This window comes from Notolepis coatsorum (assembly GCF_963971535.1).
Source record: "Notolepis coatsorum genome assembly, chromosome: 5".
NCBI lineage: Eukaryota > Metazoa > Chordata > Actinopteri > Aulopiformes > Paralepididae > Notolepis > Notolepis coatsorum.
The window spans coordinates 124,832,428-124,904,516 of record NC_140169.1 but is presented as its reverse complement, the minus strand read 5'-3'; the positions used below and the strand labels follow the sequence as shown (position 1 = coordinate 124,904,516).

General features: G+C 44.1%; 8 protein-coding genes across 8 annotated transcripts; all 8 read left to right on the top strand.

The window, feature by feature from the left end:
• Window positions 1-15,169: 15,169 nt before the first annotated feature.
• On the top strand, window positions 15,170-15,724 carry LOC311229113 (gamma-crystallin M2-like; the record flags this gene model as incomplete). The annotated part of the gene is made up of 1 exon (XM_084315131.1): window positions 15,170-15,724. The coding sequence occupies one exon, from the start codon at window positions 15,170-15,172 to the stop codon at window positions 15,722-15,724; it is 555 nt and encodes a 184-aa protein (XP_084171257.1).
• A 3,031-nt stretch (window positions 15,725-18,755) lies between these two features.
• LOC311229112 (gamma-crystallin M2-like) lies at window positions 18,756-19,319 on the top strand (the record flags this gene model as incomplete). Its single annotated transcript, XM_084315130.1, has 1 exon — window positions 18,756-19,319. The coding sequence occupies one exon, from the start codon at window positions 18,756-18,758 to the stop codon at window positions 19,317-19,319; it is 564 nt and encodes a 187-aa protein (XP_084171256.1).
• Window positions 19,320-20,457: 1,138 nt separating this feature from the next.
• LOC311229166 (gamma-crystallin M2-like) lies at window positions 20,458-21,006 on the top strand (the record flags this gene model as incomplete). Its single annotated transcript, XM_084315220.1, has 1 exon — window positions 20,458-21,006. One exon carries the CDS (start codon window positions 20,458-20,460, stop codon window positions 21,004-21,006), a length of 549 nt encoding a protein of 182 aa, XP_084171346.1.
• Window positions 21,007-45,176: 24,170 nt separating this feature from the next.
• On the top strand, window positions 45,177-45,740 carry LOC311229164 (gamma-crystallin M2-like; the record flags this gene model as incomplete). The annotated part of the gene is made up of 1 exon (XM_084315218.1): window positions 45,177-45,740. The coding sequence occupies one exon, from the start codon at window positions 45,177-45,179 to the stop codon at window positions 45,738-45,740; it is 564 nt and encodes a 187-aa protein (XP_084171344.1).
• A 3,909-nt stretch (window positions 45,741-49,649) lies between these two features.
• LOC311229165 (gamma-crystallin M2-like) lies at window positions 49,650-50,207 on the top strand (the record flags this gene model as incomplete). The annotated part of the gene is made up of 1 exon (XM_084315219.1): window positions 49,650-50,207. The coding sequence occupies one exon, from the start codon at window positions 49,650-49,652 to the stop codon at window positions 50,205-50,207; it is 558 nt and encodes a 185-aa protein (XP_084171345.1).
• Window positions 50,208-51,414: 1,207 nt separating this feature from the next.
• On the top strand, window positions 51,415-51,966 carry LOC311229168 (gamma-crystallin M2-like; the record flags this gene model as incomplete). The annotated part of the gene is made up of 1 exon (XM_084315222.1): window positions 51,415-51,966. Exon 1 carries the CDS (start codon window positions 51,418-51,420, stop codon window positions 51,964-51,966), a length of 549 nt encoding a protein of 182 aa, XP_084171348.1. The 5' UTR covers window positions 51,415-51,417.
• Window positions 51,967-58,016: 6,050 nt separating this feature from the next.
• Window positions 58,017-58,583, top strand: LOC311228958 (gamma-crystallin M3-like; the record flags this gene model as incomplete). The annotated part of the gene is made up of 1 exon (XM_084314927.1): window positions 58,017-58,583. One exon carries the CDS (start codon window positions 58,017-58,019, stop codon window positions 58,581-58,583), a length of 567 nt encoding a protein of 188 aa, XP_084171053.1.
• Window positions 58,584-62,187: 3,604 nt separating this feature from the next.
• Window positions 62,188-62,736, top strand: LOC311228960 (gamma-crystallin M3-like; the record flags this gene model as incomplete). Its single annotated transcript, XM_084314929.1, has 1 exon — window positions 62,188-62,736. The coding sequence occupies one exon, from the start codon at window positions 62,188-62,190 to the stop codon at window positions 62,734-62,736; it is 549 nt and encodes a 182-aa protein (XP_084171055.1).
• Between the last annotated feature and the right edge of the window lie 9,353 nt (window positions 62,737-72,089).

Sequence of the window (72,089 nt, the reverse complement as noted above, 5' to 3'; positions counted from 1 at the left end):
TAGCCTAGCTTAGCGTCATTCACTGGAAGGTGTGCCAGTGTAGCCTAGTTCCCAACAGTCACAAAATACACTCCAAATACAACTCCAAAACTTTCCTGTAAACATGTTGTGACCTGTGTATTTACCTGTGTATTTTGGTATCAAAAGCAGTCTCATCAAAGAAACTATTATATTATGCATCCTTTAACTCGTATTTTTTCATTATCCCTTCAATCTGGCATCATCCCTCACAACCTCAAATTTGCCAAAGTCATACCAATTTATAAATCTGGAGACCCTAAGGATTTGGGCAATTACCGTCCTATATCTATTTTGCCCTGTTTTTCAAAAGTCTTAGGCCATGTCCAGAGTAGACTAAAACGATTTTGGTCGTTTTAGGCAAAGTATTTGATCGTTTGCATCGTTCTGCCACACGGAACTGGGTTCTGGCAGCCTGAAGACGGTACTTTCTGATACCAGCTCCCAGAGTGCACAATTCTGAAGACGCCTGAAGACGCCCCCCACTGCGTCACCATCTTTACAAGCGATACGCGTCTTCTCCTGAACCGATGACGCATAGCCCACCTCTCCCTTACCCGCATGTGCAAACTCAGCCAAACATCACAAACCACTGTCGACAACAGATTGACATCTCCCTTAACAGTGTTACAGAGCTTGATCGGGCTTTCACAGCTAAATGTACTTTTTCTGAAAACCCAAGTAGTAGCCAACCATACTGTTCCATAGCATACCCCTTCAGTTGATCATGACAAATCCTCTCTTACCTTGACGATTAAAAAGCCTCCATAATTTAGTAAATAGTATCCCCATGGCATGGTGTTGAGCTGTAGCCAGCAAGCTATGCTATCAATATTAGCTAAATAATTAGCGTCACATAGCTGGCCTTTTTCTGAAAACCCAAGTAAATATTGTTCCATAGCATACGCCTTCAGTTGATCATGACAAATCCTCTCTTACCTTGATGATTAAAAGCCTCCATAATTTAGTAAATAAAGCTGTAGCCAGCCAGCTAGCATCGATGCTATTCAAAATGCTATCCACATTAGCTAAATAGCTAACCAACTAAATACAATAGACAGTGGTATCCTGAGGTCGAAACGACTGGACACACACAGAGACAATCAATCAATTAATTTATTCCAACAGGTAGTTTGAGCTGCATGTGAGCCGCGGTCTTTCTCTCCTCTCCTTTGGAAACTAATGACGTTACGTTCACTGGCGGACTCAGTGAACGCATGTGAGCCCCCCCTGGTGCCCCCACGGTTGAAAAACGCGCGCTAAGTGCCCTTTTGAGTGGTGAAAAATTAGAGGGTGTGCCCTATTGGTGCTTTTCCAATGGTCTAAACTTGACCATGTGCCCCACGGTTAAATAATGTCATGCAAAAGTGCCCTTTTGAGTGGCAAAAATTATAGAGGACGTGCCCATTGGTGCCCTTCCAATGGTCTAAACTTGACCATGTGCCCCCACAGTTGAAAACATCGCGCTAAAGTGCCCTTTGAGTGGCAAAAACTATAGAGGACGTGCCCATTGGTGCCCTTCCAATGGTCTAAACTTGACCATGTGCCCCCACAGTTGAAAACATCACGCTAAAGTGCCCTTTGAGTGGCAAAAACTATAGAGGACGTGCCCATTGGTGCCCTTCCAATGGTCTAAACTTGACCATGTGCCCCCACAGTTGAAAACATCGTGCTAAAGTGCCCTTTTGAGTGGCAAAAATGAGAGGACGTGCCCATTGGTGCCCTTCCAATGGTCTAAACTTGACCATGTGCCCCCACAGTTGAAAAACATCACACAAAAGTGCCCCTTTGAGTGAAAAAACTAGAGGATGTGCCCCTCCAATGGTCTAGATTTGACCATGTGCCCCCACAGACCTCTGGACTTGAACTGTGCTGCACTGTATCCATGTCCCCAACCACTGCACTTTACTGTCTTATTGTTGTTTCACTGTTCTGTCCTGTTTTTGCACTTATTTATTTATTATTATGTTATTCCTATTTGTGAAAAAAATCATGCACTGTAATGTCGAATCATGTTCCATTTGTATATACAATATGGCGAATAAAGTAATCTGAATCTGACAGTTGAAAACATCGCGCTAAACCTAAAGTGCCCTTTTGAGTGGAAAAAACTAGAGGGCGTGCCCATTGGTGCCCTTTTAATGGTTAAACTTGACCATGTGCCCCCACAGTTGAAAACATCATGCTAAAATGCCCTTTTGAGTGGCGAAAATTAGAGGACGTGCCCATTGGTGCCCTTCCAATGGTCTAAACTTGACCATGTGCCCCGACAGTGATATAATGTCACGCAAAAGTGTTAGCTACAACTCTGAGCAGCCCCGTCACTACAATATTCCATCCATTTAAGTTTTCAGTCTTAGACACATCCCCTCTTGAATGTTCAGATGCCAGAGGGCTTAATGCAGTCTGAGCTGTAACCCTGCATCCTACTGCTTGTGTGTGAGGTGGGTAATACATCAAGTTTTCTTTGAAGTTGCAAATATTGAGTTTGTTTGACCAATTATGCATTACTAAATACTAATGTGTGTACACTGCAAGTGCTTTTATTGATGGCAGTATGTTTTAGCCTAGGCTACTGTAGCTAGCTAACTAAACAGGTACCTTTCTTAGCTGATTCTATGCTAACCTGTGTTCTCAATTTAGAAATAAAGTGTACAAATTATTTTAGGACTATTTGCACAAAATATACCCATAGCACTTTAAAGTTCAGTGTGAATTGCTTTTTAAAGCTAACTTAAGAGTGGTAGTAAACTTAAAAGTGGGTTTAGCATTGGCCTATATTCTATGGTTACAGAATGCCAATGAGAGAAAGAAATCGGAAGAATATTAAAAAGCAGCTGGAAAATGCTGCAAGAGGCAGCTTCTCGTTGAACAATTGGGTCCAAAGCAACAATAGTAAGGGAGGAGATAAGGATACAGGTATGCATTTGTAAGTCATCACTACTAGCTACGTGTACAAGCTTGTCGCACAGAGCCAATAGTTTGGATTAATCTGGTGATAACATGGTCAATAATGCTTATTTTGGACAGAAAAATGTGTCTTAAACATTTAAATTGACCAACCATAGATCCTTTTTATTCCAATCAAGGCAAGAGGGCTATGGTGGTAGTGCTATATGACATATTATTTTATAATACAATTATAACATTGTAGGCTACAGTACGAATATTATATACAGTACAATTATATTACTATTATAAAACAAATATTATTTGCTCCGCCTCCACCTTAGATAAAGACAGTACAGACAATGAAGATGGAGATATTCAAGAGGGAAATGCTGATATCAGGAAGAGAGATGGTGAAGAAGTGGAGGAAAGAGAAAATGCAGATGATTCTATGGAGAGAAATTATGAAGAAGTGGAGGAAAGACAAAATGCAGATGATTATATTGAGAGAAATTATGAAGAAGTTGAGGAAAGAGAATGCAGATGATGCTATGGAGAGAAATGATGATGAAGATGGTCATGGATATGCTAAAGAAAGCAAGGATGAAAATGATGATGGGGAGATAAATTATTCAAACGACACAACAACAAATAACTTGAATGCTCTCCTGTTGCCATTAAAATATCCCACTGATCCAGCCAGTATCCAGGTACAATATATTAACTTTAATGGAGAGAATGGGGAATATAGAGAGGGGGGAGGGAGAGAGAGGGAGAGATAGAGGAGAGAAGGAGAGGACAGGATGAGAGAAGGAGAGGAGAGGAAGAAGGCACCGTGCCTTGTGAAGAAGGCACGGCAACGCCTCTACTTCCTCAGACGCCTAAGGAAGTTCCAAGTCAGTCAGAAGATCCTTAAGAACTTCTACTCATGCACAATAGAGAGCATACTGACTGGCAATATCACCTCCTGGTTTGGGAATAGCACCGCACAAGACCGTAGCAGACTACAGAGAGTGGCCCGCTCAGCCGAACGCACAATTGGAGGGGGGCTTCCCACTCTCCAGGGCATTTACAACAAGCGGTGCATGGGCAAGGCTAAGAGAATTATCAAAGACTCGAGCCACCCAAACAACTGCCTCTTTGAACTGCTGCGGTCAGGCAAGCGATACAAGAGTCTCATGGCAAGCACAGAAAGACTCAGAAGAAGCTTCTATGTCCCCCGCCATCAGGATACATCAAGTTTTCTTTGAAGTTGCAAATATTGAGTTTGTTTGACCAATTATGCATTACTAAATACTAATGTGTGTACACTGCAAGTGCTTTTATTGATGGCAGTATGTTTTAGCCTAGGCTACTGTAGCTAGCTAACTAAACAGGTACCTTGCTTAGCTGATTCTATGCTAACCTGTGTTCTCAATTTAGAAATAAAGTGTACAAATTATTTTAGGACTATTTGCACAAAATATACCCATAGCACTTTAAAGTTCAGTGTGAATTGCTTTTTAAAGCTAACTTAAGAGTGGTAGTAAACTTAAAAGTGGGTTTAGCATTGGCCTATATTCTATGGTTACAGAATGCCAATGAGAGAAAGAAATCGGAAGAATATTAAAAAGCAGCTGGAAAATGCTGCAAGAGGCAGCTTCTCGTTGAACAATTGGGTCCAAAGCAACAATAGTAAGGGAGGAGATAAGGATACAGGTATGCATTTGTAAGTCATCACTACTAGCTACGTGTACAAGCTTGTCGCACAGAGCCAATAGTTTGGATTAATCTGGTGATAACATGGTCAATAATGCTTATTTTGGACAGAAAAATGTGTCTTAAACATTTAAATTGACCAACCATAGATCCTTTTTATTCCAATCAAGGCAAGAGGGCTATGGTGGTAGTGCTATATGACATATTATTTTATAATACAATTATAACATTGTAGGCTACAGTACGAATATTATATACAGTACAATTATATTACTATTATAAAACAAATATTATTTGCTCCGCCTCCACCTTAGATAAAGACAGTACAGACAATGAAGATGGAGATATTCAAGAGGGAAATGCTGATATCAGGAAGAGAGATGGTGAAGAAGTGGAGGAAAGAGAAAATGCAGATGATTCTATGGAGAGAAATTATGAAGAAGTGGAGGAAAGACAAAATGCAGATGATTATATTGAGAGAAATTATGAAGAAGTTGAGGAAAGAGAATGCAGATGATGCTATGGAGAGAAATGATGATGAAGATGGTCATGGATATGCTAAAGAAAGCAAGGATGAAAATGATGATGGGGAGATAAATTATTCAAACGACACAACAACAAATAACTTGAATGCTCTCCTGTTGCCATTAAAATATCCCACTGATCCAGCCAGTATCCAGGTACAATATATTAACTTTAATGGAGAGAATGGGGAATATAGAGAGGGGGGAGGGAGAGAGAGGGAGAGATAGAGGAGAGAAGGAGAGGACAGGATGAGAGAAGGAGAGGAGAGGAAGAAGGCACCGTGCCTTGTGAAGAAGGCACGGCAACGCCTCTACTTCCTCAGACGCCTAAGGAAGTTCCAAGTCAGTCAGAAGATCCTTAAGAACTTCTACTCATGCACAATAGAGAGCATACTGACTGGCAATATCACCTCCTGGTTTGGGAATAGCACCGCACAAGACCGTAGCAGACTACAGAGAGTGGCCCGCTCAGCCGAACGCACAATTGGAGGGGGGCTTCCCACTCTCCAGGGCATTTACAACAAGCGGTGCATGGGCAAGGCTAAGAGAATTATCAAAGACTCGAGCCACCCAAACAACTGCCTCTTTGAACTGCTGCGGTCAGGCAAGCGATACAAGAGTCTCATGGCAAGCACAGAAAGACTCAGAAGAAGCTTCTATCCCCAGGCCATCAGGATGCTCAACGAACAATAACACTATGTAACAACCATCAAATGCACTCACAGCACACACATCCACACGCACACACTCACTTTAAACATACAACTCACTGCAGCACCCACTTTAACCACTTTAGTACACCTAAGCACACTTTATATTTATCGGTAAAGAATTTGCACTACAACCCATACCTCATTACACCTTACTGTAAATTATTGTACCTAAATTGGACCTCATCCCACTTCTGCTTTGCACTGTAGAGTATATTGTATGGTAACTCAGTTACTTCTACTCTACATAGAGAATTGTATATATGTATATACTGAACATTTTTGTCTACGTACTTGACTTCTATTTTATACTTGCTATACTTATTTTATTATCTATTTTTGCCTAGTACAGTCTCTGGAGCGAAACAGAAAGAAGCATTTTGTATAAAAGTATTCTGTACTTCTACTGTACTGCAGTCCCTATACAGCTAAAGAGATTAGTTTGATCAGGTATCACAGCGGCTAAAAAGCTGATAGCATCACGATGGTTTCAACCGGAAAACATTTGTAGGAAGGTTTGGATTCTTACATATCTCGATGTGATTTATCTAGAAATATCTACAGCAAGGATTCTAGGTGTCAGTGAATCCAAAATTGCAATGTGGTTAGAAGTGGTGGAGAGAATAAAAGCTAGCATATGAATTGTAGTGCCTGGAAAGGAGCGAATGATAATGGATGGATTATCCAAGTGGGGGTCCGGGGGGGGGGAGCGAGCGAGAACATATGTATGTAGGGTATTAGATAGCAAGTATTAGGTATATTTCTTGTATAATACATTTATTCAAATGGTGATTTAAATTGGAGGTGTACTGTTAATTAATGCTTGTATATCTAATTTTATGTTGTTATGTTTATGTTTATGTGTATGTTTAAAAAATAATAATAAAAAAAAAATTAAAAAACGTATTCTGTACTTCTGTATGACAACTAATAAAGAAACTTGAACTTGAGGACATGAGGAGAGAAGGATAGGACAGGAGGAGAGAAGGGGAGTACAGGAGGAGAGAAGGGGAGTATAGGACAGAAGGAGAGGGAAGGAGGAGAGGACATGAGGAGAGAAGGGGAGGAGAGAAGGAGTTAGGAGAGAGAAAGGAAAAAGCTCAACGGCACTCGAATTAACTTTAACTGTTAGTTTTATATCCTGTAAAATATATGTTGTAAATAGCTTTTAAAGAATAGGTTCACTATTTTCCAACCCAGACCATATTAAAATGCTTTTTCCCAAATATTTATATTCCTCACTGATATCTTTAGCATTGAGAAATGTACCACTGCAGCAATGGTTTAGGCCTTCAAACACCATGATAATCTACTTTTCAAACACCATGATACATCTAAGTTTCAAACACTATGATAAATCCACTTTTCAAACACCATGATAATTAACTTTTCAAACACCATGATAAATCTACTTTTCAAACACCATGACAATGAGGTGAAATAAACATTTGAAAGGTGTATTGTTCCCTGTGTGTTTTTATCATAGAGGTGTGGTTATACTATTAATCTGGATTGTCTATCTATGTTATTCTAATGTTAATATTAATCAAGGATGAAGACTATTTCACCATACATGATGCATCATAGCTTTTTGCTCACTGATGGGGTCCCATGTTATGCAGTAGGTGCCCTTTTTCTCTTTTCGCCCCTGCCCTTCAAACAGCCTGAGTCCGCCACTGGTTACGTTAGCTCGAAAAGCACAGAACCGGCCAACACAAGTTAAGCTGCTAGCAACAGACACTATAACACGTCCGGTCGGGGGTTTTCAAAATAAAAAAAACAGGAAATACATTTATTTTGTAAATTTGTGGCATGCACTTATTATCTTGAGACGTTTTCGTTTTTACGGAAACCTTAAAACGAAACGAAAACGAAACAGATCAAAATCGTTTTAGCCTGGACAAGGCCTTAGACAACAGAGAGCAGTTTGTGTTTTCCAATGGATGCTCATCTATGAAATCAAGGATCCTCTTCGGGGTTCCATAGGGTTCTATTCTTGGTCCTTTATTATTTTAAATTTACATGAATGATTTGGCTATGTATTGTAATACCCTACCTCCATTATTATTCGCTGACGACACCAATCTCATAGCTCATCTTGATTTCAAGTTCCTGATTTAATGTGTGAATGAGGAATTAGAAATAGTCTCTAATTGGTTTAACAAGCATACTCTAAATGTAATTTAATTTTTTTTTTACTTCATGGTCTTCTGCAAACAAAACAAGTACAAGTCAAGTCAAGTCAAGAGTTTTATTTGTCACGGCATACAAGTATACAGTGAAATGCGGGGGGTCTTGCCCGCAACGATTGTGCATAGTACAATAATACAATAATAAGAATCCAAGGGATGAGAATGCGACATTTGTGCAATAATACAAGTCATAAGAGTAAGGACATAGGTATATGTACATGAGTTTTTCAAAAGCATGGTAAGACATGCTAGGTCCTGTGATAGTGCAATACACTGTTAGCTACGGATGGGGCACTGGGTCTTATGTACACTACTATACAATGCTATACTATACAATCTACAGTTATACTATGTGTCCTTATGCTAGCTTGCTATCCATCTATTTACTATACAAGAACCACTCCTGTTCTTGTTTTTAAAGTGACCTTTCATTGTGTAAAGTGACCATAGTGTGAGCGTGTGCAGCATATGTGTGTGTGTGTGTTCATGTTAAAGTGACTGCTAGTGTGTGAGCGTATACAGTGTGTGTGTTGTGTGTGTGCTCATGTGTGCTTGTGTGTGGAGAGTTCAGTGTTCAAGACTGATGGCCTGTGGGAAGAAGCTGAGCCGAAGTCTCTCTGTCCTAGTTGCTGGTGTTCGCAGGCGTTTGCCTGACCGCAGCAGCTTGAACAGGCTGTTGTTGGGGTGGTGAGGGTCTTTCATTATTCTGCAGGCTCTGGATTTGCACCTCTTGTTATATAAGACCTGCAGGGGTGGTAGTGCAATACCTGTAGTACGCTCAGCTGAGCGTACCACTCTCTGTAGGGCCTTCTTGTCCTGTGCCGTGCTGTTTCCATACCAGGCAGTGATGTTTCCAGTCAAGATGCTCTCTACAGCTCCGGAGTAGAAGGACTGGAGTATCTTCCCCGATACTCTGAACTTCCTTAACTGTCTCAGGTGGTAGAGGCGCTGCTTCGCCTTCTTTATGACTGAGTCTATGTGTGTTGTCCATGTCAGGTCCTTTGAGATGTGGACCCCCAGGTACTTGAAGCTGCTCACCCTGTCCACGGTAGCCCCGTTTATCCTCAGTGGTGTGTGTGTCCCCTGCTGTGTTCTCCTAAAATCCACGATCAGCTCCTTGGTTTTACCAATGTTCAGGAGCAGGCTGTTGTCCTGGCACCAGCGTTCCAGTACCTCAACCTCCTCCCGGTAGGCCTTCTCGTCATTGTCAGAGATCAGCCCCACCACCAATGTGTCGTCCGCAAACTTCACTATGGAGTTGGAGCTAAACTTGGCTAAATACAACAGGGGGCTCAGGACACAGCCCTGGGGGGACCCGATACTCAGGGTGATGGTGTTCTGAGGTCTGACCCCCCACCCCGACCGCCTGGGGCCTTTCACTCAGAAAGTCCAGTATCCAGGCGCTCAGAGCAGAGCTCAGACCCAGCTCGATCAGCTTGTCCACCAGTCTGGTGGGGACTATGGTGTTGAACGCTGAGCTATAGTCAATGAACAACAGTCTCACATAGCCCCCCTTCTGGCAGTCTAGGTGAGAGAGGGTGCTGTGCAGTACTTGGGAGACCGCATCGTCAGTGGACCTGTTTGGCCTGTATGCAAGTTGCATAGGGTCCATATCGCTGGGGAGGGAGGCACAAATGTAATCCTTAACCAGCCTCTCAAAACATTTCATGGCCACAGAGGTGAGTGCCACCGGTTTGTAGTCATTAAGACCTGTTGGGGAGGATTTCTTTGGTACCAGGATTATAGTAGACACCTTGAAACAGGCAGGGACCACGGATTCCGCCAGGGATAGATTAAATATGGTGGTGAACACTGGGGCTAGCTGGTTAGCACAGGACTGGTTAGTATCCGTCCTGTTATCCCATCTGGAACAGCTGCCTTTCTGGTGTTCACCCGCATAAATGCTCTTCTCACACTGTGTTCCGTCAATGAGAGAGTGCCCCCGCCCCCCAGCGGATGCCCCCCCCCCCCTCCACGACGGCCGGCGCGTCAGTGACGTCACTAGCCGGTGAGCTAGCGTCGCTACTGTCTGCGCCAAACTGAGTTTAAAAGGAGTTGAGCTGGTCCGCGAGAGAGGCGTCGGCACTCCCCAATGAGGCGGCGCTGACTTTGTAGTCAGTTATCATCTGTAGCCCTCGCCATAAGCCTTTTGTATCATTCTGTGCCATTTGTGTCTCCATTTTTTCAGCGTATGACCTCTTAGCAAGCTTTACAACCTTGCACAGAGTATATACTGTAGCCTTATACTCCTCCATGTTTCCTGACTCTCTGCCCAGGTTATAAGCAGTGGTGCGAGTTCTCAGAGCTGCTCTGATAGTACTGTCAACCCACGGTTTCTGGTTCGGGTAGACCCGCACCTTTTTCGTGGGGACGATACTATCAGCTAGTGTTGTTATAAAACTAACAACAACATCCGCGAACTCGCTGACACTGCTGGAGCTTGTCTGAAACATACCCCAGTCGACGTCATCGAGTGCGTCCTGTAGCGCTGTCTCTGATTGGTCGGACCACTTCTTTACCTCACATGACACGACAGCGGCACGTGATCTCTGCCTGTAAGCAGGTATGAACATAATGGAGTCATGATCCGATGTGCTTGTAGCTCCCGCTAATGGCGGAGCCGGTATTGCCTTGTACCCGGCTCTGAACGGGGTGTAGCAATGATCCAGCGTATTTCCTCCCGTGGTGGAGCAGGCGATGTGCTGAAAAAAGGATGGCATCACTTTCTTCAGATTCGCCTGGTTGAAGTCGCCGGCTATGGTCATGGCTGCGTCCGGATGTTTGATAATAATAATAATAATAATTTAGGACCTGCTCAGAGGTCATCAATCGGCACACATGCGATGCATGCATGCAATTCGTATCTGCAATTAACCCATCCCGTCGTCCTTCCCCCCCCAAGGGCAGCCGGGAGCAGACAGGCGTCAACGTGAGCCGCGCCAGGGGACCAATCCAAGTGCTCCTGTCCGTCTTCGTCAAGGACGCCACAGCGTTAGCGATCTTGTTATTGTGCATGTTTTTCCATTGGGTTTATCTTATCGGAGGGGAAACCCTTGCGAGCACGGGGAGAACATGCAAACTCCACACAGAAAGGCCTGGGAGATACCCCACCTGGGTACGTGGCATCATGGAAACCTGGTCCCCAAGCGGGAATCGAACCCTGGACCTTCTTGCTGTGAGGCGACAGTGTTAACCACTACACCACCGTGCTGCTTGATCTGGTGGATGTTGAGATGCCCCTGTAGCTCCGCCAGGGCCCTGGCGGTATTCGTTTGGGGTGGGATGTACACCGCCGTCATGATAATGGCGGTGAATTCTCGGGGGAGATGAAACGGTCAACATTGAATGGAAAGATGTTCGAGATCCAGGGAGCATGAACTGGAGAGTATCTTAATCCCCCTTGGGGGTAGTCCAGCCGTTGTTTGTGAGGAGACAGACACCCCCTCCAGAGCCCTTCCCGGAGGCTGCTGTGCGATCCGCTCGGAAGACGGTGAAGGAGTCCGAGGGAGAGACGCTATGATCCGGAGTCGCTGGTTTCAGCCATGTCTCCGTGAAGCACATGATGTTACAGTCTCTCACCTCTCGCTGGAATCGAACCCTCGCCCGAAGATCATCCATTTTATTTTCCAGCGAACGTACATTTGCCAGTAAAATGGATGGAATCGCCGGTCGGTAAGCAGAACTTTTTAGCCTACTACCCTAAAGAAGATTCTCCAAGTGCCATATACAAAATTTTTAGGAGTTATAGTAGATGAAAGTTTAATTTGGCATAACCACATTGATAATGTCTGCAAAATATCAATGATGATGCTTGGTATTGAGAAGGGTCTGCCCCATGATCCATCCCTCTGCTCATCTAACCTTGTATTATAGCTTTTTATTTCCTTACCTTAACTCCTGTAATATAGTCTGGGCTGCAATGTATCCATCATATCTAAACAAATTAGTCATAATTCAGAAGAGGTTCCTCGGGATGAGTTCTCACTCTACCAGATATGAACCATCTGCACCTCTGTTCAGCAAATATTCCCTATTATCAATTGACCAACTAAATGCGTTTCAAACATGCTCATTCATATATAAGTTATTCATAAACAATAGGCAAGATCTCCCTGATACATTCCATAGTTTCTTAATTTTTTCATCAGAAATTCACTCATATCCAACAAAGCATAGTAACCAACTCCACTTACCTTTCTGTCGGGCATCTAGCCATCAATACAACATGTTTTAGAGGTCCTAAACTCTGGAACACTCTAAGTTCATCATTGAGGCCAACAACCTCCTTATCTATCTTTAGAAAGCAACTAAAAGGCCATTTCATTGCATCATAAATCATCAACTTATTAAGTTTGTCCTGTGTACTAACTGCTGGTGGCTGGTTCTTTTGTTCTTTTTCTTCATTATATATTTTTCATATGTTATTCTCCTCTCCTTTGCCTTCTTGTACTTTTTTCTTTCTTTCGTTCTTGTTATTGGCTCTTGTTGCTGTGTTTTGAACATGATATCTATCTGTGTCTATCTTCCATGTTTTCGTTATAGTGTTTGCCTTATGTCTCTAATCTTGTTTTGAGTTTCTTTTCTTGACCATGTTTACATGTATTTTGTTCATATATGATTATGGACATTGATGGGACGGGAGTGGAACTTTGTACAAGCCCTTTGGGCTTCGTTAGAACTGTTTTTAAATAATGTGCTAAATAAATAACCTAAACTAAAAACGACCATGTGGAGAAATAAAACTAAATAATTAGACATTTTCGTTTTCTAAGCAGATATATACTCTGAATTTCTTTTTTGCCAAACCACTGCTGCCTGGGCGGTGATTTCATCACCTCAAAAGCCCTGTTGTTTTTAGAAAAAATTGGGCTTTTGAGGTGATGGAATCACTGCGCCCAGGCAGCAGTGGTTCGGCAAAAATGAGTTCCGACTATATCTGCTTAGAAAATGAAAATGTCAAATATTTTTTATTTATTTTTTGTGGTAAATACACAGGTCACAGCATGTTTACAGGAATGTTTTGGAGTTGTATTTGGTCAATTTGGAGTGTATTTTGTGACTGTTGGGAACTAGGCTATACTGGCACACCTACTTCCAGTGAATGACGCTAAGCTATAGGCTAACAGTGTGACTGTTCCCTAAGCCTAATGCATGCACAGAGAAGAAAAGTGTATGTATCTGCTTGTCTAACTCCAGGGTAGATGGCAAATAAAAAGTTTACGTGTTCCTTTAAGCTTGTCTATACATTTATGAGTTATCTAATGACGTAATTACCAGAAAAACTGTATTTTCTGCGTAATGAAACAAACCGTACATTTAAAGCTGTGTTCATTGTTGTTTGTATTTGTATTTTGTTTTATTAACACAAAGAGTTAAACAAAAGTCAAAAAAATACATAATAACCATATTGTGTAGGAGAAGTTTAGAAGCCTAGAGGCTTATCGAGAACTTCCCCTGTTTTGTAAAATCAAACATACAAAAATATACATATTATTAAAAAAATACCAGTAATACATTCAAAAGATATGTTAACACAAACATACATACACACAGTACATACATGCATATACTGTATACTGTGTACATAATAATACATAATCACCCACCCACCTGCCTACAAACCCACCCACATAACCAAATGCATACCTACATGTATGACCTATTTATCTATCTACTACTTTTGGATATGAGCATTTTTTATTTATTTTGTATCTACATTTTCTCCCATTTTCTATTTTTCTCCCATCCCAATTTCGTATCGTCCAATTCTACCCTCCCCTGTCTCGAACGCTGTTAGGCCATGCCTCCCACAAGCCGGCTGCAATGTGGACGAAGCCTTATATCACGTGTTCATTCATTCATTTCATAATCAGTCAGCAGCCTGCGTCCTCCACTGATGTTATGACGTTACAAACGCTGCGAAATAACATTATACATTATGCTCCGTGCTTCATTCATTCATTTCATAATCAGTCAGCAGCCTGCGTCCTCCACTGATGCAGCCTCCACTGATGGATTTCATTTGGGACCGCTGCCGCTTCCTCCACTGATGGATTTCATTTGGGACCGCGGCCGCTTGCCTGCCGCGTTCGCGGCAAAAGGGGGCGGGGGGTCGTGGCCAATCAGAGAAAAGCTGAACACAAGTTGGTTGCCTTTAATATTCACGCGTCCCCTCCGGTACTCGAGGAAGCAGCCGTCGCATCTTTTCACCTGCACAGCGCGATCTCTCAGCGTCGGGGGTCTGCGTGGGAGGGCACGCCGCCCCCGTCGCTTCCTGATTCTGCTGCGCAGGCGCACCAACCGACCTGTAGGAGTCGCTGTCCACAACGTCCGATCCCCACCCATCAGCTTCCCACCGCCTAATACTGCCAATTGTATTTTGTAGTTTGCTTTGTAGTTTGCTTTAAAAATAAGCAGAGATGAAGATTTCCTCAGCATAGGATCAGCTGCATTCCAAAGATTGTACCCTCTATACCTCACTGAGAACTGCCTAAGAGAAGTACCACAATAAGGTATATGCAGGTCCCTGGACTGACATGTGACATATTAATGAAAATCTGAATTAAAAGAAAAAAAAATATTAAAACCATTTGGTAGATTGTGATAATCATAAATGCATTTGTACACAAATATACATATCTGGAAAGAATTAACCTCAGACACAAAATCTCAGTCAGAATGTTTCTTGAAAATAATGTTTAGTTTCTTTATTCACTGTGTTTCCATGGACACAGTGAATAAAGAAGACTGCCAGAAGCTATTAAATTATTTAAAAAATACAACACATTTTCTTTTTTTATTCATAAAAGAGACAATATATAACAATATGGAGGGAACAATAATATAATGTTATTTATTCAATATTTTAAGGGAAAACAACACAAGTATAGGTAGTACTTTTTAGTTTACAGTGTGTACAGTACAGTATGACAATAAAACAGTTTTCTAAAGGATTTTTGGGGGACTCGTTTAAATTGTGGATGAGCCTCAGTGCTCTATGGGCTTCTACAGTATGTTATATTGCTGGGTCAGGGTCTTTTCACAATGGAGACCTCTGGTAGTCAGGTATAAAAAGGAAGGCTTCCGCCAGGTAGGTAGTCAGTCCACCAACAGCAGCAGCAGCAGCTCACCAGCAAACATGACCTCCACCAATATGAACATGATGAGTAAGGTCAACTTCTACGAGGAAAAGAACTTCCAGGGCCGCTCCTATGAGTGCATGAGCGACTGCCCTGACATGTCCACCTACCTGAGCAGGTGCCAGTCCTGCAGGGTGGAGAGTGGCTGCTTCATGGTCTACGACCGCACCAACTTCATGGGCAACCAGTACTTCATGAAGAGGGGCGAGTACTCCGACTACATGAGCATGATGGGCATGAGTGGCAACATTAAGTCTTGCCGTATGATCCCCTGTCACCGTGGCAACAACAGGATGAGGATCTATGAGAAGGAGAACTTTGAAGGTCAGATGATGGAGCTGATGGACGACTGTGACTCCATCATGGATCGTTACCGCATGTCCAACTGCATGTCTTGCAACGTGATGGACGGCCACTGGCTGATGTACGAGCAGCCCAACTACAGAGGCAAGATGATGTACATGAGGCCTGGAGAGTACAGGAACTTCATGAACATGGGCATGAGCGGCATGAGGTTCATGAGCATGAAGCGCATCATGGATTCCTGCTACTAGATGGTGGTGGACTCAACAAACCAGTCAAATTCATGAATAAAATTTTATTTTTCATTTAAACAACAAAACAAAAAAAGGTTTCTTGGCATTGCTGTTATTACGCAATATGTGTGCAACACTATAACAGTGGCTGGATTTAAAGATTTAAAGTAACCTATGTTATTTGTTATGGGTCATTTAAGAATGTATAATTTTAACTGTGAAAAGATGCTCTGGGTTGATAGTGGGGTAATCATACATTTGATAACAGTTAACGTGATTGATTACGGTACTTCAATGCAAGCAGTCGAACATAAACTACAAAATGTCTACACAAGTCTACTACATTAATTTGTTAATTTTAATAATTAAAAAGGACTATGTTGGAGCTAATTATGACATGATGCAGTGCTCCACAGTCACTCTTCACTCATACTGTAGAATTCATTAGCAATATAACACAAGGACACATTACTTTGTGACTTACTGACCCCCCCCCCCCCCCCCCCCCCCCCCCCCCACCACTCTGGGAATCACTATCTACACTCCTACGCAGTGCTGCCTCTACACCTGTACATCGCAGCCTGTAAAACAGCTCTGCCCAAAGTGACTTATACTGTACCAAATCCAGTCATCCGCAACCAAATCAGTTTGAAAGAAAATGGATTTGAAGATTTTAAAATCTAACTTTGGATTGGGTGTATACAAAGTATCACAAATAACCAAACATTTAGCTTGTCAGAATATTTATGAGTTATGCAATGATGTAGTTATCAGAAGGGGAAAAAAATTGTGTAACGAAACAAACATTTGTATAGCTACGGACAGTGAATAAGCAAGGTTGCACAGATGCTGTGAAATTGTATGATTTAACTTTTTTCAACTCGTGTTTTCAGTTCTTATTTATAAGAAAGAAAACGATATCTGGGGAACAATGATATATTATTTATTCAATATTTTTAGGGGAAATAATATGAGTATAGGTAGCACCAGTTTCATTTAATTTCAAACCTTTATTTAAACTCGAAAGGCAACTGCAGTTTCCATCATTTAGTCACGCTGAGTGTACAGAACTAAGCTAAAAAGGCATATAAAATCACACAGCATATAAAATCATAACAAAAAGACAACAAGGCGGGAAAAAAGTAAGGATAAAAAATCAATTAAAACATACAACTTGATTGACAATGGTTGGAGATCTAGGTTTTAAACTATGCAACAGAAGGCAGAATCTCAAGCTTTAAGGACTGTTGGAGTTCATTCCATGAGCTAGAGGGGCATCATGGCAAAATGCAGATTTACCCTATTCTGAGTAAACTCTAGGGACTTTAAGGACCAGCCAGTCACTAGAATGGGTTCCATAGGTTGTAAAATGCCATTCCAATAATGATGTAGTATAAAGAGGTAGCTGACCAATAAGGGCCTTAAATATTAACCAGTTTTTGTTATGCCTCTCCATCAGAGAGGACCATCTAACCTTCTCAAAGGACACAGTAATGAGTGTCATATCTATCATTAGTGATGAATCTGAGGGCAGAGTGATAGACAGAGTCCAGGGATTTGGCCAGAGGGTTGAGGCCGCAGTATGTCTATAAATTGCATCACCATAGTCTAAGACTGATAAGAAAACTGCTTCGACAACCCTCTTCTTTCTAATCAAAGGAAAGCTGGTTCTGTTTCTGTAGAGGAAGCCAATTTTCTGTCGCAACTTGGAGGCAAGATTGTCCACATGGAAATTAATTGTAAATTCCTCATCAAGTCACACACCAAGATATTTATATTTAGTGACTCTCTCAATGCTAGAACCACTTACAGTAGATACAGTATGTGTAAACAATCCTATTCAATGTTCTTGGCTCTAGAAAACAGGATACATTTAGTTTTACTAGCATTAAGAACCAATTTAAGTTTAATAAGTGCTAATATAGGAAGGTTGTATGTTCTCAATGGCCAATTGTACTGAGTCAGCAATACCATACAAACAGTATCATCTGCATACAGATGGGCTTGACAACCATTCAGCGAAGACACAATATCATTAATATAAATAGTGAAGACGACAGGACCTATAATTGAACCCTGTGGCACACTTTTAATTATTGACAAAGATTCTGATTAGGCATAACCCGACTTTACACACTTGACGTCTCCCTACCAGATAATCTTGGAACCAATCACATGCATTTCTATCCAAACCAATAGTAGCTCATCTTTTTAAGAGTAAATGTGAGGAGTGTGATCCACGGAACTCACACAATCAGTGTCTATATCAACATTAACATTAACATCAACAGGAAGAAGTCTGATATATTCTCTATCAAAAGGTTCCCAGCAACTGCAAAGTTTTTATTAAATGCAAGACACATTTTCCTCTAGCTAGAAATAACACAATCGTCAACACTACACTAATAGTCCTGTTTAATTAATAAATAAATGAACAAATGAATGAAGTAGACGTAACAAATTGATTCATAGGGCCATTGATTTAATACTAAAGTTCTACAGTAGATTCTGGTCGACTGCTTGCATTGAAATACCGTAACCATGTACAGTATGACAGTAAAACAGCCCTCTAAAGGTTTTTTGGGGGACTAACTTAAATTGTGGAGGAGCCTCAGTGCTCTAAACAAAACAAACAGTATATGTATAGCTGTGTTCATCATTGTTTCCATGGACACAGTGAATAAACAAGGTTGCACAGAAGCTGTGAAATTAAATGATTAAACTTTTTTCACCAAATTTTCAGTTCTTATTCATAAAATAGACAAAACAATAATATTATATTATTCATTCAATATGTTAAGGGAAACAATATGAGTATAGGCAGTATGCACATTATGACAGTAAAACACCTCTCTAAATGTTTTTTGGGGGACTAGTTTAAATTGTGGATGAGCCTCAGTGCTCTATGGGCTTCTACAGTATGTTATATTGCTGGGTCAGGGTTTTTTCACAATGGAGACCTCTGGTAGTCAGGTATAAAAAGGAAGGCTTCCACCAGGTAGGTAGTCAGTCCACCACCAACAGCAACAGCAGCAGCTCACCAGCCAACATGACCTCCACCGACATGAACATGATGAGTAGGGTCCACTTCTACGAGGAAAAGAACTTCCAGGGCCGCTCCTATGAGTGCATGAACGACTGCCCTGACATGTCCTCCTACCTGAGCAGGTGCCAGTCCTGCAGGGTGGAGAGTGGCTGCTTCATGGTCTACGACCGCACCAACTTCATGGGCAACCAGTACTTCATGAAGAGGGGCGAGTACTCCGACTTCATGAGCATGATGAGCATGATGGGAATGAGCGGCAACATCAAGTCTTGCCGTATGATCCCCTGTCACCGTGGCAACAACAGGATGAAGATCTATGAGAGGGAGAACTTCGAAGGTCAGATGATGGAGCTGATGGACGACTGTGACTCCATCATGGATCGTTACCGCATGTCCAACTGCATGTCCTGCAACGTGATGGACGGCCACTGGCTGATGTACGAGCAGCCCAACTACAGAGGCAAGATGATGTACATGAGGCCTGGAGAGTACAGGAACTTCATGAACATGGGCATGAGCGGAATGAGGTTCATGAGCATGAAGCGCATCATGGATTCCTGCTACTAGACAGCTGTGGACTCAACAAGCCAGTCAAATTCATGAATAAAATAACATTTTTTATTTAAAAAACAAAGAAAAAAAGGTTTCATGGAATTGTCGTTATTAAGCAATACGTGTGCAACAGTGGCTGTACTTAAAGATTTCAAGTAGCCTATGTTGTGGGTCATTTAGGGATGTCTCATTTTAACTGTGAGCAGATGCTCTGGGTTGATAGTGGGGTAATTATAAATTTGATAACAGTTAACGTGATTAAGTTACTTCAATGCACACAGTTGAACAGTAACTACAAAATTAAGTTTACTTCATTCAATTGTTATTTTATTTATTAATTTAAAAGGACTATGTTGGAGCTAATTATGACACGATGCAGTGTTCCAGTCACCCTTCACTCATACTTTAGAATGTATTAGCAATATAATACAAACTAACATTACTTTGTGAGTCATTGACCCCTTATACTCAGGAAATCACTATCCAAACTCCTACGCAGAGCTGCCTCTACACCTGTACATCACAGCCTGCTAAACAGCTCTGCCCAAAGTGCCTTATCACTTGACCAAATTCAGACATCTGCGGCCAAATTAGTTTGAAAGAAAATGCGATTATAACGTTGAATTGGGTGTATACAGAATATCACAAATAAACTAATATCAAACTTGTCAGAACATTTATGAGTTAGGCAATGATGTAGTTACCAGAAAAAATATTTTTTCTGAGTAATGCAAAAGATCTTACATTTATAGATGTGTTTATCATCGTTTCCATGGAAACAGTGAATAAACAAGGTTGAACAGACGCTGTGAAATAAAATTATTTACTTTTTTCAACATGTTTTCTGTTCTTATTTATAAAAGAGACAAAACTATATGGGGGAACAATAATATAATATTATTTAATATGATAAGGGAAAACAACGTGAGTATAGGTATAGGGTTACTTTACAGTAAAACACCTCTCTAAAGGACTAGTTTAAATTGTGGATGAGCCTCAGTGCTCTATGGGCTTCTACAGTATGTTATATTGCTGGGTCAGGGTCTTTTCACAATGGAGACCTCTGGTAGTCAGGTATAAAAAGACAGGCTTCCACCAGGTCAGTAGTCAGTCCACCAACAGCAACAGCAACAGCAGCAGCTCACCAGCCAACATGACCTCCACCGACATGAACATGATGAGTAAGGTCACCTTCTATGAGGACAGGAACTTCCAGGGCCGCTCCTATGAGTGCATGAGCGACTGTCCCGACATGTCCTCCTACCTGAGCAAATGCCAGTCCTGCAGGGTGGAGAAGGGCTGCTTCATGGTCTACGACCGCACCAACTTCATGGGAAACCAGTACTTCATGAAGAGGGGCGAGTACTCCGACTACATGAGCATGATGGGAATGAGCGGCAACATCAAGTCCTGCCAAATGATCCCCTGTCACCGTGGCAACAACAGGATGAGGATCTATGAGAAGGAGAACTTTGAAGGTCAGATGATGGAGCTTATGGAAGACTGTGACTCCATCATGGTTCGTTACCGCATGTCCAACTGCATGTCCTGCAACGTGATGGACGGCCACTGGCTGATGTACGAGCAGCCCAACTACAAAGGCAGGATGATGTACATGAGGCCTGGAGAGTACAGGAACTTCATGAACATGGGCGGCATGAGGTTCATGAGCGTGAAGCGCATCATGGATTCCTGCTACTAGACGGCGGTGGACTCAATAAGCCAGTCAAATTCTTGAATAAAATGTAATTTTTCATTTAAACAACAAAACTAAAAGTTTTATGGCCTTGTTGTTATTAATCAACGCATGTGCAACACTATTACAGTGGATGGAGAGTTAAAGTAACCTATGTAATGGGTAATTTCAGAATGTATAGTTTTAACTGTGAAAATATGCTCTGGGTTGATGGTGGTGGTGGTGTAATTGTATATTTAATAAGCGTTAAGGTGATTAAAATACTTCAATGCACACAGTCCAACAGTAACTACAAAATTAAGTCTACTTAATTAATTTGCATTTATTTATTAAAAAGGCGGCCTAAGTTGGAGCTAATTATGACACGATGCAGTGCTCCACAGTCACTCTTCACTCATACTGTAGAATGTATTAACAATAAAAACAAACCAACATTACAGCCCTGTAACAACCCCAACCCACTCCCCCCTCCTTCCGTAAATGGCGCTGCCTATGACGGCTGCCAGTCTGTTTGCGGTGGTGAATATGCATATGTTTGTCTCAAGGCTCTGTACCATTATTACTATCTAAAATGTAATAATTGTGGAATATTACTGTAATGAGCTGTATGTGTATGATCCAAGCGTCCTATGATCCTCATAGGAGCATAACAGGAAAAAGCATTCCATGTGAAGGTATTCTGTATCTTTGCATGTCAACTAATAAAGAAACTTGAACTTGAAACTTGAAACATTACTTTGTGAGTCACTGACCCCCCCCCCCCAATCTGTACATCACTATCCACACCTACACACAGCTGCCTCTACGCCTGCATCATAATCAATTTTTTATTTATACTTGAGTAGTTAAACTCATTTACAGTGTCGTCAAGATGTTACATTCACAAGTGTCATAGTGCACAGCACACACACACACACACACACACGCTCACATGCTGTGTGCATGCGAGGTGAGTCGTTCCAGCGGGGTGGGCTTCTATTGTTCTGGTGGCTTGTTTTGTTGGGTATTGTGGTGGTGGGTCCTACTGTGGAACATGACATATTGGCATGACATCTCATTTAGTGGTGTCAATACTGAACGACTGCACGATTGGCTCTTGACAAGCGCGCAGTCGTTCAGTATTGACATTACTGGATGAGATGTCATGCTAAAATTATGTCATATGCCAATATCACTTCGATATGACAGACATCCATGGAATTAAATAATTATAATGATAATAACACTATTTGTATCATTAACAATTATGTTTTACATTTATAGCCATGACTCAACAATTTTTTCAATTTATGACATTGCTTGCGCACATCTAAGAGCCAGTGTAGAAACGGCTTGGTTGTATGTTACTATTGTACTTACATTTGCACTCTGGTTGGATGCCAAACTTATTTTTGTTGTATTGTACTTGTGCTGTATGATGACAATACATTTTAATGTAATCTAATCTCATTTTGGGAGATTATGAAAAAATATTATTATCATTTTGAGTCGCAAATCGTTGTCGCGCTACGGAGCGAGCGCGCGCTTGTGTACAGTATCAGCTGCTGCATCGTTAATGAACTATAGATTTATATGGAATTCGTTAATCTATTAGTCTATTCCACTATATTGGGCAATTGGGTTATTAAGATGCAGCAGGTGAGGCAGGCGGCTTAGTGAAGATACTGTACATACGCTTGTCAAGAGCCAATTGCGCAGTCATTCCTTATTGACATTACTAAGTGAGATGTCATGCTGATATGGCATGTTCTGCGGTGGGACTTGCTGCTATAATACCTAGTGAAACGGGTGATTGGAGTGGTAGAGGCCTGCTTTGCTGGGGCGATTCATTTCGCGCGTGTACAGTGTGTGTGTGTGTGTGTGTTTGCTCGCGCGCTGAGGCTGCCTCTCTGGATGCTACACAATGGAGCATTTATTTATCCACTCTGGTTGGACGGTGTATTGTACTTGTGCTGTATAATAATAATACATTTGAATCTAATCACATTTTGAGATCAGTCGCAAATCGCTTCCGGCTACCTGTAGAATGGATCAGCATGGTGGATGGCAATGCCACACCTCTGCTGTTTTGCACACGCCTCATTTGCCTTATAAGGAGCTGACAGGGCGTGTCTGTATGCAATCAACGAGAACGCGCATTTCAGTTTAAGAATGAGTGACGTAATTAATTTGTGGGAACCCAGCAACAAAGATTTTGGCCACATACGTAGACCGTTTCATGCGTTCAGGAGGATTTCCGTAAATCTGTTGGTACGAAATCTTTACAAAGATATTTACTTTAAGATAAGGCATTTACGAACATGTTCGAAAATGAGGACCAATATTTTTGGCTTTGGAAAACAACATGAATTTTGTTTTACTGGTATAGGGAGGTGTAGTCTGACGTCACTGGTTGTTCCACCCGTATAGGAATTTATCATTGGGAAAATGGATTATCGGCTATTGTAACAATTCTGCCGCATGGAAATTGAAAAGCTTTCCATTTTTGCACAAAATTGTAATGTTATGTCTAGTAACATCAGGGACTAGATTACGCGGTGCAGGATACCTGTGTAATACGAGTCAGCCTACAACAGGACGGAGCATGCCCAGGACCACCCCGGGGGTAGCTGGCTAAGCATGGAGTCGTGTTCCGAGTCAACTCATACCTGATGTTGAATAAAGAGTGTTTACTAAACAAACCGAGTGATTATTCAACATTACATGGTGTCAGAAGTCAACCATGGCAAAGTTCCCACCGCCGAGCAGTTTGGACTTCAGCCATCCGGAGCAGTGGCCTGAATGGAAACGCAGATTCCACAGGTATAGAATCGCAACCAAATTAGACAAGGAGGAGGAAGAAGTGCAAGTGTGCACTCTGCTGTACGCGGTCGGAAGTGAAGCCGAATCGATCGTCAAGACCTTCGTTTATACAGCCGACAGAGATGAAAAATTATATGCAATTGTGATGGACAAACTATTTTGTGACGAAAGTTAACGTCATACACGAGCGAGCAAAGTTCCACCAGCGCGCACAGAAGCACAGAGAAAGCATGGAGGAATACATCCGCTGTTTACACGAGTTGGCGAGCACGTGCAGCTTTGGAACTGTGAAAGATGAAAATGTAAGGGACAGAATCGTTATAGGAGTATTGGATAAAGAATTGTCACAAAAGCTTCAAATGATGTCAGATTTAAACCTAGAGAGGGCATGCAGACACGCCAGGCAGTCGGAACAGATCAATGGACAGATTTCCGAACAGAGTGGAGCCACAGAGTTGTGTGAGGTGACGCACACACAAAGACGAGCCTACTCCGCGCGGCCGAGAGGCGCATTTCAACCAGAGAGGAGAGGCAGCTACAGACCCCCCAGGCAGCAGCAGCATGCGGGCACAAGAAATGCAGCTCAAGGCAACTGCGACAGGTGCGGCAACCAGCACGCCGAGAGTGATATGTGCGCAGCCAGACGTGCTGAGTGTCGCAGGTGCGGTAAGAGAGGCCACTATGCTATTGTGTGTCGCACTCTACAAGTCAGTGATGTGTTTGCAGAAGAGCAAACCGAACCTGATGGTTATTATTTCTTGGGCTCTATCACTGTGCAGAACTCTAATAAGCCATGGCCAATAAAACTGCAACTCCCGGAAGGTGAGGTTGAGTTTAAGATAGACAGTGGAGCTGACACCAGTGTTATTTCTCAACACACCTATGACGCATTGGTGACAAGGCCGAAGCTGGTGTATACACATACTGTTTTGGATGGTCCAGGGGGCAGACTAATTAACAAAGGCAAGTTCAAAACATTCACTTGTCACAAAGGGACAGAGTACTGCTTCGACATACATGTTGTGGAAGGTCCCACAGTCAACAACCTACTGAGCAGAGAAGTGTCAGTAGCCATGGGTCTCATACAGAGAATGGAAAATGTGACAAATGTGCCCAGTGAGTCAGTGGTACCCAGCGAGTCAGTGGGACTTTTAAAAACAACTCCAGTGAAAATAAAACTGAGAGAAGGTGCAGTACCCTACTCTGTCCACACATCTCGCAGGGTCTCTGTACCCTTACTCCCTAAAGTGAAGGAGGAGCTTCAGCGGACGGTCAAATGTGGAGTTATTAAGGAAATAACAGAACCAACTGAATGGTGTGCCCCGATGGTGGTTGTGCCACGAAAGAATGGTCGAGTGAGAATATGTGTGGGACTAAATCGCCTCAACGAAGCCGTGCAGAGAGAGAAGTACATCTTACCGACTCTAGATGATATACTCCCCAAGCTGGCCGGTTCAAGCATGTTCTCACTGGTGGACGCTGCTACAGGATTTTGGCAAATTCCTCTGGAAAAAGACTGTGCCAAATTAACAACGTTCATCACGCCATTCGGAAGATATTTCTTCCACCGCCTTCCATTTGATATATCCAGCGCTCCAGAAATCTTTCAGAGGGAGATGAATAATCTTCTCAAGGACCACGCAGGTGCAGCAGCCTTCATGGATGACATAATAGTCTATGGAGAAACCACAGAGGTGCATGACCAATGCCTAAAGACGGTACTGAAAACGCTAAGCGATGCTGGATTGAAGCTCAACAAAGAAAAATGCAAACTGAGACAGTCACAGGTCCAGTTTTTAGGCCCCATCGTTGACAAGCATGGTGTCAGGCCTGACATGGGAAAAGTGGAGGCCATAAGAAACATCCAGCCACCTGGAAACACCACAGATCTGAAGCGGGTCATGGGCATGGTGCACTATCTTGGACGCTATCTGCCCAACCTAGCAGATGTCACACACCCACTCAATGACCTACTGAAATCTGACACAGCATGGGTGTGGGGCCCGGCACAAGACAAGGCTTTCACTAAAGTCAAGCAGATGTTGACAGAGGCGCCCATACTAGCCTTCTACGATGTCAGCAAGCCGACAGTTGTAAGTGCCGACGCCAGCAGCTATGGATTAGGAGGTATTCTCCTTCAAAATCACAGTGGACAATTATTGCCAGTCGCATACTGTTCTCGCACCTTGACAGATGCTGAGACAAGATATGCTCAGATTGAGAAGGAGTGTCTGGCGGCAGTCTGGGCATGTGAAAAGTTCTCCAAATACCTATACGGCCTGGACAACTTCACCATTCAAACAGACCATAAGCCATTGGTCCCACTCTTCAACCTCAAAGACATTGATGCAGTGCCACTTCGTTGTCAACGACTGCTCCTGAGGATGATGCGATTCAATGCGAAAGTGGTGTATGTCCCAGGCAAACTGCTTGTAGTAGCAGACACACTCTCCATCCTTCTGCAGCGCTGCACCTGGAGACGGTTGAGCTGTCAGACGACATAGCGGCTCTAGAGGAAGCCACACAGGCAGCATGGCCAATGTCAAGTTCACGTCTGGATGAGGTTAAAGAGCGCACAAAATAAGACCCAGAGCTACAGATGGTGATACAGTTTGTGAGAAATGGCTGGCCAAGATACGCATCCAAAGTGCCAAGCAGCATCATGCCATACTATGCAGTAAAAGATTCCCTTTCAGTATGCCGCAACCTGCTCATCTATGGCGACAGAATCGTTATTCCCAAATGCATGAGGGCAGTAATAGTGGAACGACTGCACGACGGCCACATGGGCATTGTGAAGTGCCGTGAACGCGCCAAGCAGAGCGTCTGGTGGCCGGGCGTCGGTAAAGCCCTGCAGAAGTGGATTGAACACTGCAAACAGTGCCAGGTGACAAAACCCACCCAGAACAGAGAGCCGCTCATGCCGACGCCTCTACCCGACAGACCCTGGTCGAGAGTGGCTGCGGATATCTGCGAAGTGGACAAAAGAAACTACCTGGTTGTAGTCGACTACTTCTCAAGGTATATCAACCTCGTCTACCTACCAAACATGACAAGCGCCACAGTGAGGTCTCGCCTCAGCGCCATCTTTGCAAGGTGGGGCTGTCCCACGACCCTGGTGATGGATAATGGGCCTCAGTTCTGTGGACATCAGTTTCAGCCGTTTGCAAAGGACTATGACTTTCACCATGTCACAACGAGCCCACATTTCCCACAAGCAAATGGAGCTGCTGAGAGAGCAGTGAGGACGGCTAAACACATTCTGAAACAGAAGGATCCAGCACTCGCTCTTCTCAGCTACAGAGCAACTCCCATCCAGGCAAAAGGATACAGTCCAGCCCAATTGATGCTGGGCCGCCAGATACGTACCCCTGTACCCATATTGGAGGAAAAGCTTATTCCCTGATGGCCAGACATCAGACTGGTGAGAGCAGCAGACTCCAGAGCCAAGGCTGCCTACAAACACCACTATGACAGACGTCACTCAAGCCGCCCATTGCCTCTACTCAAGCCGGGTGACCCTGTTGCTGTCAACCTTGACAGTCAAAAAGGGTGGACTACAACTGCCACTGTCCTGGACAAATGCAGTGCCCCAAGGTCATACCTCATCCGCACCGGAGGCGGTGTTCTTCGCAGGAACAGGTGACACCTGCGTCTGCTGACTTCACCACTTCCCCAGCCCGAGCATGAGGAGGAAGAGGAAGCAGACGGGGTAATCGAGGAGGAAGCAGACGAACGACAGCAAGAGACGGTGACACTAATCCAGACACCAGCCACGGTCACCACGTTGAGAGGCAGAGTGGTAAAAAAGCCATCACATCTGAAAGACTTTTTCACCTGAAAGACTGTATAGTGAGTGTGTAGGTTGCCAATGAGGCAGAATAATCCTCGGCACCTATGTGGGCAACCGGTAGTCTGACCCGGGAGTCTAGTTCAGGTTCATGTGACAGGGTTTGAAAAGAAACTCTAAAAGCATTCACTAACGTTAATAATAAGAATAATATGTTAATTAAAATAGCTAAGGTTAATATTGTAGTCATGTTCCATGGACTGCTAGATAATTTAATTGGTTTACTTCCCTCAGGTTAAGCTACTCAAAGGAGGGAAGATGTAATGTTATGTCTAGTAACATCAGGGACTAGATTACGCGGTGCAGGATACCTGTGTAATACGAGTCAGCCTACAACAGGACGGAGCATGCGCAGGACCACCCCGGGGCTAGCCGGCTAAGCATGGAGTCGTGTTCCGAGTCAACTCATACCTGATGTTGAATAAAGAGTGTTTACTAAACCAACCGAGTGATTATTCAACATTACAAAAATGAGTTCCCTTCTATCACTAACATTATTGTTTAAAGGTGACATGTACTATAAATGTCATTTTTCAGTCTCTAGCATTGTATTATAGTAATAGGAGTTCGTATCAATGTGTTTTAGTGTCTAAATACCATATTGGCGGATTGCTCTGATTCAGCTCAGCCCCTTTCCTCCTCCAGTAAATCAGGCCATTTTGATTTGAACGGCTGATATACGTCATACGGCCGCTGGGTAGCAGACAGTGATGTGATTGGCTCTGTGGTTGTAGCTAATGCCCGCCCACATTCTACCTAGACTGACTGTACACAGCGAGTGGAAACCATTTCCTCATACTCTGCATGGGGAGAGAGAGAGAGAGAGATAGAGAGCACTTGGGGGGGGGGGGGGGGGACCTGCCCTGCGCCACACACCAGCAAACGGGAGATTGAAAGAAAGAAAGAAAAAAAAAAACACAAGCTGCCGCGGACTCTCATCACCGAGAGGGAGAGAAAGGAAGAGAGAGGGAGGGAGGGAGGGAGAGAGGGGGCCTTGTCAATAACGGCCTGTCTTTTTTTCTCTCTCTCTCTCTCCCACCCCCTCCCTCTCCCTCTCTCTCTCTCTCTCTCTCTCTCTCTCTCTCTCTCTCTCTCTCTCTCTCTCTCTCTCTCTCTCTCTCTCTCTCTCTGCCACGCGGACTCTCATCACCGAGAGGGAGAGAAAGGAAGAGAGAGGGAGGGAGGGAGAGAGGGGGCCTTGTCAATAACGGCCTGTCTTTTTCTCTCTCTCTCTCTCTCTCTCTCTCTCTCTCCCACCCCCTCCCTCTCTCTCTCTCTCTCTCTCTCTCTCTCTCTCTCTCTGCCGTGCAGACTCTCATCACCGAGAGGGAGAGAAAGGAAGAGAGAGGGAGGGAGGGAGAGAGGGGGCCTTGTCAAAATAACGGCCTGTCTTTTTTTCTCTCTCTCTCTCTCTCTCTCTCTCTCTCTCTCTCTCTCTCTCTCTCTCTCTCTCTCTCTCTCTCTCTCTCTCTCTCTCTCTCTCTCTCTCTCTCTCTCTCTCTCTCTCTCTCTCTCTCTCTCTCTCTCTCTCTCTCTCTCTCTCTCTCTCTCTCTCTCTCTCTCTCTCTCTCTCTCTCTCTCTCTCTCTACCAGTGCAGACTGTGTGGACTGACTGTCACTCAAAGTGCTTATGGGTGGAGCCAGGCCATAACAGCCTGAAATCTTGAGGCTGAAAAATGATGGTTTTGAGTACTTGATTAGAAATATAAAACAATGCATTTTTTGGAAAAAAAACCTTACAAATGTCTTCAATAGACTAACAGGAATTGTGTAAAGTTGCCCAAATAGTGCTAGGAATAGCAGTACATAGCCCCTTTAAGCATTTTTAGTTGAAATAAAATTTGGCAATTTTCTTTATGATTAATTGCAAATATTTGCATGTTGAGCTATAGATTGTGGATGAATAAGCACAGAAAGGTACACCATGCAAATGTTAATGCTTTATGTAACTGAGGGGTACAATTCCCTGACTGTATTGATAAGTATGGTATCATTAAACCACTACCTGCTTTATGTACTTTAAATACTGGCCACACAGTACATGATGTAGATATGATGAACACTTTCCCACCTGATGAAACGAAGTCCACACAAATGTATAAATCGAATATTTTATATAGCAAAGGGTATATACAACGTTCACTTAATGACATTTATGATTTGAATGCACTTGTAAGGCAAATGAGTATTCGTAGGTAAATCAACATTGAATGTCCAATCTCTGGTTACGCAGGGAGCAAGTATACAACCTGGTTCTTTAGGGAACTATAGCGATGGTACTTAAATGATTATAGCTGGATACACTAAAGGGGGGTCCCGCTGGTTGTAAGACAGTAGGGGGGGGGGGTTAGGAGAGCCGCTGGCGATATCCCATCTGGCCGACGATTTCTTGGGAGAATTCAGAGTGCTGAACACGGTGCCCACAGAACCTCGGTCCGCAGATGAATACAGCTGGGCCCTCTTGTAGACGGTAGCTGCCGGTCCACAACGAAGAGACGTGAGGCGACCTCACTCGGGGTAGAGCGCCGTCTCACCTGGACTCCTCTCGGGGGGGGTAGTTCCAACACTCAGCAGTGTTGGCCGTTATCCATGGCATAATCAAAGCACCCAAAGCACGTAGATAATCCAAGCCGTGTAGGGCTCGTCGTCGTCCGGGTAAAGTAATCCAATGTACAGGTCCACTCGTCCTGGCCCAGAGCTCCTCGGATGCAAGCACCACACGTGGTCTGCCCAGCCTGGTTAAGACTCTAGATAACGCCAGGAACGATGGGGGTACTGCTCACTCTATAACTCTAACCGAACGATGCACCATACATAATAGACTATTATTAACTTAATAGAAATACGTCCCACTCGACGGTATAGTGCCAAACTATGACAATTCAACTATTAATCCACACGATGTCTCAATGCCTATTCTGAGGCCAAGTAGGCCATACTGCACCACACGTGCGTCGTGGGTGAGGCTTCACGTCTGTTACTAGGTTGGAGGGTAAAGGACTAATGGACTAAAAGAAAGTTCTACTTTACTTGCGCCATATATATATGCGCTGTGAACAAATAGTACCATTCGTATTTCGCCAGACGTATTCCTACGCGGAACCGGGCTTGTAACGACATGTTCGTCGGCACGATTGAACTTGAACCAAGGGGCTTGGCTGCTGGCGCCAGGTCCTTGTCCAATGGTAGAATGAAACTATTATGGGCTGTTAGTAGACTAAAGGGATATTCAGTGTATATATACAAGGAATATACAAGGGATATCAAACGATATACAAATACTATTAAATATATATCCATAAATAAATATATATATTCGGTTTAATCTGATCCTTCACAACAGCCGCCCGCTAATTAGTCCCACCTAATTAGCTAAGCAGAGACAGATTAACCGCACTGTCTACCACTCAAGGTCCGCTGTAAGGGTCAGTCAACTCACAAAGTCATGGGGTCATGGTCGTCATCGATAGTGTCCGGGAGTCTGGGCAGTTCTATTAGCCTTGCCACGGGTCGTGTGTAAGTTCGCCCTTGGACGAGCACCTCAGCTGCTCGGACCTTGCCATCGGCACCGGTGATCACTTTGCTTACGCGGCCAGCCGGCCACATAGCTCTGGGTAGTGACTGGTCGATAATCATGACGACTGTTCCTTCTGTCAAATTGTCTCTCTCTTTTACCCACTTCTGGCGGGTCTGTAGAGACGGTAGGTAGTGGAGTAGAAAGCTGTTCCAAAACTTATCAGCTAGTACTTGACTGTACCTCCACATTCTTCGGCCGTTCGCTTCTTCAGGCCTGTACATTGTCTGGGGTAGCGCGGGGTCCAGCCGCCCCATCAAGAGTGTGTTGGGGGTGACTGGGTCGACATCTGCTACATCACTTGAGACGTAACCGAGGGGCTTTGAGTTCAATACTCCCTCGATCTCCGTGAGGACTGTCATTAGGACTCCTTCCGCCACAGTCTGGGCCCCAAGCACGGCGTACAGGGCTGTCTTTATAGAATGTACTTCTCGTTCCCAGGTTCCACCGAAGTGGGGTGCGTTCGGGGGATTAAACTGGAAGTCAATCTGGGATGGAGCGAGGTGGGTCTTAAATTCTGGGCCCATAGCTTGGAAGCTCTCTCTCAGCTCTCTTTCTCCGCCTTTGAAGTTTGTCCCATGATCAGACAACAATGTAGACGGTTTTCCTTTCCGTGATGTGAATCTTCGGAAGGCCATAAGGAATGAGTCTGTGCTCATGGTTGGAATGAGTTCGATATGTATCGCTCTGGTGGTCATGCATTTGAATACAATACCCCACCGCTTCTCGGTTCCTCTTCCTTTCTTTATATACAACGGGCCAAAACAGTCCATGCCTGTGGAGTGGAATGGCTTGTCGCCGAGTCGGAGGCGACAGGGAGGTAGGTCAGCCATCCGGGGTATGCTGGGCTGCGCGCGCCACTTTCGGCAGTCTAGACAGGTTCGCTGGAAGTGTCGCACTGCTTCTCTTCCTTGAAGTATCCAATAGCGACGTCTGATCTCCGCGAAGACTCTCTCTGCTCCTGCGTGGTGTACATCCTCGTCGTATTTCTTTATGATCAGCTCTGTGACCTTGTGTCGGCTGTTCAAGACTATCGGGTACTTAACGTCATCCGGTAGATCGGGGGCTCTCCGCAGACGACCACCCACTCTGATGAGATTATGGGCGTCGCTCTCGGGTGCCAGGTGGAGCAGTCTGCTGTCTGATGGGACGGGCTTTCCTCCCTGTAGACAGTCTAGCTCATCGGGGAACGAGTCTCTCTGGGCTCGTTGTAGTAGAAGAAGTTCTGCTTCTTCGTAGTCAGCTGCTGAAATGTCGGCAGTGGACTGAATCTCTGGGTGGTGCCACAGGAATGTCTTTAGCTGCGCACTCTGTAGGGTAATGCAATCATCTATGTTGGGGTCTGTGGAGGCGACTGTGCTCAGTCCACAAAACATAGGTTTGTTGTTCTCAGCCTCCTCTTTACTCGCTTCCCGTGGGGTGGGCGTAGGCCACTCTTCTTCCGGGAGCTTGAGGAATTCTGGTCCGTCACTGTAGATGTTGCGACGGGTGAGGTCATCTAGGGACATTCCCCGGGTGATGACGTCAGCTGGGTTGTGTTTGGTGTCCACATACCGCCAGCTCGCTGCTTCTGTTAACTCTTGAATCTCGGTGACTCTGACTCCCACGAAGACCTTGTATCTGCATGAATCAGACTTGATCCATGTGAGTACTGTCGTGGAATCTGACCACAAGATTGTTCTGTGCACCGGAATGGTGAGTTCACGTTGGATTAACGTGGCTAGATGCGCTCCTGCTAGGGCTGCGCAGAGCTCTAGACGCGGGATAGATTGTTGCTTTCGTGGGGCTATTCTTGAGCGAGCCAGGATGAAAGCAGTGTGTATCTCTCCTCCCTTCTCTTGGGCACGCAAGTAGGCCACCGATCCATAGGCTACTTCGGAGGCGTCACTGAAGACGTGTAGATCCATCTTGCATGTCTCTGGCCTCACTGTGGGTGGGAAGTAGCTGCGGCGTATATTGACGCCTGGGAGTGAGCGGAGTTCCGTCTCCCACTCTCTCCATGTGGAGGCAAGGTGTGCGGGTATTGGGTCGTCCCAGCCCTGGTCCTTGTCCCATAGTGCTCGTACAATCATCTTTGCCCTGGTGGTGTAAGGTAGAATACATCCCAACGGGTCATATTGTCTGGCGAGTGTTCTGTACACACTCCGTCTGGTGGTCGGTATCGCCGTCGACCTTCCCTGCTCCGTGGTCAGGGGTTTGTGTCTATAGTGGAGCGAGTCTGTTTTGAAGCGCCAGACTAGTCCTAGTGTCATTTCTTGGGCCTCTCCTGGGATGGTCGCCATCCAGGTCTCGCTGCTGGCAGCCTTGTCCGCGGGGGAGAGGCTGCGCAATACGTGCGGGTCACTGCTGGCCCACTGCCTGAGATCAAAGCCGCCTTTGATCAGGGAGGCGCGTAGCTTGATTAGGAGAGCCTCGGCTTCTTCTTGAGTCGAAACGCTTTGTAAACAGTTGTCCACGTAGAAACTTTTCTTCACACTGTGTCGGACCTCTTCATCTGCTGCTGGGTCCTCTGCGACGTGTTTCTGTAGTGCAAATGTAGCACAGCACGGGCTGCATGTGGTTCCGAAGGGGAGGACTTCCCACTGGTAGATGGCTGGGTTCTCATCTCCGATCCTCTCACTCCATAGGAACCGCAGCAGGGGCTTGTCCTCCTCCACTAGTCTCACCTGCAGGAACATCCCTTTGATATCCCCGCTGATAGCCACCTTGTCCTGGCGGAAGCGTAGTAGCACGCCTAGTAGAGAGGGGCCGAGTGTGGGGCCGGGCAAGAGCTCTTTATTCAGATTTTGGGATCCGATCTGGTAGCTGCAGTTAAACACAATGCGATCCTTGCCGTTGTGGTGGACCTTGTGGTGCGGCACGTACCATGATTCGGTCGTCTGATCGGCCTCTTTAATGTCAATCTTTGTCACGTGTCCCGCTGTGATTAGCTTCTCAATCTCAGCGCGGTACACACTCTCTTGAGCGGGGTCTTTGGCTAGGCGCCGCTCTGTGTTCAATAGATACCGCTCCGTGGCGTCTTTCTTTGCGTGAAAGGTGGGCATTCCCTCTCGCCTCAGGAGTGGAGTTGCGTATCTCATCACTCCGCCGACTGTGACTCTCTTTGTCCCTTGCTCGAGGAGATTGATGGCGTAAATGTCTTCTCTAGAACGAATGTCTTTCTTTTCGTTCTTAAAGGGCATTGTCTCTAGTGTCCATAGCCTCTCGACATGCTGCAGGAGAGTGGTGTCTTCTTCTGTCGCTCTGGAGTGGAGGCAGCTAGTGGCTGCTGTTCGGTTGAGAGATTTAGCGAGGGGGCCTTGTAGTGTCCACCCTAGGCGGGTCTCGACTGCTGCAGGACAGCCTCGGGGTCCTGTATGGACCCGGTCAATCGGGACGATGAGGTCTGCATGGTCGGAGCCTATCAGCAGGGTCGGGGTGGCGCCGTCTATGAGCGGGATAGGTAGTTGACGCAGGTGCACATATTTATCCATCAGCTTGGCGATGGGGTAGGTGTACTGCGATAGTCCTATTTCTTGGCTGGTGAAAGCATTTGTAATCCTATACCGTCGCTCTGGCTGCCCGCTTGCTGCGATAGTGAAGGAGACATTCTCGCCCTTTATCGTCTTTAAATCTCTTCTTATTGTCCGAATCGTCATTTGGTTCTCGCTCCCCCGCAGTCCCAGCTGGGCCGCAGCGGACGCGAGCAGGAGGGTCTTCTCTGACCCGTCATCAAGGACGGCGTAAGTGTCCATGACTTTATCTTGGTAGCTCAATGTCACACGGACTACCTTTAAGAGCACTTGGGCGCCGCTGCTGCTGGCGGGGTCAATGTACATGACACTTGCCTTGGTGCTGCTCGATGGTGCAGGTGCAGGCCTTCTTCTGTTACTGTCGTGTAGTACATCTAGATGGGCTCCGTCACACCGACTGCACCTCTTCTTTAGGCGGCATTCGGCTGCCATGTGACTGCGCGCACATCGGTAACAGCGCCTGTTGGACTTTATCCATTGACTCACTTCTTCTGCATTCATCTTTGTGAACAGGTCACATTGTGACAGCCAGTGTTCCTTCTCGCAGTAGGGGCACACCATCTTCCACTTCTCTTTTCTCGAGGGGGTACTGTGGTTCTTACTGCTCGGTACTGATTCTGATTGGTGCATGACAGTCACCGATCTTCTTCCATCGTTTATTCTCCTGGGTCCCTCTCTGGAGCTTGGTGTGCTCCGCACGAACGTATCCAGTCGTAAGCTGCTGACTTCTCTCGCCAGGAAGTCGGCTAGATCGAGGAGGGATGGTTCGGGACCGTTAGGATCACGGTGGTCTCTCTGCCGCCTAAAGCGCTCTTGTCTGGCGGGTGGCAGCTTCTCTAAAATCCTCTCGACGTTAGAGTTGGCGTATAGCTCGTGCATACCCTTTTCCCGTTGCGCTCCCAGCATCCCTACCAGGGACTGCACTTTTATAGACAGGTCGTCTAATGAGCGATTGTCTGTTGCTGGGGGTAGGCGATCAATATGCCTTATCTCTTGGATTACGTAATCCCATATACGTCCATATCTCTGGTCCAGCGCTGCTAGAGCTGCGGTGTATGGGGTCGTACAGGTGGCATAGGCTAGCGCTATATTGTGCGCTCGCGGTACTTTCAGGTGCTTCAATAATATTGCATACTTGTGGCGTTCATCAGCGACATCCACCATCATTGTCTCTAAGCACATCCGGAGCTCCGTGTACTGTGCTCGATTCTCATAGGTGAAGTCTGGAAACGTCGGCGTGGCAATGTATGACGCCGTGGATGGCTGATACATCGGCGAGCGTTGGGGGAGAGACCTCCTAGGCGAGTCTCCTCTTGCGCCTCTCTGTGGGCTGGTACCGGCAGGGTACCATGGCCCGCTGGTCCAGGTGCTATTCCTCGGGGCTGGTCGTGCGTCATGCTCACCCGTGAATAGAGTCGGGGGTCTGTAGCGCAGCGCCGCGGGGGTATAGCCTGGGCTGTACTGGACCTCCTGGTCCGGTGGAGTACTGTGCTGTCGTCAGGCTTGGTTCTCCTCCTCTCCCTCTTCTTCTTCTATCAGGTCCTCTAGATCCTGTAGTCGTTTATTTAGCTTCTCCGCAGTGTATGCCGCTCCTTCCTTGTAGCTGGGTCTCGCTTGGACCGGTCTGGGAAGGGGGTCTGCGGGGGGTATAGGCTTGGTCTGTTGGTCAAGTTCAGGGTCGCTTGCTCGGTTAGGAGACGCTGCCCTTGACTGTTGTCTCGACGAGTTCCTTGAACCCCTGGCGGAGGGAGAGGGTGTTGCCTTGAGGATCAGCTGCTCCATTAGCTGCGCTTGTAGTCTGTCGCGCTCGGCTTCGCGCTTGGTGAGATCTGCTTCTCTTTGGGCACCGGCTGGGCGTCGGCCCGGTCTCTTGCCATATTCTCTTCCGTCTGAAGGCGTCTCATCTCCAGGCGTATGCGCTCTTCTTCGCTCCGTTGCTGCGCTTGGAGTTGTTCGCGCTCGATAAGCATCTGTGCTTGGAGTCGATCGCGTTCACCCTGAAGTCGATCGCGTTCGGTAGCGGCTGTCAGGCTGACGAGGAACGCCTGTGATAGCATCCTCTCCGCTTCGCTGGGGGAAGACGGTTGTATAGGTGAGCCGCTCCTGGCTGTACTCGTTGGGGAGTCCTGGAGCTCTATTTCCTCGGCGCTCTCCTCCTCTTCTTCCGTGCAGAGTTCTCTCTCTGTAGGGTTGTCTTCCTCCCGGGGCTGGTCGGGGACTACTTCTTCGGTATTGGCGGGGGGTAAAGGCATGTCAGCTCCCTCCTGGTCCCCACCGTGAGCTTGGTCAGTTACATTAGAACCCACTAGGGCCTCTGTGGTCGGGGTAACCTGTTCGTTAAGGTCAGACATAATTTTACTTTCTACTTTTACCGCGTTTACCGTTTGTCGAAGGCTAGGTAGTTGACTGACAGCGTAATCCTCTAAGTACTGAGGTGGCTGTCGTCTGCGCTGCGGGCGTTCTACGTTAGGAGGACCGTTTCGTGGAGTGTTCATCATAGGCCATTTCAATATTAATAACACTATATTAATATTACACTAGTTACCCTCCGGCTCGAAGGACCAATTGTAACTGAGGGGTACAATTCCCTGACTGTATTGATAAGTATGGTATCATTAAACCACTACCTGCTTTATGTACTTTAAATACTGGCCACACAGTACATGATGTAGATATGATGAACACTTTCCCACCTGATGAAACGAAGTCCACACAAATGTATAAATCGAATATTTTATATAGCAAAGGGTATATACAACGTTCACTTAATGACATTTATGATTTGAATGCACTTGTAAGGCAAATGAGTATTCGTAGGTAAATCAACATTGAATGTCCAATCTCTGGTTACGCAGGGAGCAAGTATACAACCTGGTTCTTTAGGGAACTATAGCGATGGTACTTAAATGATTATAGCTGGATACACTAAAGGGGGGTCCCGCTGGTTGTAAGACAGTAGGGGGGGGGGTTAGGAGAGCCGCTGGCGATATCCCATCTGGCCGACGATTTCTTGGGAGAATTCAGAGTGCTGAACACGGTGCCCACAGAACCTCGGTCCGCAGATGAATACAGCTGGGCCCTCTTGTAGACGGTAGCTGCCGGTCCACAACGAAGAGACGTGAGGCGACCTCACTCGGGGTAGAGCGCCGTCTCACCTGGACTCCTCTCGGGGGGGGTAGTTCCAACACTCAGCAGTGTTGGCCGTTATCCATGGCATAATCAAAGCACCCAAAGCACGTAGATAATCCAAGCCGTGTAGGGCTCGTCGTCGTCCGGGTAAAGTAATCCAATGTACAGGTCCACTCGTCCTGGCCCAGAGCTCCTCGGATGCAAGCACCACACGTGGTCTGCCCAGCCTGGTTAAGACTCTAGATAACGCCAGGAACGATGGGGGTACTGCTCACTCTATAACTCTAACCGAACGATGCACCATACATAATAGACTATTATTAACTTAATAGAAATACGTCCCACTCGACGGTATAGTGCCAAACTATGACAATTCAACTATTAATCCACACGATGTCTCAATGCCTATTCTGAGGCCAAGTAGGCCATACTGCACCACACGTGCGTCGTGGGTGAGGCTTCACGTCTGTTACTAGGTTGGAGGGTAAAGGACTAATGGACTAAAAGAAAGTTCTACTTTACTTGCGCCATATATATATGCGCTGTGAACAAATAGTACCATTCGTATTTCGCCAGACGTATTCCTACGCGGAACCGGGCTTGTAACGACATGTTCGTCGGCACGATTGAACTTGAACCAAGGGGCTTGGCTGCTGGCGCCAGGTTCTTGTCCAATGGTAGAATGAAACTATTATGGGCTGTTAGTAGACTAAAGGGATATTCAGTGTATATATACAAGGAATATACAAGGGATATCAAACGATATACAAATACTATTAAATATATATCCATAAATAAATATATATATTCGGTTTAATCTGATCCTTCACAACACTTTATTTGTTTTAAACGAGACGATTTAGAAATGGGCAATAGGGTCACACTCCGGCGTTGTCACCAGCTTGGCTGGCCGTTCACACTAATACAATTGGCTGTATTAGAGGGTGGGAAAGCTGGCGGGGTGGGTCCGGGTCGTTGTAAACAGCGACTATACAGTTCGGTCGGGGCGCCTGCTCAGCGCGGATAGGATCTAAGGGGGGTAGTGTGATCCTTCCACACGTTACACCCTCTCAGTGAGAGTCCGCGCTGCCAGGTGAAAAGAAGCGGTTGATTGGCTAGACGTGTGTCGGAGGAAGCACGTGATAGCCTCCACTCTCCCAGACCGACTGTGGGGGGTAAGTGCGCAGTGACCAGGAAGGGGATTGGGAATTGGCGCGTCTATACTTTCCGTAGCCGCATTTCTGCAGGACGCTCTCTGATTGGCCGACTTCAGTTTCGACACTGGTTAGGCTTAGGCACTCTTTCGAAGTAGGTTAAGGTTAGAGTTTGTCTTAGAGCGTGACGGCAAGTTCTTTTGACGGTTAAGCTTAGGCACTCTTTCGAAGTTGGTTAAGGTTAGAGTTTGTCTTAGAGCATGGCGATAGAACGCCAGGTAGTTTGCAGGCTGTTCGACGCGGAAATGGGCAAAGACACAGCTCGTCACGCGATTGGGCAAACATGTCAGTGGCCAATCAGAGAGTGTCAGTCAGTGGCCAATCAGAGAGCGTCCTGCAGAAATGCGGCTACAGAAAGTATAGACGCGGAATTGGCATAACGACTAACATTGGGATGGGAGAAAATCGGAGGAAAAAGGAGGGGGAAAAAGATTAAAAAAAAATAAAAAAAATTGGCAATAGGGAAATACATTGCGTTGGACAGAGGGTGGAACACGAAAAACGGCAATGACGTAACCACTACACCTCCCTATTAACACTTTCAGTGCCAGCAGGGGGCGCACGATTTAGTGTCTAATCTGCCCGTCGCTTATCAATGACTCGTTTTCCAGTCAACATTGTCGAAGCGGATTGTTTTTTTATCGGTTAATTTTCGTTTTATAGCATTTTGAAAAACCCTCGTTTTCAAGGAAAATAAAAAGATTCCATGATAAAAGACGTTTACTGGAATATTCTAGAATACACAAAAACTTTGACATTTTTCGGCCTATTTATGAATAGTTTTCAAATAAACGCTAGATTATCGATAGTATATGTGTACATACGTATGCACGCTGGGGCCGCAAGCTGAAATCGATTATCTTAGTTCCTCATCAGCGATCACGCACACAGAGACACATCACACATAGGGGACACGTTGATATCTCAGCTAATACTAATACTCTGATTATCCCAAGACTGGTAAAATAGATTCCTTACCTCAGATCAGATGTTCTCCAAAAAGATCATTCCAATTCCTGATCGCCATTCCAAAAAACAATCACTACTGTCTACTATCGATTGGCTACTGTGAATATATATTCCAGGCTGATTCCCGTCCCGCGATGACTTCCATGTTCATCAGACGGCTTGCCAGCTCAGGGAGCCAGCTGGCCCCGCCTCTACATATCACTGATCCCAGGTCAGTCTAAGCCAGGGGTGGGCAATTATTTTTCCCAGGGGGCCGAATGAGCAACTGAAAATATGTTGGGGGGCCGGGCGAACATTCCAAACTCAATTATGCATAATATACATTTTATTTCTATATAAAAAGCAGTAAATGGCATTGTTTTGACCCCTGGTAAGAGTGTATGTTATTATTTGGCAATTAAAAGGTGAGGTTAGCTTTAAAAAATATCATTTATTCAAATAGAATTTATTTCCAAAATGATAAACAAAATGTGAAACATTAATAACAAAGGGCATTTTGAGTTTCATATACTATTGAAACAAGGATTTTCTTAGCTTTCTAAAGACATCACATCATCTTATAGCAAAAATAAACAAGACATGTCACTGAACTGTGTAAAGAAAAGTGTCCCAGTTTTGTAGCCTTTTTTACTTTACATGCCTAGTATATTAAACATTTAATGTTTTCAGAACTGTGCAAAAATATCAAGTGTCCCATGCATTTCACTTGTTATATTTCCACATTTTAGTGTTCTTCAGTTCTTTTTTTTCATTCTGTGTGAGAAATCCAGTCTCTGTTGAGCTTTAACAAGTCCATCAAAGTCAGGTTGCATGTCTGAGGTGGAGATGCGAAGCACAGCTGCCAGATGTTCATCAGTGAGAGAGGATCTGTACCTGGACTTGGTAAACGTCATGACTGAGAATGTCTGTTCACATATGTAGGTGGATCCAAAGAGAACCAACATCTTCTGAGCATGTCTCCTAAGCGTATATTGTGCGTGTGAACGTTGACATGAAAAGAAAAAAGTAAAAAAAAATTAAATTAAATTAAAAAAATTAAAAAAAATTATTATCATGTAATCTTTCACGTCCGTCAGGGACAGGTGGTCTCCCACATCACGGGCCTCACCCCCGCCTACGTGCAAGTCACGAGGGTGGTGGGTTTGGTAGACGGTATGAAGGAGGGGGTGCCTCGGCTTGATAGGCCGATGGCAGCTCTCCTTTGTCCTGAGGTGGTGTGGCAGCCGTTACGGAAGCCGGTTCCCCAAGGGAAATCGGCGAGGCGGTTGGCTTACTGGAGTGACCAGTCATTCATCTCCGCGACTCAATCTCTGGCTGCCACATCTAACATCGCGCAGCTGGCGAGATTCATGTCCGGGATAATGACGGGCGGTACGGAGCTGACCGAAGTACAACGTGATCAGCTCGCCCAGTCGGCAGGAGCCATCCTGCATCTGATCCAGCTGCAGGCCATCGCCGCTGGGAAAGTACGTGCCCTGGCCACTCTAGCCCAGCGCCACCTTTGGCTGGAGCAGGCGTGTGTGCCGGAAAGGAAGAGGACTCCACTTCTGAAGGCACCCCTCTCCGATGCTGGGCTCTTCGGGTCGGCGTTGCAGCTGATGACCTCAACCTGCAGGGAAATGCAGGAGGAGCGTTCCGTGCTCCAGCCTCATTTCCCTCCGCCCGATGTCGCCGGTGGAGTCAGACGGAAGGCTCGTCGTCGAGGTTCCACCGCCGTAGCCGCCGCTGCTACCACCGCCACTGCTGGCCCTTCAGCGAAGAAGGCCAGGAGGAGAGAGGGCGCCTCGGCCACTGCAGCCGGCCCATCCACGCTCGGAGGTGACGGTAGGGATCGTCGTGACCAGCCTCCAGTCCTTTACCGTCCTTCCGGGGCTCCCCGGGGTGGCAAGTCCCGAGCGGCTCGTGGCAGGCGTCGCTAAAATGACTTTTTCCCTCTGTGGTCCCCCATGTTCCCTTCCCGGCCCATCGTATGATTTTGTTAAATAAAAGGTCCCTCCTGGGAGGGACTATTTTTTGTTACAAACTGTGTGTTTATTCACTACATATGATGGGGATACGATGTGTGAACCTTTCGCTAGTGTGGGTTTGATAGAAGGGCTAGACTTATAGTCTTGTTGGTCGCTACATTTCATGTTATAGAGCTTAAGCAAGGCCTGCAGCTTACACTCGGTTGAAAAGGGTTTTTTCTGCCTCGACCTGAAGATTAGGTTCTTCACATAAAGGTAGAGGTTAGTTGTGTGCTCTGTTGCTTAAACAGTGATATTGAGCCGCAACACTATTGTGTTGGTCTGCAGTAATGCTTGTGTGTGTAAAGGTACCGCGGTTCAGGCCGCTCTCTCTCTCTATCAGATTTTCTGTGTCTTGCAACATAAACACGGGTGTCGGGTTCACACATATATGGTCGTTTTTTTTTTACTCTCTTTTCATTCGGTCCAGCCAAGCTGTTAGCAGCTTGGCACGGGGGGGGGGGGGTTTCCCTGACTCCGCACCTATCACGGGCAGTTGAGTCATGGGTTTCCCCCATCATAGAATACGTCACTGGGCACGTTTCTATTGGACGACGGCTTCCGTGAGTTTTTTCAGACCCGTGTCTGGGTCTGTCATTGTCAAGTTGTCGGGGCAGAGCATAGGAACTTAGTGTTCTGCTAGGCTCGATATACGTGTAACTTAAGTCTGTTGGTCACATGGCTCAATGTTACCGTGACTTTTCAATTCATGGCTCACGTGGGAAGTCTCTCTGAGGATTCCCGTCTCCTCCCTGTGGTGAGGGTGGCGAGATGTGAAAATGAAAAAAATGTTTACCCTCAGCCGCGTCACGTGGGATTCATGTCAGTCTGTGTTTCTTTCTTTTTAATAAAAAGAGGAAAGAACGTGAAGCACAACGGCTCCTTGTCGTTCTCCCAGGCAACTTGGAGGAACAATGTCTGGTGTCTTGTTAGACTATCCATTGATGTGTTTGGGTCTCGACGCGTACATAGTGCTGGCTCGGGATGAATCACGCAGGGGGCTGGTACGCCTTGGTTGCTCGTTATTAAAACGGCGTTTTTATAGGGCAACTGGGATGGAGGTTTTCTCTTCCGAGCGACTGTTGCTTGGTCTCGACGAATTCTTGTTTATATCTGGGATATGTTAACGGAATAGATCAAAACATAGGTAGAGGGGTCTCACGTCCTTGGGGTGGGCCACTGAGCGCGGTACGAATGGGACCGTCTGGGTGGTGCCCTCTTTTCATGTTTTAGATCGACACGCGTACCTACCCCCTCTCTGGGGATGTCGGCGTGATTAGGGCACGGGACTGAGTCTGGTCACACTGGTCCAGGTCAGTCCGCCGGGGACGCAGATCTTCTGTTCTGGTACCCTGAGGGACTTGTGCTTTTTTCAGGGGGGAAAATGCCGGGTCGGCCCGGGTGTCACAGGGTTGGGCGTTATGGAGACCCTTTGTTGGGTACATGTTGTACCCTGCGTTATCATAAAGGGGCTGGTTTTCCATAATTTTCGCTCCTCTCTTACGCATGGCGAAGAGGGGGCTGTTGGGGTGGTCTTATGGACCTCCTCTGGCATTCCTGTGTGCTTCCCGGGCCGCCGGGCCCGGTCCGAAGTTGTGTTTCGTCGACCCGTAGGCCTGGGATAACCCCTTTTTGAAAACTGAAACATTTGTACTGCGGTATAGCCAGTGTATACCCGCAGGTGTGTTTTGGCGTTTTTTCTTGAGGGGTTATAGGACCAACCACCGCATGTGGTACCGAGAGGATGGTTGATTCCCTGGTGTGTTGGAGCGGAGTCAACTCCTGGGTTACCTGCCAATCGTGTCAGCCTTCTCTGCCTCGGCCCCTCTGGGTCGGGGTTTTTTGGTGGAGGCTTTGTCATGGTGCGCAACAATGCCAGCATACGCCCCTTCCGCCGGGGGTGCTGTTTTCAGTTGACCCCTTTGGCGCCTGTCTCGTCCGCAGTGCTCCAGGTTCAGGTCAAATGCCTGCTGCCTGGATTGAGGGATCGACCCCTTCTGGTGGTCGTCTCCCCGGTGCGCTGCCTGCTCCCGCTGTAGTGTAGCCTCTTGAGTGCTTCGAGTTACAGCCATGCTGACTGCCTGAGTGTGCCAGGGTCAGTGTGCCAGGCGGCGTGCTAGTGGGGGGAAGGGCCCGCTCTTGGAGGGGCCCTGTCCGAATACGCTGGCGATGTGGAGGGCGGTGTCACATTCTGCTATATATTTTTTGTGTAAAATAAAGAAAAGAAAAAAAGAAAAAGGAAAAAAAGCAGAGGTTCGAACCCATTAATTAAGATTCGAGTGCCAACTTAATGAACGAAGGTCCGAACCTTCGAACGTTTGGGATCAGCCCTATTTAACAGCTGCTAAGAGATGAGACAATATTATTAATGTAAATGGTAAAGACAGGGCCCAGGATTGATTCCTGTGGAACACCTTTTGTGATGGGTAGAAACACACTGAAATCTATAGTTTAGTTTAGTATAGTTTAGTATAGGTTTCAAATAGTGTTGAAACCAACTGCAAGTACCTGTATCAAAGCCAACACGCCTTTGACAAATCTACAAACAGGGCAGCACAATGCTTTCTTTTGTCAAGGGCTGATACAATGTAATTTATAACTAAAAATTTTATTTTATAATGATGTAGTTATCAGAAGAAAAGTATTTTCTGCGTAACGAAACAAACCATACATTTATAACTGCGTTCATCATCGTTTCCATGGACACAGCGAATAAACAAGGCTACACAGACCCTGTGAAATTAAATGAATGAACTTAACATTTAAAATAAAATATATTTAAAATGCAATATTTTTTATGAAATAGACAAATACATATGGGGGAAACAACAATATACTATTATTTATTCAATAGGGTAAATAATATGAGTATAGGTTAGCACCGTTAGTTTACAGTATGTACAGTATGACAGTAAAACAACCTCTTTAAAGGTATTTTGGGGCATTAGTTTAAATTGTGGATGAGCCTGAGTGCTCTATGGGCTTCTACAGTATGTTGTGTTGCTGGGTCAGGGTTTTTTCACAATGGGGACCTCTGGTAGTCAGGTATAAAAGAAAGGCTTCCACCAGGTCAGTAGTCAGTCCACCACCAACAGCAACAGCAGCAGCTCACCAGCCAACATGACCTCCACCGACATGAACATGATGAGTAAGGTCACCTTCTACGAGGAAAATAACTTCCAGGGCCGCTCTTATGAGTGCATGAGCGACTGCCCTGACATGTCCTCCTACCTGAGCAGGTGCCAGTCCTGCAGGGTGGAGAGTGGCTGCTTCATGGTCTACGACCGCACCAACTTCATGGGCAGCCAGTACTTCATGAAGAGAGGCGAGTACTCCGACTTCATGAGCATGATGAGCATGATGGGCATGAGCGGCAACATCAAGTCTTGCCGTATGATCCCCTGTCACCGTGGCAACAACATGATGAGGATCTATGAGAGGGAGAACTTTGAAGGTCAGATGATGGAGCTGATGGACGACTGTGACTCTATCATGGATCGTTACCGCATGTCCAACTGCATGTCCTGCAACGTGATGGACGGCCACTGGCTGATGTACGAGCAGCCCAACTACAGAGGCAAGATGATGTACATGAGGCCTGGAGAGTACAGGAACTTCATGAACATGGGCATGAGTGGCATGAGGTTCATGAGCATGAAGCGCATCATGGATTCCTGCTACTAGATGGTGGTGGACTCAACAAACCAGTTAAATTCATGAATAAAATATCATTTTTCATTTAAACAACAAAACAAAAAAAGGTGTTATGGCATTGTCATTATTAAGCAACATGTGTGCAACACTAGAACAGTGGCTGGATTCAAAGAGTTAATGTAGTCTATGTTATGGAAAAAAGTAGTAGAACGCGCTCACCTCACTAGACTTGACAATGGGTGCTGTAACCTCTGATATCATACATAAAAAATAGGGAAACAATGTCCAGGCTTTTCAACTCCAGGTTTTTCAAATTTATTGGCAGCCTGAAATCATATCATGACGTTTCGGTGTGAACACACCTTCTTCAGAATGGTAATTTCAGAATGTATCATTTTAACTGTGAAAAGATGCTCTGGGTTGATGGTGGGGTAATTATATATTTGATAACAATTAACATGATTAAGTTACTTCAATGCACACAGTCGAACAGCAATTACAAAATTAAGTCTACTTCATTCATTTGTTCATTTATATATTAAAAGGGACTATGTTGGAGCTAATAGACACAATGCAGTGCTCCAGTCACTCTTCACTCAGCCTCTAGAATTTATTAGCAATATAACACAAATCAACATTACTTTGTGAGTCACTGACCCCCCCCCCCCCCCCACACACACACACACACACACACACACACTCTGAATATCACTATCCAAACTCTTGCAGTGTTGCCTCTACAACTGTACATCACAGCCTGTTAAACAGCTCTGCCCAAAGTGACTTATAACTTTACCAAAGCCAGACATATGCGACCAAATTAGTTTGAAAGAAAATGCGGTTATAACTTTGATTTGGGTGTATACAGAATCAATAATCAAGAGGTTTATTTGTCACATACTGTACATACCAGGACATACAGTGAAATGCGGGTGGTCATGCCCGCATCGATTGTGCAATAATACGATAATAAAATAGACATAGAGGGGAAAAAAAGAATAGGTAAGACACAAGATGTGCATGATGAATGATGAAATTAGACATGCAAAATTCCTGAGAATCTGGTTCCTATGTACACTACTATACAATATACAATTTACAATTTTAACTCTGTCATTATTATACTTAATGTATCTAAACTATACTATACAATACCTCATTCCTTTAAAGTGACTTTTCAATTATTTAAAGTGACATTTTGTTTACGGTGATTGTTTAAAGTGATTGTTTAAAGCGGTGGCAGCATGAGTGTTGTGTGTGTGTGTGTGTGTGTGTGTGCTCATGTGTACTTGTGAGTGGAAAGTTCAGTGTTCTGATGGCCTGGGGGAAGAAGCTGAGCCGGAGTCTCTCTGTTCTCGTAGCATGTGTACGTAGGCGCTTGCCTGACCGCAGCAGCTTGAACAGGCTGTTGTTGGGGTGGTGGGGGTCTTTCATTATTCTGCAGGCTCTGGATTTGCACCTCCTGTTTTATAAGTCCTGCAGGGGTGGTAGTGCAATACCAGTAGTACGCTCTGCTGAGCGCACCACTCTCTGGAGTGCCTTCCTGTCCTGTGCCGTGCTGTTTCCAAACCAGGCAGTGATGTTTCCAGTCAGAATGCTCTCTACAGCCCCGGAATAGAAGGAGTGGAGTATCTTCCCCGATACTCTGAACTTCCTTAACTGTCTCAGGTGATAGAGGCACTGTTTCTCCTTTTTCACCACAGAATCTATGTGTGTGTTGACCATGTCAGGTCCTCTGTGATGTGGACTCCCAGGTACTTGAAACTGCTCACCCTGTTTATGATAGCCCCGTTTATCCACAGTGGCGTGTGTGTCCCCTCCCCTGCTGTATTCTCCTAAAATCCATGATCAGCTCTTTAGTTTTACCAATGTTCAGGATAGGCTGTAACAGAGTATCACAAGTAACAAAACATTAAGCTTCTCTGAACATTTATGAGTTATGCAATGATGTAGTTATCAGAAAAAATATTTTATGTGTAACAAAACAAACCGTACATTTATAGTTGCGTTCATCATCGTGTCCATGGACACAGTGGATAAACAAGGCTACACAGGCACTGTGAAATAAAACTATTTAACTTTTCTCAACTCATGTTTGGTTCTAATTTATAAAAGAGACAAAATAATATGGGGGAACAATAATATAATATTATTTAATCAATATGTTAAGGGTAAACAATACGATTATAGGTAGCACCGGTTAGTTTACAGTATGTACAGTATGACAGTCAAATACCTCTCTAAAGGATGAATGAATGAATGAATGAATGAATGAATGAATGAATGAATGAATGAATGAATGAATGAATGAATGAATGAATGAATGAATGAATGAATGAATGAATGAATGAATGAATGAAAACTTTATTTAACAGATTGCAGAATGGTTACAATACAGTACGGCTCAATACATACAATTGTTAAGGGGATGCAGACTTAAAAAAGACGTTTGTCTTGTTTCCATCAGGGTCCCCCATTTTCAATTCATATAGACATTTATGACATACACAACATACATGACATTTATGGCATAGGGACATATAGGTATTTAGTACTGATACATTTGTGATATAAACGGTATTCAAATATACAGTACTGTTACCCCTAGATCCTGACAGAGTATATACATATGATGGGGAGGGGACTGTACATTAGGAGGGGGTGGGTGGGTGGGAGAGAAATATCCATACGGCGGGGAGGGAATATGTACAGGACTAGTTTAAATCGTAGATTAGTATCAGCGCTCTATGGGCTTCAAGTTCAAGTTCTTTAATAGTTGTCATACAGAAGTACAGAATACTTTCATACAAAATGCTTCTTACTGTTACGCTCCAGAGACTGTGCTAGACAAGATAGTATCAAATAACATAATAACATAATATAGCATGAATTTAGAAGAAGAAAATGAGGTCACAGTGTTCGGTATAGACATATGTACAATGTTCTGAGTTACCATATAATATACAATACACAATACTATGCAGTGTACTAATGTACAGTACTATCTAGTGCAAAGCAGAAATGGGATGAGGTACAATTTTAGGTACAATTTACAGTAAGGTGTACGAGTTGTAGTGCAATCCTTCATCCATAAATATAAAGTGTGGGGAGTGGGTGCTACAGTGTGTTTGTTTAAAGTGGGTGTGTGCTATAAGTGTGTGGAGTGGGTGCTACAGTGCGCCTGTTCAAAGTGAGTGTGCGCGTGTGGATGTGTGCGCTATGTGCGTTTGGTGGTCGTTGTTGTGTAGTGTTCATTCATTGTTCGTTTAGCAGCCTGATGGCCTGGGGATAGAAGCTTCTTCTGAGTCTTTCTGTGCTCGCCTTGAGACTCCTGTATCGCTTGCCTGACCGCAGCAGTTCAAAGAGGCAGTTGTTCGGGTGACTGGAGTCTTTAATGATTCTCTTAGCCTTGCCCTTGCAACGCTTGTAGTAAATGTTCTGGAGGGTGGGGAGCCCCCCTCCAATTGTGCGTTCGGCTGAACGTGTCACTCTTTGTAGTCTGCTTTGGTCTTGTGCAGTGCTATTCCCAAACCAGGAGGTGATGTTGCCGGTCAAGATGCTCTCTATTGTACATGAGTAGAAGTTCTTAAGGATCTTCTGGCTGACTTGGAACTTCCTTAGGCGCCTGAGGAAGTAGAGGCGTTGTCGTGCCTTCTTCACAACACTGTCAATGTGTGTGGTCCATGTCAAGTCCTCGGATATGTAGGCTCCGAGGTACTTAAAGCTGTTGACTCACTGGGTCACTGGGTCAGGGTATTTTCACAATGGAGACCTCTGGTAGTCAGGTATAAAAAGGAAGGCTTATTGGTTGTTTGTTATGTATTTTTTATTTTTTACTTTTGTTTAACTTTTTGTGTTAATAAATAAATACAAATACAAGGCTTCCACCAGGTAGGTAGTCAGTCCAGCAACAGCAGCAGCAGCAGCTCACCAGCCAACATGACCTCCTCCACCAACATGAACATGATGAGTAAGGTCACCTTCTACGAGGAAAATAACTTCCAGGGCCGCTCCTATGAGTGCATGAGCGACTGTCCTGACATGTCCACCTACCTGAGCAGGTGCCAGTCCTGCAGGGTGGAGAGTGGCTGCTTCATGGTCTACGACCGCACCAACTTCATGGGCAACCAGTACTTCATGAAGAGGGGCAAGTACTCCGACTACATGAGCATGATGGGCATGAGTGGCAACATTAAGTCTTGCCGTATGATCCCCTGTCACCGTGGCAACAACATGATGAGGATCTATGAGAAGGAGAACTTTGAAGGTCAGATAATGGAGCTGATGGACGACTGTAACTCCATCATGGATCGTTACCGCATGTCCAATTGCATGTCCCTCAACGTGATGGACGGCCACTGGCTGATGTACGAGCAGCCCAACTACAGAGGCAAGATGATATACATGAGGCCTGGAGAGTACAGGAACTTCATGAACATGGGCATGAGCGGCATGAGGTTCATGAGCATGAAGCGCATCATGGATTCCTGCTACTAGATGGTGGTGGACTCAACAATCCAGTTAAATTCATGAATAAAATATAATTTTCCATTTAAACAACAAAACAAAAAAAGGCTTTATGGCATTGTCATTATTAAGCAACATGTGTGCGACACTAGAACAGTGGCTGGATTCAAAGAGTTAATGTAGTCTATGTTATGGGTAATTTCAGAATGTATCATTTTAACTGTGAAAAGATGCTCTGTGTTGATAGTGGGGTAATTATATATTTGATAACAATTAACATGATTAAGTTACTTCAATGCACACAGTCTAACAGCAATTACAAATTGAAGTCTACTTCATTAATTCGTTAATTTAATAAAAAGGACTATGTTGGAGCTAATAGACACAATGCAGTGCTCCAGTCACTCTTCACTCATACTGTAGAATTTAATAGCAATATAACTCAAATCAACATTACTTTGTGAGTCACTGACCCCCCCCCCACAAACACACACACAAACACTCTGAATATCACTATCCACACTCTAACAGAGAGATGCCTCTACACCTGTACATCACAGCCTGCAAAACAGCTCTGCCTAAAGTGACTTACAACTTTACCAAATCCAAACATACGCAACCAAATTAGTCAGAAAGAAAGTGCGTTATAACTTTGATTTGGGTGTATACAGAGTATCGCAAGTAACCAAACATTAAGCTTCTCTGAACATTTATGAGTTATGCAATGATGTAGTTATCATAAAAAAAGTATTTTCTGTGTAACAAAACAAACCGTACATTTATAGCTGCGTTCATCATTGTTTCCATGGACACAGTGAATAAATAAGGCTACACAGAAGGCGTGACATTAAATTATTTTACTTTTTTCAACTCATGTATGGTTCTAATTTATAAAAGAGACCAAATAATATGGGGGGAACAATAATATATTATTTAAGCAATATGTTAAGGCAAAAAAATATGAGTATAGATAGTACCGCTTAGTTTACAGTATGTACAGTAGGACAGTAAAATACCTCTCTAAAGGTCTTTTGGGGGACTAGTTTAAATTGTGGATGAGCCTCAGTGCTCTATGGGCTTCTACTGTATGTTGTGTTGCTGGGTCAGGGTCTTTTCACAATGGGGACCTCTGGTAGTCAGGTATAAAAAGAAAGGCTTCCACCACCAGGTCAGTAGTCAGTCCACCACCAACAGCAACAGCAGCAGCAGCTCACCAGCCAACATGACTTCCTCCACCAAAATGAACATGATGAGTAAGGTCACCTTCTACGAGGAAAAGAACTTCCAGGGCCGCTCCTATGAGTGCATGAGCGACTGCCCCGACATGTCCTCCTACCTGAACAGGTGCCAGTCCTGCAGGGTGGAGAGGGGCTGCTTCATGGTCTACGACCGCACCAGCTTCATGGGCAACCAGTACTTCATGAAGAGGGGCGAGTACTCCGACTTCATGAGCATGATGAGCATGGTGGGCATGAGTGACAACATCAAGTCTTGCCGTATGATCCCCTGTCACCGTGGCAACAACATGATGAAGATCTATGAGAGGGAGAACTTCGAAGGTCAGATGATGGAGCTGATGGACGACTGTGACTCCATCATGGATCGTCACCGCATGTCCAACTGCATGTCCTGCAACGTGATGGACGGCCACTGGCTGATGTACGAGCAGCCCAACTACAGAGGCAAGATGATGTACATGAGGCCTGGAGAGTACAGGAACTTCACGAACATGGGCATGAGCGGAATGAGGTTCATGAGCATGAAGCGCATCATGGATTCCTGCTACTAGATGGTGGTGGACTCGACAATCCAGTTAAATTCATGAATAAAATACCATTTTCCATTTAAACAACAAAACAAAAAAAGCTTTTATTGCATTGTCATTATTAAGCAACATGTGTGCAACACTAGAACAGTGGCTGGATTCAAAGAGTTAATAGTCTATGTTATGGGTAATTTCAGAATGTATCATTTTAACTGTGAAAAGATGCTCTGGGTTGATGGTGTGGTAATTATATATTTGATAACAATTAACATGATTAAGTTACTTGAATGAACACAGTCAAACAGCAATTACAAAATTAAGTCTACTTTATTCATTCGCTCATTTATTTATTAATTAAAAAGGACTATGTTGGAGCTAATAGACACAATGCAGTGCTCCAGTCACTCTTCACTCATACTGTAGAATTTATTAGCAATATAACACAAATCAACATTACTTTTTGATTCACTGACCCCCACACACACACTCTTATCCACAATCTTACACATAGTTGCCTATACACTTGTACATCACAGCCTGCAAAACAGCTCTGCCCAAGGAAGTTTGCCTTTGAGAACCAATGGTTCTCGAGCCGTAACGGCACATGGGGCAGGAGCCTATCTCCTGTTTCCGTAGCGTGAGGCAGCTTGATGTACAAGTACACCCCTTGGACATGACGCTAGTATGTCGCAAGGACTTCCCCCCAAACCAACCCTTGATGCTGAGTGTCAAGCAGGGAGGCTATTGGTACCATTTTTAAATAGTCTTTGGTATGACTCGGCCGGGGCTTGAACTCCCAGCCTCCCGAACTCAGGGCGGACACTCTACCCACGAGGCCACTGAGCCGGTATAGCTCTGCCCAAAGTGCCTCATAACTTTACCAAATCCAGACATACGCAACCAACTTAGTTTGAAAGAAAATGCGGTTATAACTTTGATTTGGGTGTATACAGAGTATCACAAGTGTAACGGTTTCACTAAGCGAGAACACAGGTGCAGACACAAACAAGCAGAGACAATGTGGAATCAGAGTATAACCCAAATGTTGGGTGTATTTAATGAGAAAAGAAGAGTAACAGAATCCAGACGCTAGACAGTCCAGGGAGTGAGTGGGTACAGGGTACTCTGACGAGCGGGGGGGTCGAAGCCAGGAGAGGATACTCAGACTGTCCAGGGAGCGAGCTGGTACAGGGTAGTGAGACAAGCGGGGGGGTCGTAGCCAGGAGCAGATACTCAGGCCATGTCCAGACTAAGACGATGTTGGTCGTTTTCGTTTTCGTTTCGGTTTAAGGTTTCCGTAAAAACGAAAACGTCTCAAGATAATAAGTGTTCCACAAATTTACAAAATAAATGTCTTTCCTGTTTTTCGCTCTTTTATTTTGAAAACCGACCGGAAGTGTTGTCGATCGTTGTTTTCGATAACTTGTGTGTCCGGTTCGCCTGAATTCTTTCCCCAATACTTTTCCAGTTCCGCGTTCGCCTTCTGCGCTCTGATTGGCCACTGACGTTTCTGGTCATGTGACATGTGCGCCCAATCGTGTGACGGCAAGTTCTTTCGACGGTTAAGCTTAGGCACTCTTTCGAAGTTGGTTAAGGTTAGAGTTTGTCGGGGGGGCAGGTGGCGCACGGAGATTACGTTCGTCACCAACACCGGGAGACACTAGGATTCGCCTGTTCGAATCCAGCTCCCGGCGTTGCTATCAGCTTGGCTGGCCTCTCACACTGATACAATTGGCTGTATCAGGGGGTGGGAAAGCTGAAGGGTGGGTCCTGGGCGTTGTGGACAGCGACCCCTACAGTTCGGTCGGGGCGCCTGCTCAGCGAGGGTTGGAACTGAGGAGAGATAGTGTGGCCTCCCACACGCTACACTCTCCCCGGTGAGAACCTGCGTGGCCAGGTTGGCCTGCCCCAGGCTGCACATGCGTCGGAGGAAAGCATGTGACAGTCTCCGGTCTCCCGGACCAACAGTAGGGGAAAGTACGCAACAACCAGGAAGGGTGGGATGGGAGAAAAATCGGGAAAAGGGAGGGGAAGAAAGATAAAAAAAAAAAAAAAAAAAAAGTTAGAGTTTGTCTTCGAGCAGGGCAATAGAACACCAGCCCTGATTCCAAACTCTAACATTAACCAACTTCGAAAGAGTCGCCTAAGCTTAACCAGTGATAAACTAGGCGTTAGGTAGTTTGCAGGCTGTTAGACCCGGAAATGGGCAAAGACACAGCTCGTCACGCGATTGGGCGCACATGTCACATGACCAGAAACGTCAGTGGCCAATCAGATCGCATCAGAAACGTCCGTGGCCAATCAGATCGCAGCGGAACTGGAAATGTATTGGGGAAAGAATAGACGCGTCCGGTTCTGTGCTTTTGTTTTGAGCCGACGCTATAGTTTTCAACGGAGAGACACACACACACACCGCGGCGCCAGTGCAGCTTCACAGGCAGCCGGTGATGAGGAGGAAGAGCTGTGGATTTTAATCGGCAGGAGAGAGAGAGAGTACAAAGCCGTATATAATATAATAGCCCCGTGGTGCGGTCGGAGGCAGCTCAAACTACCTGTGTTGTAATACATTTATTGATTGATATTTAACTTGTCCGTGTGTGTGTCCAGTCCTTTCGACTAGCAAACGTTGTCTGTATTTAATGTTACCTCAGGATACCACTGTAATTGTAGCAAACGTTGTCTGTATTTAACGTTTACCTCAGTTGGTAAGCTATTTAGCTAATGTTGTTAGCATTGGATAGCATCAACGCTAGCATCAACGCTAGCTGGCTACAGTCCAGCACCATGCCATGGGAATACTATTTACTAAATCATGGAGGCTTTTTAATCGTCAAGGTAAGAGAGGATTTGTCATGATCAACTGAAGGGGTATGCTATGGAACAGTATGCTTGGCTACTACTTGGGTTTTCAGAAAAAGTACATTCAACTGTAAAAGCCCGATCAAGTTCTGTAACACTGTTAAGGGAGATGTCAATCTGTTGTTGACGGTGGTTGGAGAGTTTGCGCATGCGGGGGTAAGGGAGAGGTGGGCCAACGCGTCATCGGTTCAGGAGAAGACGTATCGCTTGTAAATATGGTGGCGCAACGGGGGGGCGTCTCCAGTCGTCTTCAGAGTTGCGCACTCCTGAGAGTGGTATCAAAAAGTACCGTCTTCAGGCTGCCAGAACGCAGTTCCGTCTGGCAGAACGATGCAAACGATCAAATACTTTGCCTAAAACGACCAAAATCGTCTTAGTCTGGACATGACCTCAGACTGTCCAGAGAGTGAGCAGGTACGGGGTAGTCAGATGAGAATAGGGGTCGTAGCCAGGAGAGGGTCCTCATACAGTCTAGGGATGTTCACGGAGAGAATGGTCAGGCAGGCAGAGGTCATTCACAGGAATCCAAGATGGGGGAACAGGGAGTGGAGCCAGGCAGGAACTGTGAGCAAAAGGAGGACAAGGACGTTAGGACATCTGGGCCAGGTCTAAATAGGTTTGGTAATTAGCTGGTAGATGTCACTCAGCTGCTCCTCCGGGCTGACACACACCTGCACCCCATCCTGTAATCAGAGAGAGAGTAAAAGAGAGGGAGAGTAGCTAGGTCGGGATAGAGTGGGAGAACCAAGGGTATTAGAGGGTGGGAAGCCTGGAGGACTGGAGGGGCATGACAACAAGTAACCAAACATTAAGCTTCTCTGAACATTTATGAGTTATGCAATGATGTAGTTATCAGAAAAAAGTATTTTCTGTGTAACGAAACAAACCGTACATTTATAGCTGCGTTCTTCATCGTTGCCATGGACACAGTGAATAAACAAGGCTACACAGACGAGAGACTAGCATGCAGTTTGATTAGGTTTTTAACACATGCAGGGCAATTTGGATCTGTCTAATCTCACTCTATAAGGCCAGCATATCATAATAAGGTTTCATTGTGCGTGAGGCTGTTTGTAGAGCTAAATCTATACTTTATAGTATTGCTATCTGTCCATTCTCATTGTCAATTGACACTATAAACCGTCCCTTCAAAATGGCTTAAAGAAATAATTTTTTCATCAATACATCCCCATTTTATAGCGTCTTGAATATAAGCGTTATATGGGATTGGTCTGGTATATTTCCTGCAAAACGAGATACAGGCTGCTAAGCTAATAACGTTAAATCGAATGGCGTTTCGGCCCTACAGAAGCTAGAGCTAAAAATCAAAATGCATATGATCGATATAATGTTCCACCATGAATGCATGAAAGTGGGGGGGGCGGGGGATGTCGTTCCTGATTATTGATAACCAATAACGGCGTTAGCCTCAGTAGCCACATTCGCTGATTGCCTGGTTGGCTATGATAACAAGGCCTGATCAGCGTGTAATTTACGCAAAAAAGATCTTACCTGGGGCCGGTTGGACTGCAAAAAGGATTTCCCAGTTATCGATCGCCATCTGGTAGATCCATATTTGATTTGATTTGATTTTATTACGGATCCCCATTAGCTGGTGCCATGGCAACCAGCTAGTCTTCCTGGGGTCCACACAAAAAACATACAAAAACAATTGTTGCAAAACAGAATTATTAAAAGCCAGTACTCAACATACAATACACAATGAAACTAACAATTAAGATGGCTAAAATTACATGCAAGCAAAAAAAAAAAAAAAAAAAAAAAAAAAAAAAACTGTTAAATACAATTTAAGATTGTTTTTAAAATTTTATATTTTTAAGAATTGCTTTTAGAATGCTCATCAATGTTACTAATTATTAAAAGCCAGTACTCAACATACAATACACAATGAAACTAACAATTAAGATGGCTAAAATTACATGCAAGCAAAGAAACAGAGAACAAAAAAACAAAACAAAATACAAAATACAGTGTTAAATACAATTTAAGATTGTTTTTAAAATTGAATATTTTTAAGAATTGCTTTTAGAATGCTCATCAATGTTACTAAAACATCAATTTCACCATACCTTTAAAAAGAAAAGAAAAACCCACAAAGTAATCAGAAGAAGTTTTGGATAACATGGCTGCAGCTACACTCATGCATGACATATATTAATTTCCTTCCGGATTATGGCTCCTTTGAGTTTCTTTTTGATGTGTGCCATATGTCCATTGGCTGATGATATATTCCTTTACTGCACACTGAATTCAGCTCCCAAAACGTATTCCATGCTACATGCTACACGCATAGATTCACCCTAACAGGAAAGTCCATTCGAGATCCAAAAAAATAAAACACCTTTCTGCCACAGGGAACTGCATTATCGAGACAGCGCCCCTACGAGGATCTGGTTGGTAATGCACTTTTCCGATTTCCAAGAGTAGGGTAAATCTGCAGTGCCGCTCTGTGACATTGAGTAGGTTATTAAAATGGAATAAAAGCCAAAACAACCTTGCCACGGACATGTCCGTGGTTGGCCCTCTACCATTGGATCCGAAACACGGACATGTCCGTGCTTGGCCGGGAATGTGTTAAAGAACATTTGTACCTTAGGTAAACCCACTCAATTGTATTCTATGCTTTGATCCACCAATGATAGACATGACCATAATACCAGACATGCTTCAAGTAGTCGCTTTACCCTACCTCTGCCTAGAACCAATGATCTAAAGAAAACTGATTTACACTGAATGTTTCATATTTGTATGTGTATATCTGTGAGGACCCCAGGAAGAATAGTCAACACGTTGATGATGACTAATGGGGATCCTAATAAACATAAACATAAACACATACTCTGTGAAGTTTAATTATTTAATTTTTTCTTTTATTTATAAAAGAGACTAAATAATATGGGCGAACAATAATATAATATTATTTAATCAATATGTTAAGGGTAAACAATATGAGTATAAGTAGCACCGGTTAGTTTGCAGTATGTACAGTAATACCTCTCTAAAGGTATTTTGGGGGACTAGTTTAAATTGTGGATGAGCCTCAGTGCTCTATGGGCTTCTACTGTATGTTATGTTGCTGGGTCAGGGTCTTTTCACAATGGAGACCTCTAGTAGTCAGGTATAAAAAGGAAGGCTTGCGCCAGGTAGGTAGTCAGTCCACCAACAGCAACAGCAGCAGCAGCTCACCAGCCAACATGACTTCCTCCACCAAAATGAACATGATGAGTAAGGTCACCTTCTACGAGGAAAAGAACTTCCAGGGCCGCTCCTATGAGTGCATGAGCGACTGTCCTGACATGTCCACCTACCTGAACAGGTGCCAGTCCTGCAGGGTGGAGAGGGGCTGCTTCATGGTCTACGACCGCACCAACTTCATGGGCAACCAGTACTTCATGAAGAGGGGCGAGTACTCCGACTTCATGAGCATGATGAGCATGGTGGGCATGAGTGACAACATCAAGTCTTGCCGTATGATCCCCTGTCACCGTGGCAACAACATGATGAAGATCTATGAGAGGGAGAACTTCGAAGGTCAGATGATGGAGCTGATGGACGACTGTGACTCCATCATGGATCGTTACCGCATGTCCAACTGCATGTCCTGCAACGTGATGGACGGCCACTGGCTGATGTACGAGCAGCCCAACTACAGAGGCAAGATGATGTACATGAGGCCTGGAGAATACAGGAACTTCATGAACATGGGCATGAGCGGAATGAGGTTCATGAGCATGAAGCGCATCATGGATTCCTGCTACTAGATGGTGGTGGACTCGACAAGCCAGTTAAATTCATGAATACAATAAAACTTTTCATTTAAACAACAAAACAAAAAAAGGTTTTATGGCATTGTCATTATTAAGCAACATGTGTGCAACACTAGAACAGTGGCTGGATTCAAAGAGTTAATGAAGTCTATGTTATGGGTAATTTCAGAATGTATCATTTTAACTGTGAAAAGATGCTCTGGGTTGATGGTGGGGTAATTATATATTTGATAACAATTAACATGATTAACACTTTCAGAGCGAGTCCGTGTTTTCCTTTTTACCCCCTTGAATGCCCAAATCCACTCCAATGTTAACTTAATATCGCCTAATCTATGTTTTAAATTAAATTATGTGTCTAATCTGCCCGTCGCTTATCAAAGATTCATTTTCCAGTCAACATTGTCAAAGCAGATTGTTTTTTATCGCTTCATTTCCGTTTGATAGCATTTTGAAAATCACTCGTTTTCGCGGAAAAAACAACCCATTCTATGATAATCGCCTTTTACTGGAATATTCTAGAACATTGTCATTTGTCTGCCTATTTATAAATCGTTTTCAAATAAACGCTAGATAATCGATAGTATATGTGTGCGCACGCACGCTCGTGCCGCGCGCTGATAATCGCTGCTCTTATTTCCTGATGGCTTTTACAGTCAAAACAGCTATATCACATATAGGGGAAACGCTTATATATCCGTGAAAACGAGTCTGATTATACTAAGACTTACCTGAGGTCAGATGGTATCCAAATGGATTATTCCAATTCCTGATCACCATCCGAAAAAATCGATCATTGTATTGATCAACCGTGTGTACAGTAGAACACATAATCCCCGCTGCTCTTCAGGCTCCGGAGTGATGCCGGTCGATGCCGGCTGCGTGAGTGAGACGTAAAATGTGGAGTCAGAAATCCTTTCTCCCATTCACTTTCATTGAGTCCAATCCAAAAGGGTGATTTACCATCTGGGAGACGATAGGGGGCGCTTTTTTCACATCTGAGAGCCTGGGGTGACTGGATCTCCAACGGTAGGCTCGCTTGATGCAATATGATTTCAGATCGCTAATAATTTTAAAAAAACAAGAAAAAACGAATATTCTCGTGATGGGCATTCAACCATAAACCCGAGAAAAGCCGTGAGTGGCATTCAAAGTGTTAAGTTACTTCAATGCACACAGTCGAACAAAAACAAAAACAAAATGAAGTCGACTTCATTCATTCGTTCATTTATTTATTAAAAAGGACTATGTTGGAACTAATAGACACAATGCAGTGCTCCAGTCCCTCTTCATTCATACTGTAGAATTTATTAGCAATATAACACAAATCAACATTACTTTGTGAGTCACTGACCTGACCCCCCCCCCCCCACACACACACACACACACACACACACACACACACACACACACACACACACACACACACACACACACACACACACACACACACACACACACACACACACACACACACACACACACACACTCTGAATATCACTATCCACACTCCTACGCAGAGATGCCTCTACACCTGTACATCACAGCCTGCAAAACAGCTCTGCCCAAAGTGCCTCATAACTTGACCAAATCCAGACATACGCGACCAACTTGGTTTGAGAGAAAATGCGGCTATAACTTTGATTTGTGTGTATACAGAGTATCACAAGTAACAAAACATTAAGCTTCTCTGAAAATGTACAAATTATGCAATGATGTAGTTATCAGAAAAAAGTATTTTATGTGTAATAAAACAAACCGTACATTTATAGCTGCGTTGATCATCGTTTCCATGGACACAGTGAATAAACAAGGCAGATGCCGTGAAATTCAATAATTTTTTTTCAACAAATGTTTGGTTCTAATTAATAAAAGAGACAAAATAATATGGGGGGAACAATAACATAATATTATTTAATCAATATGTTAACACATTCGGGGGCATTCGATTTCCCCATCTAGCTATAGCTGGGCCAGCTTTCCATTACATAGTTCACTGTGCGTCACATTGTTTGTAGAGCTAAATCTATATTTTATATTATAGCTATGGATACAATACCATGGTCATTTGACAGTAACTATCTTCCGTTCAAGATGCAATTTTTTTTTTTCATGAATACGTTCACGCGTTATCCCGTGGTGAATATGAGTATTTCAGAATGATCCGGGCTAATCCCTGGGAGGCCGGCTTCAGGGCGCAACTTTAATTCTACTAAAACCATTGGCATTTCGTCCCTGGACACGCTACTATTTTAAAATCAAATCCATAGGTATTATGTTTCATCATGAATGCATGAGAGGGGGGGGGGGGTCGTTTCTGATTATTTGATTGCCAGTAACGTCATTCGTTATTACCACAACACACGCCAATCAGGGGGATAGGTATGATAACCTTGCACGATCAAGCTGAAATTGACGTCAGATTGTCCTTACCTGTGGTCGTGGTATTCCAAAAAGAATATTCCAATTATTTGATCGCCATCTGGTCCATCCTATGTCCATCTGGTCCACAACATAACCCACCACAACATATGGATCGGGGGTCCCGAAAACGATTCAATGCGATCGGGTGAAGCCCTAGGTTTCCCATTACTAGAAAAGTCCGTCCGGAGACATTTGAGTGTAGCACCCGGTCTAGAACAGGGTTTACTGCACTCTCGATACTGCCTACTAGCAGGATCTGGCCGGTACTGCACCTTCGGAGTCCCAGTATGCCTTTTAACGGCAACATACAGGTCCCTGACATTGAATAGGATATTAAAATCGAAAAAAAGGGAAAACGATCCAAAAACGTATATATATGTTATTGGGCGCCAACGGATGTCCCCGAAAGTGTTGGGTAAACTATAAGAATATAGGTAGCTAGGGCGGTTAGGTGGCGTAGCGGAGATTGCGTTCGTCACCAGCTCACAGCTCCGGGGTTGTCACCAGCTTGGCTGGCCGTTCACACTAATACAATTGGCTGTATTAGAGGGTGGGAGAAGCTGGCGGGGTGGGTCCGGGTCGTTGTAAACAGCGACTCCTACAGTTCGGTCGGGGTGCCTGCTAAGCGCGGATAGGACCTGAGTGGGATAGTGTGATCCTTCCACACGCTACGCCCTCTCAGGGAGGATCCGCGCTGCCAGGTGAAAAGAAGCGGTTGATTGGCTGGACGTGTGTCGGAGGAAGCACGTGATAGCCTCCACTCTCCCAGATGATCTGACTGTGGGGGGTAAGTGCGCAGCGACCAGGAAGGGGATTGGGAATTGGCATACGACTAACATTGGGATGGGAGAAAAATCGGAGGAAAATGGAGTGGGAAAAAGATCAATTAAAAAAAAAATATATATATATATAGGTAGCACCGGTTAGTTTACAGTATGTACAGTATGACAGTAAAATACCTCTCTAAAGGTCTTTTGGGGGACTAGTTTAAATTGTGGATGAGCCTCAGTGCTCTATGGGCTTCTACAGTATGTTATGTTGCTGGGTCAGGGTCTTTTCACAATGGAGACCTTTGGTAGTCAGGTATAAAAAGGAAGGCTTGCGCCAGGTAGGTAGTCAGTCCACCAACAGCAGCAGCAGCAGCTCACCAGCCAACATGACCTCCTCCACCAAAATGAACATGATGAGTAAGGTCACCTTCTACGAGGAAAATAACTTCCAGGGCCGCTCCTATGAGTGCATGAGCGACTGTCCTGACATGTCCACCTACCTGAACAGGTGCCAGTCCTGCAGGGTGGAGAGGGGCTGCTTCATGGTCTACGACCGCACCAGCTTCATGGGCAACCAGTACTTCATGAAGAGGGGCGAGTACTCCGACTTCATGAGCATGATGAGCATGGTGGGCATGAGTGATAACATCAAGTCTTGCCGTATGATCCCCTGTCACCGTGGCAACAACATGATGAGGATCTATGAGAGGGAGAACTTCGAAGGTCAGATGATGGAGCTGATGGACGACTGTGACTCCATCATGGATCGTCACCGCATGTCCAACTGCATGTCCTGCAACGTGATGGACGGCCACTGGCTGATGTATGAGCAGCCCAACTACAGAGGCAAGATGATGTACATGAGGCCTGGAGAGTACAGGAACTTCATGAACATGGGCATGAGCGGCATGAGGTTCATGAGCATGAAGCGCATCATGGATTCCTGCTACTAGATGGTGGTGGACTCAACAAGCCAGTTAAATTCATGAATAAAACATAATTTTTCATTTAAACAACTAAACAAAACATGGTTTCATGGCATTGTCGTTATCAAACAACACATGTGTAACACTCTAACAGTGGCTGTATTTAAAGATGGATGTTATGGGTAATTTCAGAATATATCATTTTAACTGTGAAAAGATGCTCTGGGTTGATGGTGGGGTAATTATGATTACGGTACTTCAATGCAAGCAGTCAAACAGAAACTACTAAATGAAGTCTATTTCATTCATTTGTTCATTTATAACACAAACACACATTATCAACACCCTGATGAAGGCCCTGTGTAGGCCGAAACATGTCGGTTTATTTTCAAATTCTCTAAACAATGTGAGCCATTAAATAAAGGCAGTTTAAAACTTGTAGAGCTGCCTTGGATCTCAACTTTTTTATAACGAATCCTACCCCGGATTTAATCCAAAGAGCACCGAAACAAAACCAAGGGAGGAATCCATAGAGAATGGATTGTGCGAAGCAAATTGCATTCGCGGAGCCTGCTCTGCGTCTGCGAGCTATGCACGAAAGCACATTGCTCGATGAGATACCAGCGCAGACTTGATTGATTGATTGATTGAAAACTTTATCAACAGATTGCAGAATGGGTACAGTACAGTACAGCTCAATACATACAATTGTTAAGGGGATGCAGACCAGAGAAAGACTTTCGTCTTGTTTACATCAGGGTCCCCCATTTTCAATTCATCATAACATTTATGACATACACGACATACAGTACTGCTACATCTATACATTTATGACATACCAGATTTGCAAATACAGTACTGTTTGTGATACAAAAAGAGTCCAGAAAATAGAGTATATACATTTGACATAGAAACTGTACATTGGAGGAGGTTGGGTAGGTGGGGTGGGGTTGGGTGGGTGGGGGGTACTGTACATTGGAGGTGGTTGGGTGGGTGGGGTGTTTTGGGGGGGGGGGGTGTTGGGTAGGAGGGGTGGGTGGGGGACACTGTACAACTGTACAAGCAAAACTGTACATTGGAATATTGACAAAACCATACTTGGTAATTTACTGTACATTGGAGGGGGTTGGGTTAGGACATTTACAGGGGCCAGTTTCGAATTGCAGTCTCCCGTAGGTGTTCTTTGAGAGTGGTTTTGAAAGTGGGTAGTGATTCACATTCCTTTACAGCTTTGGGTAGGGCGTTCCACATTGATGTGGCATAATTGCGAAACGTGTTTAGTCCCTTGTTTGAGCCGAATCTGGGTTTAACATGATTTGTGGAGCTCCCTCTGGTGCTGTGATCGTGGTATTCACTGACCTTTGGGAAGTATTTTGACATGTACATGGGTACCTTGGTTGTGTAGTGTATCTTGTAGACCAGGCCCATTCCAAGTTGCTGTACTCTGTCGTCTATTCTAAGCCATCCTAGGTTGTCAAAGTGGGCAGGGGTGAGGTGGGTTCTAGGAGTAAGGTCAAGCAGTAGTCTGACCAGTTTGTTTTGAGATGTTTGTAATTTTGTTTTTAGTGCCTTTGAGGTGCTTTGGTACCATGAGGTGCAAGCATAGTCGTAGTACCCTTGAATGAGTGCTCCTGCCAGAGTCTTCAGGGTATTCTTGTTTACCAGAGAGGAGATCCGGTACAAGAATCGAGTTCGTTAGTTGACTTTTTTTTATTACATTGGATGCCATTTTGTCACAGGAAAGATTAGCCTCTAGGATGGAACCCAGGTAGGTAATTTCATCTTTCCTTGTGACAATATTGTCACCCACTGTAACTGAGAAGCCGTCGGTCTTGCTGAGTTTGTTATTTGAACCGAAGAGAATGGACTGTTTTGCCCATGTGTGATGATAGCGAGCCATATGCAGATTTTGCCTAGTTCCGAGCTGAGGGTTTTTTCAACCTGTAACTTGTTCTTGTCAGAGACATGTAATTTGCATAAATTAGGAACAGTAGCGGTCCTAGTATGCTTCCTTGTGGAACACCACAGCTCACTGGGAGGGGGGGGATAGGGTACCGTTTACCTCCACCATCTGTTCTCTCCCCTCCAGGTAGGATTGCATCCAGCTCACTGAGTGTCGAAGGCCTTTTGTAGGTCCAGCATGACCATGCCGCAGTATTTGCCCGCGTCCACCTCTTGTTTGATGTGGTCGTTCAAATAGAGAAGGCATGTGTCAGTGGAGTGGGATGTTCTGAAGCCAGATTGGAATTCGTAGATTAGATTTTTTTCCGTGAGGTACTTTTCGACCTGTTCGTATACTACATTTGACATAGAAACTGTACATTGGAGGAGGTTGGGTAGGTGGGGTGGGGTTGGGTGGGTGGGGGGTACTGTACATTGGAGGTGGTTGGGTGGGTGGGGTGTTTTGGGGGGGGGGGGGGGGGTTGGGTAGGAGGGGTGGGTGGGGGACACTGTACAACTGTACAAGCAAAACTGTACATTGGAATATTGACAAAACCATACTTGGTAATTTACTGTACATTGGAGGGGGTTGGGTTAGGACATTTACAGGGGCCAGTTTCGAATTGCAGTCTCCCGTAGGTGTTCTTTGAGAGTGGTTTTGAAAGTGGGTAGTGATTCACGTTCCTTTACAGCTTTGGGTAGGGCGTTCCACATTGATGTGGCATAATTGCGAAACGTGTTTAGTCCCTTGTTTGAGCCGAATCTGGGTTTAACATGATTTGTGGAGCTCCCTCTGGTGTTGTGATCGTGGTATTCACTGACCTTTGGGAAGTATTTTGACATGTAGGCTACATGGGTACATTGGTCGTGTAGTGTATCTTGTAGACCATAGACCCATTGCAAGTTGCTGTACTCTGTCGTCTACTCTAAGCCATCCTAGGTTGTCAAAGTGGGCAGGGGTGAGGTGGGTTCTAGGAGTAAGGTCAAGCAGTAGTCTGACCAGTTAGTTTTGAGTTGTTTGTAATTTTGTTTTTGTAATTTTGTTATTTGAACCGAAGAGAATGGACTCTGTTTTGCCCATGTGTAATGATAGTTTGTTATCAGCGAGCCATATGCAGGTTCCGAGCTGAGGGTTTTTTCAACCTGTAACTTGTTCTTGTCAGAGACCAGCAGGGCTGAGTCGTTCGCAAACAGGAACAAGTTGCAGTCACAAGCTGAGGCATGTCATTTGCATAAATTAGGAACAGTAGCGGTCCTAGTATGCTTCCTTGTGGAACACCACAGCTCACTGGGAGGGGGGGGATAGAGTACCGTTTACCTCCACCATCTGTTCTCTCTCCTCCAGGTAGAATTGCATCCAGCTCACTGATAGACTATCAAAACCAATTGCTTTTAGCTTGTCAATCAGAATGGTGTGATTGACAGTGTCGAATCAAATCAAATCAAATCAAATTTATTTATAGGGCCCGACAACACAGGTTAATGTCCCCATGGGCCGTACAGGTCTTCTTTAAACAAGTCAAGAAGAAAACATAACGATAAGTCAAAAACAGAACAAGAACACCATAAGGTCCAAACATTTTTAGATGAATGCAAATAAATGAAAGAATGCAAGCACTCCCAGACATACCCCACGCGAAGGTAAGGAAAAACTCACTAAAACCTAACAATAGGGAAAAAAGCTCCACAGGCAGTGTGGAGGAGAGAAACCTTAGAAGGGCCATTCAAGGGGGGATCTCCCTTCTTAGATGTTGGTGATAGTAGTGTTGCAGACGGACAGTTGGTAAGCATGCACTCATGTGTGTGGTGAAACACAGATGAGTGCAAGGCCTTTTGTATGTCCAGCATGACCATGCCGCAGTATTTGCCCGCATCCACCTCTTGTTTGATGTGGTCGTTTAAATAGAGAAGGCATGTGTCAGTGGAGTGGGATGTTCTTAAGCCAGATTGGAATTCGTAGATTAGATTTTTTTCCGCTAGGTACTTTTCGACCTGTTCGTAGACTATTTTTTCCATGACTTTCGAGATGGAGGTGAGAATAGAAACAGGGCGGTAGTTGCCTGGGTCTAATTTGCTGGCCTTTTTGTGCAGAGGGGTCACCCTCGCAATTTTGAAGTCCTTGGGGACGTGTCCCTGTTTTATGGAGAGGTTTATTATGTGTGTGATGATTGGGGTGATGGCGGCTGCTGAGTCTCTGAGGAATTTGGAGGGGATGTTGTCATGGCCAGTGGCCTTGTTAGGTTGGAGGGCGCTCAGTTTATTGAGTACCTCATCTGTTGTTACCATTTCCAGCTTGAAGTCGTCCTTGCGGACCCCTAGGTTTTTGTAGTAAGCTACTATGTGTTCTACCCCATAAAGCCCTGAGTGGGAGGGTAGTTTGTTTACCAGTGTTGTGGCTATGTTTGTGAAGAAAATGTTTAAGTAATTGGCTACATCCAGCTTGTCTGTGATGAGCGTGTTGTCCGTTTTTATGTTTATGTTTGAGAATCTGGTTTTGAGTTTTTTACTGCATCCTAGTTGATTATTGAGTAATTTCCAAAGTTCACGTGGTTTGTTTTTGTTTTCCTCAGTTTTGTCATTGATGAAATTCTTTTTTGCAGTTTTGATCGTGGAGTTTACGTCGTTTCTTAGTCTGTTTCTTTCTAGTTTGAGTTCAGTCACGTGGGCTTGGAGTTCACTGCTCGTGCTTTTAGTAAGCTTTGACTGACTTTTACGAAACTCAGAGCATTTTTTGTCTCTGGTTTTCATAGCGGCCAGTATTTCGGAGTGCATCCACGGCTCAGCGCGATTTTTTACCCTGGTGGTTCTTAGGGGGGCCATGTCGTTTAGTATTGTTGAGAATTTGGTTTTGAAACCAAGCCATGTTTCTTCAACCAGTGTACCATTGAGTTCATCTGACCAGTCCAGACTCTCCAGTTCAAGGTTGAAGGCCTCGCTAGAGTAGGTTTTGAGGTCTCTAGATGTGACTGTTTTGTGGCAGCCAGCCTTTTGTTTTAGTTTTTTGCGGGTACAGAATATCATATAATGATCACTTAACCCGCATGCTATAACCCCTTTATTGGAGATCTTGGACTTGTCGGAGGTCAGAATGAGGTCAATGGTAGTCTGAGTTGATTCACTGATATTCTGCACCAGCTACAGGCTCTCAGTGCAGCATTTAACACCCTGCTTTTAACCCCACCTGTCCCAGGAGTCCCAGCCAGATCACCACCCGCAGCCGCGACAGACCCCGCACCTCCCGACCTCGCACCTCGGGAGCCCTGTCTCTCCGAACCACGTTTGTTCGACGGTAACTTCGAGGATTGTGCCACATTCATCATGCAATGTGAGTTGGTTTTCCTTCATTGGAAATTACTGATCAGCAGTAATGCAATGTCATGATTATTCGCCACGCTTCCGTGAGTCTGTCTCGGGGCAGCTCTGGCTGCAATTGTAGCTTACCACCACCGGTATGACTGTGTATGAACGAATAATGGACTCTGTGAAGCGCTCTGGGTGTCATGAAGAGCGCTATATAAATCCAAGTCATTATTATTATTATTATTATTATTATTATTATTATTATTATTATTATTATTATTATTATTATTATTATTATTATTATGAAGTTATTATTATTATTATTATTATTATTATTATTATTATTATTATTATTATTATTATTATTATTATTATTATTATTATTATTATTATTAAAAATTAATTAATAATTAATTAATAAGAACTCCTCTCCTTCACTATAATCTAATTATGAAATCAGATATAGGCCAGGGCTTTACAACTTAATAAAGAATATATATTAAATGGGATAAAAACTAAATTAAATGTATACCATATACCATGAAATAATATTATAATCATATTGTGCTATATTCCATTTATATCCCATTTAATTGTATTCAATCTCTTTATTAAGTTGTAAAGCCCTGGCCTATATTTGATTTCATAATTAGATTATATTCTAGTGAAGGAGAGGAGTTATTATTAATTAATTATTAAAATATTTTTTATTGAATAATAATAATAATAATAATAATAATAATAATAATAATAATAATAATAATAATAATAATAATAATAATAATAATAATAATAATAATAATAATAATAATAATAATAATAATAATAATAATAATAATAATAATAATAACTTTGTTTTATATAGCGCCTTTCATAAAACCTACGGTCCTTTATAGGGGAAGAAATAACAAACAGACTGTCGCGCCAGGGTACACAACCCTGACTGTATTTAAATAATGAGCTTGACAAATACTAAATGATATTAACCAATATTAAATGTACACAAAATGGCGGACACTCTCTCTTATTAAGGGGAGACACTGCAGGTGAATAGGGTAAAAATATTAACTAATAGATATCACAATGAAACTTCCCCAGTTGATTACTTATATTAAGACAAGACTTTTTTGTATTACAAGTTTTCTGAAATTGTATGTTTAAATATGCAAATGTATTGTATCTGTATTGTAAAATGCCATACTTTTTTTTTTAAACAGATATTTACAAACACAATACCTAATCAAACCATTAGTAATAGACAACCTAAACACATGCCTGATAACTGAATAATAATAATAATAATGATGTTATTGAACTGAACAGAACTACACACAGGCTACAAACAGTGTAGTACAGTGTAGTACCCCCTAATAGGCAAAAAATATTTGAATAGATATCACTATGAAACTTTCCCAATTTGTTATGTACATATAAACTAAGAAAAAATATATTGCAAGTTTTCTGAAATGTATGTTTATATATGCAAATGAGGCACTTCCCCATTAAATATGTGCACATTTATGGATGCAATAAGGCAAAATGATGTAAAATAAACAACTAAATGTGTGTTATTGACGTTTTATTGTCACTAGTTTCATAGAAGACATGTTTAGGAAGCAAAATATAACAAAATCTCAAAATCAACAAAAAAAGTATATTTGACTATTCACCTGCAGTGTCTCGCCTTAACTGGAGGGGACAGTTGAATTATTAAGGTGAATTGTCCGGAGGAGAAAAGATGAGCGTTACAGCGTTACTCTCTCCTGAATCCTGAATCTGATACACCTTTTCTTCCCCAACTAATCTTTTTCTCCATTCCAATACGTGCAAGGTGCGCGCTGTATACAGCGTGCGATACAAGGAGCATATACAGGCGAACAATAAAACAATAAAACCCTATCAGGTCAACAGTAAATATATATCTTATACAAATAAAACAATATATATATATATATGGTATAGAAAATAATAAATGTGGACTTTAGGTGATAGCCTATAATCTACCTTTTTGTTGAACTAATTCTAATTATTAATCTGGACCTTCAGAACAGCTTGCATCGTTCGGTATAGTATAGACTGCTGTTCCGAAAGATGTAGCTGTCGTGCACTGACCCAGGGAACTTGGCAACCACATTAGTAATTAAATTACTGGTGTTACACACCATCTGGATATTGATGGAATAGGATATGTTTCCTATTTCGAAAAACATGCTCATTTTTGCCGGGAGGTATCGCGCCCACACAGTAAATAGTAAACATTTTACTCAAACTGAATAAAATTTTACTCAGTTTGAGTAAAATTTACTCTCCGAAATGTACTATGCACGACATTTGGGAAGCCGACAGTGTTAAGAAAAGACAGCTTCGTCACTTATAATTCTATTGTACTATATTCTATTGTGCTAATTTAGTTTATATCCCATTTAAGTGTCGCTTATATCGAAAAGAAGAAAATTGACTTCCGGTTCCGGTTAGAGTATGGAGTAGTCGCTGTGGTTAACAGCTCCGCTCCCGTTATTTATATTTTGCCTTTAAAAGCCTCTTTTTATACCCCCAATGCGTTTAAACCTGTACGTATATATCACCTGAGGTTTCCAACTAACTATATTGACTGAAAGAACCACGATGTCACAGAAGAAAAAAGAAAACGAGTCAAAGAGAGACGACGGTTCAACCGACAAAGAGTATCTTGCTACGCTAATAGAAGGGTCCCGGCTTCAAGTTAAGATAATGGAGAAGACCTTAACTGAAGGTTTATCCTCCCTATCCGACAAGGTTGACGCTATCAAAGAATTTATCGAATCCAAAATCGTGAAGCTATGGGAATCGCACGGTGAACAGACCGAACGTATAGAAGTAGTGCAATCCTGCTTGAATGATCACAAGGATAGATTCGGGGTGATAGAAGGAACCAACGAGAAGCTAATGGCTAAGATACTCAACCTCGAATACCGATCCTGCAGACCTAATATTCGTATAGTAGGTCTAGAGGAATCAGTGAGCTGCGAACAACCCAATGTCTCGTTGCAGGAGTGTTAGTTGAAATTCTGGGATCGGATATCCTCTCTACGTCACCTGAAGTGGATCAATGTTACAGAATTAGGGCCCGAAACAACAACAATCCTAGAGTAGTTATTGCTAGCCTACGTCAAATTGGAATAAAAGAAATAATTATTCGAGAGGCACGGAAGAAGAAAGGTAATCTGAAATACAAAGGGCATCCAGTCTATTTCTATGAAGATTACTGCCCCGAAGTTGTGGCTCAACGATCCCGTTACAAGACCGTGATGTCCCTACTCTACGGGCGAGGTCTCAGACCTACACTATGGTATCCTGCGAAGCTGTCCATCCTTCGTTAGGGCTTAAACACCAAACGGCGTCATATACATTTTGATAACCTTGATTCATAAATAGATTAACTATGTGACGCTGGATATCGTCTAGAATACTTTATTTTAATGGTTCGCTACATCTGGGCTGGGTAGATTAAAGTTAGCTCTGTTGAGTGATCTATGATTTTTATGCAAGTCATTGTGTTGGGCCTGACTGGGACCTCCGGAGACTATTTTTTTTTAATTATTTTGATGTTTTCCCCGTGTGTGTGCATTTGCATATGACTTCAAGATCTATTGACATTTCGAGCACTTTCCTGTTGTTGACATATTGGAGACGTCGACCAGACATAATGGAACGTTGCAGAATATACTAGAATATCAGACGAGCTGCCGCACAGCGCCCTCTCCTGATATGATGGACTAATGGCACTTTTATTAAAATGAAATAGAATATTCTAGAACTTTAACATACGTTCTGTGACTATACACACGGCTTAGGTCACCTCCGGAGGAAACAACAGTCTTCACAGCAGAACATCGCCCACCCCTGGCCTGGGGGACGTGCTGCATATACGTATTTAAACCTTTTTTCTTTTGCAATAGCTCCACTGCCTTTCCTTTCTATTTCTTCTAGGTGTTTAAACTTAGCCAAGTTCTTTTAAGATTTAAGTAAATGTACTCTACTATTTGAGGTTTCTCTTATTTAGTTCCAATGCCTTTCTTTTCTATTTCTTCGGTATGTTTTAACTTATCCAAGTTCGTATAAGGTTTAAGTGAATATACTCTAATCGTTGAGGGATCTTT